The 72,089-nt window shown below is 37.0% G+C and overlaps 4 protein-coding genes and 1 non-coding gene across 9 annotated transcripts; 3 read left to right on the forward strand and 2 right to left on the reverse strand.

Moving 5' to 3' along the window:
• The first annotated feature begins 8,446 nt into the window (after positions 1-8,446).
• On the forward strand, positions 8,447-24,156 carry LOC128211943 (uncharacterized). 2 transcript variants are annotated; one of them, XM_052917098.1, is made up of 5 exons: positions 8,447-8,589; positions 16,635-16,761; positions 19,267-19,411; positions 21,197-21,300; positions 23,805-24,156. In XM_052917098.1, exons 2-5 carry the CDS (start codon positions 16,656-16,658, stop codon positions 23,942-23,944), a joined length of 495 nt encoding a protein of 164 aa, XP_052773058.1. In that variant the 5' UTR covers positions 8,447-8,589; positions 16,635-16,655; the 3' UTR covers positions 23,945-24,156. The 2 variants fall into 2 exon arrangements, with proteins under 2 accessions (XP_052773058.1, XP_052773057.1); XM_052917097.1 differs by lacking the exon at positions 8,447-8,589 and adding an exon at positions 15,566-15,768.
• Positions 11,578-11,654, reverse strand: Trnah-gug (transfer RNA histidin (anticodon GUG)). The gene has a single exon. It is a non-coding gene; the product is annotated as a tRNA-His (tRNA).
• Positions 24,157-25,765: 1,609 nt separating the features above from the next.
• Positions 25,766-36,644, reverse strand: LOC128211030 (uncharacterized). The gene is made up of 8 exons (XM_052915415.1): positions 36,498-36,644; positions 34,886-35,128; positions 33,940-34,195; positions 31,987-32,121; positions 31,288-31,751; positions 29,110-29,318; positions 28,628-28,811; positions 25,766-26,753 (listed from the first exon to the last, which is right to left on the reverse strand). The coding sequence occupies exons 1-8, from the start codon at positions 36,500-36,502 to the stop codon at positions 26,483-26,485; spliced, it is 1,767 nt and encodes a 588-aa protein (XP_052771375.1). The 5' UTR covers positions 36,503-36,644; the 3' UTR covers positions 25,766-26,482.
• A 6,235-nt stretch (positions 36,645-42,879) lies between these two features.
• LOC128211031 (decapping and exoribonuclease protein-like) lies at positions 42,880-53,259 on the forward strand. 3 transcript variants are annotated; one of them, XM_052915417.1, is made up of 8 exons: positions 42,880-43,012; positions 43,500-43,601; positions 43,844-44,073; positions 44,942-45,037; positions 46,185-46,293; positions 48,836-48,971; positions 50,796-50,890; positions 51,129-53,259. In XM_052915417.1, the coding sequence occupies exons 1-8, from the start codon at positions 42,993-42,995 to the stop codon at positions 51,229-51,231; spliced, it is 891 nt and encodes a 296-aa protein (XP_052771377.1). In that variant the 5' UTR covers positions 42,880-42,992; the 3' UTR covers positions 51,232-53,259. The 3 variants fall into 3 exon arrangements, with proteins under 3 accessions (XP_052771377.1, XP_052771378.1, XP_052771376.1); XM_052915418.1 differs by having other exon boundaries at positions 42,903-43,012; positions 43,517-43,601; XM_052915416.1 differs by lacking the exon at positions 42,880-43,012 and having other exon boundaries at positions 43,297-43,601.
• Positions 53,260-58,091: 4,832 nt separating this feature from the next.
• LOC128211033 (decapping and exoribonuclease protein-like) lies at positions 58,092-67,154 on the forward strand. 2 transcript variants are annotated; one of them, XM_052915419.1, is made up of 7 exons: positions 58,093-58,540; positions 58,808-59,037; positions 59,406-59,501; positions 59,800-59,914; positions 62,381-62,516; positions 64,243-64,337; positions 64,577-67,154. In XM_052915419.1, the coding sequence occupies exons 1-7, from the start codon at positions 58,275-58,277 to the stop codon at positions 64,674-64,676; spliced, it is 1,038 nt and encodes a 345-aa protein (XP_052771379.1). In that variant the 5' UTR covers positions 58,093-58,274; the 3' UTR covers positions 64,677-67,154. The 2 variants fall into 2 exon arrangements, with proteins under 2 accessions (XP_052771380.1, XP_052771379.1); XM_052915420.1 differs by lacking the exons at positions 64,243-64,337; positions 64,577-67,154 and adding an exon at positions 63,496-63,631 and having other exon boundaries at positions 58,092-58,540.
• The last annotated feature ends 4,935 nt before the right edge of the window (positions 67,155-72,089 follow it).

Consider the following 72,089-nt stretch of genomic DNA (forward strand, 5'->3'; position numbering starts at 1 on the left):
ACAAGCTCTCACATTTGAGACCATGTTATGCACCAGTCAATTGTAACCACGGTCCCCCAGGTCCGGGAATAGCGGTGACTTTGATTTTCGGTCCAGCCAACCCCGGGTAAAATCTCCGAACTGCGGGAACGAACTGATGGTCAAATCCCCACCAAATGCCCCCTCACCCCAGGGAGCCTAGGTAAGGCAAATTCCCCGCTATATTTTGCACCAAGACAAAACCACCACATTCACCCGGCACTGCGGCGCCACCTGAATGGTTAAAACACGGCCCATTTCCCCGGCTTTCCCCGATATACCCCCGGACCTGGGGGCCTTGGTTACAATTGACTGGTGCATTGTGTGTTTGCGTTTTTAAATACCCGTTTCTTTGACTATGTAAAATTATAATGAATAATTTCTCCTATCGTTTTAAGGCCAAATGAGAATATAGATGCAAAGTTCAACACAATGTCTAAACTGACATTATACAATCGAGTATGCACGAGGTTTGACCACATCAGTTACAGTGTGTTTACCACGTGATAAATCGCGTCATCAATGCCACATCGGAGTTAAGAAAAGATAACTTTACTATTTCTTTACCATTTTAAATGAAACATAGCGCAGTTTATGTCGCTTACGGAGCCTTGCCATCGGTCTTTTACCAGATTTTGATTGAGTTTCTTAAAACACCTCGTCAAACCTTTTGACAATACGGCTGTCTGACGGAGCTCTGTCAAAACATTATTTTGGAAACAGGTTTGTGATGACAAGTGTGTGATGAAACTAATGACCTCATCAAATTTCGGTAATGAAACAAATACGGGGCTCTTTAAGCTTTTAAGTCTGCCCTTTGTTTCATTTAAAAATGGAGTTGTAAAAAAAAGTTATCTTTGATTTAAGTCTTCATTTTAAACAAATTGTTGCCTTCCGACGTAGTATATATGACGTAATTCATCACGTAGTATACACACTCTGAGTTACGGCTCTCTCGGACCTTATTATCTATAAAGAGGAAATATCATATATAACAGTCTGTTAAGTCAGCAAACGTTTTGATCCCACTTTTTTATACGTCATAAATAAACGAAAGGAAATTGCAAGGACTTTTTTTATCAAAGATCATATGGTAAGATCGATTTTTCCAATCCTTTTTTCTTGATTGTAACCATAATATAATTTATTTCATGCTTTTCGATGAAATATGGAGTTTTATCAGTAAAATAACAACAGTGAAATTATCAATTTGAAAACAACTGTTCGAGCATAAACAGAATGTTATATCATCGTACAAATGCATTTTGACCTGTTTTTCGTTTAAATGCGAAATACAAACCTCCCAGAAAATACACACACTAATGTACAGATTACCTGATATATTTGTTTAGCCGACGCTTCTAAATTTGTCAACAACCAAGCGTGGTCCTCATCATTACCTGGAAAACGCTCTTTCTTCAAGTGAAACAGACTAGTCTCCTAAACAGAGAGATGACTGAAAATCTATGTATCATGAAACACATTTTAAAATTAAGAAAAATATTTTAAATCCAATGAATATCTGCAATTGTTTCGCTACCACGTTCGACCTTTCAAATGTTCATTCAATAAATGGCGGCGTAGTAAATAAGTTATGTACTCATGCCTCGCTTAAATAAAAGTGATTTCGTTATTATGTTATAATTGCACTAAAAATACTTAATTGATTAATGTTTATGTATATCGTAATAAATTAGAAGATGACCCCATTATGATTTTCTTACGTTTTTTTCTTCCCATTTTCAAAGACACGGGTTTCTATGTTGGTGTACCTGCTGGTGTTGTCGCATTTCTTGGGATCGTTGGAGGAGTTGTATATCTTTATCGTTGTACCATGTAAGTATTTAATTTCAACTTTATGTTAATGTATAATGTCTTTGTTATTATGTGACTAGCGCACAGGTTACCACGACTGCCACTAGCGGGTCAAGGGGGCACCAGGCGCCCCCTCCCCTCCTAAAATACGCTCAAAATGCATCATTTCGGACGATAAATAATTAGAATTCTCAAGGGTGAGAACACAAAGCTCCCCGTGCCAACACTTTAGGCCAAATGAATTTTGGTACAAAGGGAAGCGCGCAACTCAAAAGGTAAAGCCCCTTTGTTGCGACCCCTCTAATGTTAAATCGTGGAACCGCCCCTGGTGGTGCATGCTTAGGTTTCTTTTCTTTTATCATAGATTGTGTTCATCCATCTTTCTGACTGAGCACATTTTGCATTTGTCAAGCAAAAGTAAACTTCCAAACCGTACTTGTTTTAGTTTTAGACAATATGGTTAATACATGGTGCATTAAAATCACGATACAACCGTGTATTTACTATTCTTAGTAGTGTTCATTCTGTGGTGTGAAATGTGAATATGGGTACCAAGGTTAATTGACGGTCGGGTACCCGGGTCTAAGATGTCTACCCTGTCTATGACCTAGTTGTGACCTTGTTCGTTGATAGTTGGTTGTAAGGCCTGAAACGTCGTGTTTCTTATCGGGGTCATCGATAAATATTTGGCTACTAGGCTTGTCTCTAAAACTATTATAGAGCACCGCAAGTGGATTTCCACCTTGTGAGAGTAGTCTTATATATCACACCACTAAGGGTCATATGACGTTATAAGGACCGGCCAGTCAGTCACGGCAAGTGTATATGGACCGAGGCGTTAGCCATTTACCTTCGTTGGCTGACATGCCGGTCCTTATAATGCCATATGGCCCTTATTGGTGTGTTATATTTCTTATATAAACCGAGTTTTATGACGCCAGCGGTCCAGACCGGCTAAAAATAAAATGTGCCCCTCTGACGTCATAAAACTGGATTTTTATTATTGTGATATGCGGTCCGATCGTCTTAATATATAAAAAGAAAGGACACATTTATGTATGGTATTATATACAAAGTCTTCAACTATAGTAGTATCAATAATAACCTTTAAATGGCCAAGTGGTTCGCATTAACCATTAACATTGTTCTTATACTTATGATTGTGCCACGTTGCTTTACACCAGACAAAAGTCGTCACCTCAATCGTCCATCCCGACTGGCGGACACAGTTTCACCAGACGAATACATAATGAGACTGATGACAACAAACTCCAACATCGAATAACAACATACTCCAAAATAGATGATGTAAAGATAGATGATGTAAAGGTAGATGATGGACAAAATAATGAAGGATTTAATGACCAAGGCCTGGCGTATGCAACTATTTGCATTCCACCCGCTTCCGAACGCTCTAAGCCAGTACCAGCACCGCGAAGTTTGCCTGGTTATTTGCAAATGACCGGAAACAGCAGTAATGACTATGACTCGTTACAAGTATCGGACAAAAAAGAACACATGTCTCACAAAAACATATATGAGACAACAGTTGGTGTTCATGCAGACGACACCTACAATGTCACGAATATATCTGGACGATCACAGCGGCAGCTGTCAGTACCCGATACCTACGGACGTCTGGCTTTGGGGCGTAAAGAAAACAAAGGCAATAGGGAGAGCAACTTTTGTGATTCAACATACGTCGGCAAAAACGACATAATCCCTAGCTCAAGCATCGAAAATCCTTCTTATGAAAGGAGTTAATATATATGAATATATCATCCGTATGACGATTAAACAGGATTGCAATCTTTTATCTCCGATTTAATATTAATTTAACCATTTGAATCACAGGGGCAAGGTGCGTTGTTTTGACACACTAATTTGACCACGCCCCCTCCCCCCCATTTTTGAAAAAAATCTAAAATCCCAGACATATAAAATAATGATGGGGGAACTATTACTTATGATAACTTACAAACAAACAAAATTTGAATTTGTATTCTATCATCCTAATAATTGAGTCATCAAATGTTTCAATGAGTGCAATGTGTACATTAGCCAAAAAGAAATCGTATGGATATTACATGCCTCAATAGCTTTTTACTTTCTTATATATCTGCTGATTTTGAATTCCTCTCATATTAATGCACAAGTCAATTGTAATACCGCCCCCCCCCGGTTGGATGAACCGAAAGTCACAGTCCCCTCTATTCTCCGGACCTGGGAAGGCCGTGGTTACAATTGACTGGTGCGTAACCACGTGAGAAAATGATAACTACATTGTATACATGTAACGATGCTACTTGTTATAATTTTAGTATATTGTGCAATATTTTATGAAGACATATACAAGCTGTATTCAAAACTATGTTGTTTTTTAAATTTCGTGCTGCGGTTGTCTGTTGGGATCCATTATGTGGCTGACTAAAAAAATGCATATACGCCTACAAGTGACGACCATTGATGTACTTTCTGGTGAAAACAAAAGCCTGACCGCCAGGTTCATATTCTGCGCTGCCCGCTGTGTCACAAAGCCTGACATTTATGAGTTATTAATCATTGACACTGATTACACAGTCATCATCAACCGACAGGTGATTTTACTCGGTATACAAAGCTTCTTAGAAATCAGCAGTAGTAGAATGACCTTTACTTTATTAAATTTCATTCTTAAAATGACATTATTATTCAAAATCAATACATACACATGTATAACAAACATACTTTTGACTGATAAACCTTTACTACTTATTAAATAAAGCATTTATGGAACATATTAATTACTGATAACAATGTTGTAGCTGTGTAATAGCAGAAAGCGCAAACATATTAAATGATTAGTGGTGAATGCTAAAAGATTTACTTGTTCTACTATAGTCTCCTAAGATTGAAATACCGTGTTTTATGCACATTTCTTTCAAATTAAACTCGGAATCCTTCATAAAAACCATTGTTTTCGATATCTATTCATCCTTAAAGGAATATTAAAACAATATTTGAATGCATCTTTAAGAAAACTATCAACCGACAACAATTACAATAAAGTATGTTTTTATATAAAAAAGAAATGATACTACAATATTAATATTTCCCCCAGAATTGTATTAGTACCTTTAATAATTTTATGATGGTATATCATCCGCTTCGGCGCGTTACCTTCAGTATTCGATTTCCGGTTTTATATTGCGTCAAAGACTTACTTAAATGACATGTGTAGTTATCGTCTGAGGCTAACATGAGGATTTTTCGTTGCAACATGCAACTTGGGCCAGTGTGACATGCACAGAGCATAGAAAATCTTCGGTTAACTGGTGTTGGTAAGCTTTCCTCTTGTTTTTTCGTTATATGCCAATCGTCGTTGTTAAAAGGGGTTTGACATTTGATGGTCCCAAAATCAACACATACAGTATATCATCAAAACAAGCATAAAATTGCCAATGCGAGCTAGTGGGAGGCAAATGATACACCATTTACATGATAAAAAAATAAAATAAATAATAAACGCATAATAATCCCATGTTCTTGTCTAATCTGTGTTTCCGCGTTTACAAATAACGCATAAAGGTTTCCAGTAAAAAGTAAGTACAATCACATCTGATTATGAGTTCAGATAACATAGCGCTGCTATTTGTAAACTTTCTGGAATTTACGTGGTAGACAACCCAAGTAAAATTGAAATTGGAAAAATGCGCAAACACTTCGAAAGATTTGTTACGTGGTGTGATACAGCAGTAAGTAAGATTCAACGCGTTGCACACAACGATGTCAATTTTATGTAAGTTTTTGATATTTTGTTTTATTTCTTGCAATCGTATCATCTAGTGTCGAACCCATTTTAAATGATTGTCTATTTATCCTTTCGGACACATTATAAAAAAAATATGATCTGTTTTGTACATCGTTCATTTTGTATGTGTTTCATTGACCTGAATAAATATGTTGAACCTTGAAAACGTCTCAAAAACACACACTCGCCTTTTCGACTCCTTGCATTACATGAACTACATGCCTCAATAACAGTTTAACAGTTGCTCTTGACCATTTAGGATCTGAATCTGTGTGTTTTATTATATTTTTTTTTATATATTTAAGTGACCTCTGTGATTGCTCAAGCGTTGATAGATTTGGATTCTTTTCCAATACAAAACAACACAGAGTCGGTCATTTCTACAAGCCTTGCCAGCACCGAACCATCACCTTTATAGAAGGGGTTTTCTCCAACCACAGATAAGTAGATCCAAATATTTTGGCCATGCTGGAAACCTTTTTCTCCCACCTCAGATAAGTAAATCCAAACATTTGGACATGCTAGAAATTCTTATCTTGCCCATGGTCAGAGATAAAACAAGTACCCGTATGGAACTTCTTTTTTATTGTCATCACACAAATACCTCCCTTGTTGAAGTCCGTCGTCTGTAGCATTATGGAAACCTTGTATTGTGGCAATATTTAGAATGCTAATTAATTATTTCTCACTCCAAATGACACCATAAAACAGTTTTCGTGCACCATTAAAGAAATAATGCTGCACTCTCCTCAGAACTATTTAAAGACCGATTTGACTATTAACATAATCGGAATAACTACGCGAAAAAAGAGTTCCAGCAAGAAATTACCTTTTTACTTTATTTTGTTTAACTCAGTGTGTGTATACCACGTGATAAATTACGTCATATCTGCTACGTCGAAAGGCAACCTTTTGCTTAAACTAAAGACTTTAATCAAACTTTTCTTTTACTCCACCATTTTAAATAAACAAAGGGCAGTCTATGCCGCTTAAAGAGCCCCACCTTCGCTTTATTACCGAAAATTGATAAGGTGATTAGTTTCATCAAACACTTCGGCAGACCTGTTTTCAAAATAATGTTTTGACAGTGCTCCGTCAGACGGCCGTATTGTGAAACGGTTTGTTGAAGTGTTTTAAGAAACTAAACTCTCAATAAAACTCTGGCGATCCGTAAGCGGTGTAGACTGCGCTATGTTTCATTTAAAATGGTGAGCAATTGTGAGGTTTTCTTTGTTTAAAGTCTTCATTCGAAGCAAAACATTGCATTCCGACGTAGCATTTATGACGCAATTTATCACGTGGTTTACACACATACTGTTATGGAGGGCTTCCGTTTTTTTAAGATCGTGCATGGTGTTTTCATATATGATTGGATGCTAGTGTGGATAGGTGGAAATAGTTGGGCCGGCGGGGCATTATTGGTTGATATCAGGTTGACATTCTTAATGACATTTTGATTATCCACATGTCTTTGCTGGTATTTAAAGGGGGTGAAAACCAGATGATCCAAAAATCGGCAAATACAGCATTTCATCGCAACAAGCATAGAATTGTCAATGCGAACTAGAAGGAGGCCGATAATACATCACCTTCCTGGTTAAATCATGATAAATGCAACATTCATGTTGATGTCTCACCTGTGTTTCCTCGTTTAAAATAGCGCATAATGGTTCCCAAGTTTAAATCATATATGTTTATGAGTACAGATAAATAAACGGATGATATTTAACTTAAGTCATTTATTGTGGGATTTAGGTGGTAGACAACCGTAGCAAATTTCGAATTGGAAAACTGCGCAAAACCTGCGAAAGATAGCTGCTGCGAGAGATGCATGTATCGTAAGCGATGTGATACATCAGTCAGTAAGATTCAAGGCGTTTTTGTGGAAGTTTTTGACAATTTTATTTTTCTCTTGCAATTGTAAAGCTGCACTTTCACAGATTTACAACTTCGACAACTTTTTTATTTTCTGTCTTCGAACGAGCCAATTTTTGCGAAAATCCATTGAAACCATTTATATAAGACTGCTGACAAAAAAAAAGATCACAGATCTTTATATATAAGTTCATAAATTGATGTTTTATGCATTTTTCTAAACCCGTTAGTAACGGTTTAAGCCATAAAACATTAATTTTCGAACTGAAATATGCAAATCTGCGATCTGATCTTTTGTCAACAGTCTTATATCGCTGGTTTGCAGATATTTATGCAAAAAATTGCCATTTTCAAGACAAAAAATAAAAAAAAGTTGTAAAAATGGTAAATCTGTGAGATTGTAGCTTTAAGATACGCGATAGACTCACAAAAATAGAAAACATTCTTTTGATAATGTTAGCCTTGCTAGTTTCATCTCCTTGAATTAAAAAAACAACGCTACCCCCCCCCCCCCCCAAAAAAAAAAACCCCAAAAAAACAAACAACAACAACAAAAAAAACAACTAAAAAAAACAAAAAAAAAACAAGTAATAATATAAATACATATTTTAACAATTAGCCGACAGAAAACAAGTTGCAATTGTTGACGGTTGGTCGTCAACAGATTAACAATGTAAAGGCAGGAATATTGTCAACATGCAATTAGTGAAGACAGGGCTGTAAAACGAACGAATAACCAAAATGAATCATTTTTTAAGAGGGGGTTATTTAACATGTAGACTCATTCCAGAAAAAAAATCACCACTGTCCTAATGACCATGTTTCAGGACCATCGACCGACAGAATGGCTCACCTTCATATCTTAATTAATTATTCGCGATTACTAATGAAATATAACACCGATGACAGGAAGACATTAATTGTCCTGCAACTAATGTATTTCGCCAGCCCAGCGAGCATTTGCACAATTAATATGTGGGATATTAATTACTTACTCCAAATTATTACTGGTGCTTGAATGGTGATATTCTATTGAGAAACTAATATTTGTCTAGTTATATCTACGAGCAGATCGAGGAATATTTTAAAAGGTGATTTTTTAGTTATTATTTAATAAGTAAGAGCAATATTATTTACAGCGTTGTGTAATTAAATTTCATCTAGTTATGCATTATACTGTCACTGTAATATACATGGCCTGACATGCAGATTTCATCCGGGCGTTTTAACGAAGGGCATTTTTTTTCTTTATTTTGACATTTTCGTTAACGGTGCATATAAATATGTCAAAAAACAAATTTTACGAGTTTATTAACACATGTTAGATAATTCACTGATTAATCTTATGAGTTTTACCTTTTAAGTAACCTATACCTTCCCACGTTATACTGATTTTGTTTAGTTATTTATTTTCACAAATACTTATAGATGTAAGTTTAAATCACTTCTCTCTACTTCCATTTCGATAATTTTCAGGAAATACATTTTTTACAAACGGGAAATACAGAAAGTAATGCGACCGGAACTCGACCATAACTTTAGATAAATTCGGGTTTGGGGTCCACATTTAGATTAATTTATAAAGAAACAAATGTCAATTTTGTATAAATTAACTGACAACAAGATGGGAATACTTGAATCCGCTTGTCTGTCCGTCCGTCTGACTGTCTGTAGATATCTTATTGTGAATATGAAAGAAACTTCAAAGCAGTGATTAATATCAAGCCCAGTGGCGCAGTAGATTTGCTCGGACTATGTCTCACAGAGTTATAGCCCTTTGCTTATTACACATAAGAGAACGAGTTTCTAGTTAGCGTCTCATCTCTTAATCCTTTCATAGAAGTAATTTATCATTCGGAACTCCTCGGCCATTTTTTTTCGAAAACAACCTCGGATGTATGCCGGTACATCAGTTGAAGTAGTTCGTAAATTTTTGAATTATATCATTTATGAAATATAGTGTTTTAGAATTGTTTTTATTGATCCAAGTTTAAATTGATTGTCAGTGAAGTATATTATTGCAAACATAATTAAGATTTCCAAGAGTTAAGTCATAAAGTTTAACTGCTAAATAAAATTAATACGCGACGGTGTCTCATCAACCATGATATAGTTTTTACTTTTGCGCTGTTTTTTTACTCTGACCAATGCACGTATATGCTTACAGTAAGTTTGGTATGACACAATTTTTTTTGAATTTCTTAAGAGTATTAAAACAAATCTAACCGCTGTTGTAGATTATGAAAAGGGTTTTATTTAAACATATGTCAACAGTGTTCTAAAACTTACAATTATGGCGTCCTGAAAATACGGTGCTATAACGGAGATATGCTTCAACTACTGAACTCGAACATTTTTAGCAATCATCAATGTTGTACTTCGTTGACAAGCATGTAAAAGAAAGCACCGACATTCTATCATAGTTTCGATGATTGTCAAAATATGGTAAAAGTTGTGAACAGTTCAGGAACAAAAGAACTCCGTAAAATAATAATGGATTGATTATCGTATAGGGTCTATTGAAAGGATCTTAGATGAAATTAACCAAGTAAAATGGTTGAAAAAGCACAAAAGTTACTGTTGAAATGCACCTTTTTTCAATAATTTGTATTAACTGTTACTAAATGGTTATCTTATTGGAATGTACAATATCTGCTAACATTTTTTGCTGCAAAACTATTGTCGCTTCATTTTCATCACATACGTATAATTCGTATCTATCTGTTTAAATACTTTCGTCGGATACCCCTGATACGCTACTGCGCTATATTTCGTTGTGTACCTTGTGGGATATAGATACGAAAATATAATAATCATGTATAATCAATGAGACAGTTTGATTTGTTCTGCAATGAATCAATGCGGAAATATGCACAGACACTGAAAAGATATTCTGGCGATAGCTGAAATTGAACCCCGTCCGCCAGATCGCTACATGTTTTAAAACACCATCTTAGACCACTCGCCTAGAGTGACAACTGACAATACAGGGTTATTGAAGTGTTTTTCATTGTTACATGCAAATTCATTGGAAGAAGAGTTGTCTCCCCGGCTTCATGCAGTGTCATTTAAATGAGGTATTGTTAGTCATTTTTCCCCAAGGTATTTATCACGGAGTGTAAAGGAAGGAAGTGTCGTGGTTGCCGATGATGGCACAACATGAACGGACTAAGGTCAACATTAATGACTTTCAAGTATCAACCAGTCGCTTTGCAAGAAATGAAATATTAATGAAAGCATTATCTTTAAAATATCTGAGGTCACGGTTACATTATTATTTTATAGCACAGAGATTCTTGAAAACTAAAAAATAATATAACTTGAACAATTTAAGAAAACGTTTAAAGGAACTTGCATTTTTGGCCTCTTCGATTCGCTGGTGCGTGGATGTCGCGAAAAGAAGACATGAAGACAATTATATTGTCTGCAACAGAAGAAGCCGCGACAATGAATGGCGGGGTGGCTCTTAAGAGGGCAGCCTTTCATTCTTTACAAAATGTTAGCATGGCGGAACCATCTAGATATCATTAAAAGCGGTTTCCACCAAATAAATGTGATGTTCTGAACGAGAGGTGCAAGTAAAAAGGTTTCGCCACCTTTAACATCAAATCCTGGATACGCCCCAGAACTTGCGTTTAAGTCATCATTTTATTGGAACTAAATTGAAATGATTTCCCATGCATAAATTCTTGCTGAGAGCACACACATGATTCAAAGAAATAACACTCACAATTCAAATATAAGGCATCAACTGAATTGTCAACAACACGTAGCTCTTTGGCAAAGTCTGTCACAATCTACCTGTAAGCTGTGCTCAGTTTGGATCGCCTACTGCTCGATATTGTTTGTGGTGGTTTTAGTAGTTTAAACTCCGTGTCCCGGCGTGAGCACATTAAAGGGTCCCAGAGTGACAGTTCAAACACCGCACACCTATCCTGGACAGACTATCAGGCGGTTAACCAGTATAAGGTGCCTTCACCTCTGCAAGGAACTGACAACTTATGTACATGCCAGGGGCAGTGGTACAGTGCGAATGGTCGTAGAAAGGATTCCATAACCTTATCACAACAGAAGTGACCTGGTCCGCCCGGGAATCGAACCCGGGTTGTCCGATTCACAGTCCAACGCTCTACCGATTGAGCTAACCGGGCGGACCGATCTTGTTCATCGCCCCATCACAAGGTTAAATACGGGAAAATGACAATCATACATCGACTATCTGTATTGAATCTTTGGAGTACAGCATTTTTCTAAACTCGCTAAAGCGCGTTGTGACACGGGGACTAAGACAACAAGGGGGATACACTACCAAAACCTTCATTTCAATTAAAAGACAGAACCATAATGCAGCTCGGTGGACAATCAGGCCTTCTTAACAGGGGGTCCAACGTGAAATGTGTTCGTCGAATTTTAAGTGAGGGAAATTGTGTGAAGCCGAATAAAATGGCGGCGTTGAAAGGAATTTCGGTGTTTCAAGGATGTATTTTCACTTGGTAAGTAAGTTATATCACCTTTCTCGCAATATAAATACGCCTACCCGGAGACCACACGTGTAAGCGTCTCTCGGTTTTTCAACCTATGTTTCTAGAGGCCTTTACAAAAAAGTTATTGAATGTATAAGCTGAACGATTGATTGTTTACAGAGTGTAAATAGAAAATTGCGTGACTTGAAACTGTGTTTTCGGCCCAAGTTAACCATTCTTGTACCTGTTTTAGCTATTTGTTATTGAATATTTGCATTATTTATCTTTTCGACCGCTACTGCACTTACATGGTTATTATACGGCCGATTTTTTCATGTTTAAACACCTTTTAGTTGTTGGGCGACGAAGTTTTATGCAGATTTTGTGTGAAGCAGAATCAGAATAAACGTGCTTTAAAGCTGCATTTTAACAGATTAAAAGGTTTGACAACTTTTTAATTTAAGTCCTGGAACGAGCCATTTTTGCGAAAATCAATGGAAACCCGCTATATAAGACTGCCGACAAAAAAATTATATTTAAATTCAAAAATTTATGTTTTATGCATTTTTTTTAAATCGTTAGTAACGGTTTAAGCTATAAAACATTATTATTTTAACGGAAATATGAAAATCTGCGATCTGATCTTTGATTAACAAACTTTTAATATCAGTTTACTATGACTAACGCAAATAATTGTTCTTACCAAGACAAAAAATAATAAAAAAGTTGTAAAAACGGAATATCTGTGTGAGTGCAACATTAATAGCGTTCTTAAGACACATTTTAATATTATTAATAAAAGAAAATGTGGTACCCGATAAGAACATACCACGTGTTTTTAATGCAAAATTACACACCAGATACACCTGTGTACTATTTTAGCAAGATTGTATACTCTAAAATTCACCATTTTACACTGACCGAAGATAAATTTATCGTATGGGAAGACCCCACAGCCTCTTTTAATTCATAGACGATGTTGATGGTAAAAACACTTCACTGCGGTCAATAACGCGTTCACTGAAATACGTGTACCAATGTTAAGGTAGTCTTAAAGGATTAAGATAAAATCGTTGAGTGGGTTATACATTTGCGTGAAATTCCACTATCTATAATCCTGCATTGATAAGAATACCATATACGCTTAACAAATTATTTTAGACCAGGTTAGACAACATAAATATTAGTACATTTCAGTGAAAGTAAGTCATTGTGCTTTATTATTATATCATAACATTTATTTCATACATATATTTTGTTATTTAGCGTTGTACCCAAAGATCCATTGCAAGACAACTGCCGGGGTTGGTGGGGTTGGGTATGGGTATGGGTAGACTTAAACTGCTTTAAAACGTATTTTCGTTGGTAAGATAAAATTAGACTGATAATATTGCATTCATTGTATTTGCCGTATTGCGGGACGTTCGTGTCACATCAAGAGTTCTTACATTTATTTACCGAGAAATAATTTGGTTTCCGAGTTCATATAGATGAATTGCTGGAATACTATACAAGTAATTTTGCATTTAACAAAAATACACGGTACGTTCAAATTTCCTTTTCTTATAATTATTAACATGTGTTAAAGCTCATGTCTTAATTAAACTTTTATTAACGCATGTATATTCTGATTCTGATTCGGCGAACACATAAACAAGGCCTGTCTTTTTCGGGAGTGTCGTTTTTTCTAGTTTCAGGAACAACCGAAGGTCAAGTTCGCTTTCTAGAAATTTGTTATGATAGTGTCTTTTTTGCCACCCATTTTAAACATGTATGTAAATAACGTTCACTATATTGTAACTCTTTGTGTGTTTTCTTCTCTTTTATGAGATTTTTTTCTCTCATGTTTGTACTATAGTTCAATGAATGCATAGTTCTTTGACCAGTTTGATCGTACCTGGCAGGAGTAAAAACTGTTAGTCCGGCTGGATATAATATCGTTTTTGCGTACCTTTTAAGTTATTTTTTCTCACTTTTTGAAATGCACGTGTTGGATTCGTGTTCTCATTTTGCTTACCACTAAGTTTTAAGGAACGAATTGCGGGATTGATGTCATTATGGGGGTATGAACGCAGTTGGACTGCTTAATGTGTGTAGAGTCCGAAGTTCATTATTTCATTTAAGAAACCTTACATAAAATTCTTCTCACCCATTTTTAAATAGACAACCCAATCTTAACCAAAAACAGTTTATCAAATTACGCCACTTAAACGCTGGAAAAAATCATCACTTCAAAACACTTTTAAACGTAATTGAAACACACTAATGATAATACTTTTAACATATCATAAATTAAAACTTTCTTACATGTTGATTCTGAATTTTCGGGACCTGTCGACACATTACAAACACTAACAAGATACACAACTTTCAAATTACAGGTATATCGATACTCGATGATTCACGATTCGAACATATGCGAAGATGTTGCGTTCATCGGACAATATTCACAATTGCCGAAAGGCTGTTCATTTAAGGAATGAAAGTTGAGATGTATAATATATAGTTCATCATCTCTGTATCAAATGCGACGTGTCTAGCCATTCAACTGATGATTCATCCTATCATTTACAGTGAAACTCAAATTATTGCAATTAGTTTACCTGTGCATGTATATGTTTTTTTTTTTTACTTTTATTCGTTTACCGAATTAATGTTGGCAGCAAGTTTTATTTAAACTTTGCTGAAATTGTGGTATATACATAAACATAAAAAACAACAGCTGACAGATGCTCATCTGAACAGCATGCTAGTAAATCAAAGCCTAAATTCATTCAATTTTTGTAAGTGTTATGAAAGCTTTTCGGCAAAATAAAAGATTCTCTGTCATGCGTTTTAGATAATTGATGACAAAGAGCTCTGATTGAACTTCGATGGTGTTTTATCATTGTAACAAGCAATTTGTTTGCATTTCAATTTGGATTTATTTCTCTATTAAACGTGAACGAGTGCCTTTAACTTGCCGTGTACATATACGCGTGTGTATACCACGTGGAAATTACGTCATAAATGCTGCGTCGGAAGGCAACATTTTGTTTCGAATGATGACTTAAACTAATATAACATTTCTTTTTCTTCACCATTTTAAATAAGACAAAGGGAAGTCTATGCTGTTTAAAGAGCCCCGCCTTTATTTTATTGCCGGGGCTTGATTAGGTTATTATGTTCATCAAACACTTCAACAAACCTGTTTCAAAATAATGATTTGACATTGATCCATTAGGCTGCTGTTTTGTGAAAAGGTTTGTCGAATTGTTTTATGAAACTAAACACTCAATAATCGAAGGCGGGGCTCTGTAAACGGCATAAACTGCCCTTTGTTTTATTTGAAATGGTTAAGTAATAGTAGAGTTACTTTAGTTCAAAGTCATCATTTGAAGCAAAATATTGCCTTCAAACGAAGCATTTATGACGTTATTTATCACGTGGAATACACCCACTGAATGTGAAAATCTTCACTCGTTTCACACACTATCCTAAACGAGGAAGATACAAGAAAATAATATATGTATTTATCTTATGAAAGAAAATCTGATCGTTTGTGGTTAAATGTACATGGGGGAATATTTATCATCAGGAGGGACCTGTGTAATTAAACACATCATTTAATATATTCGTTTAAATTACATTTATTTATAACGTCGTGGTGTTAAGACATGCAATAAAACACCAATTAATTGCTTTGACAGTCTTTGTACAGTTTTTTTCTGCCGTTTTAAAATGGGCATGTATCTGCAATGAAACATATGTTGTTGTAAAAACAGCAGTGAATAATAGGACTTAAATAGAAGGATTTGTTATCTGAAGGTATTACTTTACTTTCTTACTTTGTTAAACAAGAATAACAGTAATACAATCACTACTACTACGACTGCTACTACTACTACTACTACTACTACTACTACTACTACTACTACTACTACTACTACTACTACTATTACTACTGCTACTGCCACTGCTACTGCTACTGCTACTGCTATTGCTGCTGCTGCTGCTGCTGCTGTGCTGCTACTACTACTACTACTACTACTACTACTACTGCTACCACTACCACTACCACCACCACCACCACCACCACCACCACCACCACCACCACTACCACTACTACTACTACTACTACTACTACTACTGCCACTACCACTACCACTACTACTACTACTACTACTACTACTACTACTACTACTACTACCACTACCACTACTACTACTGCTACTGCTACTGCTATTACCACTTCTACTACTACTACTACTACTACTGGTACTGCTACTGCTACTGCCTCTGTCGCTGCCACTCCTGCCACCACCACCACCACCACCACCACCACCAAAACCACCACCACCACCTAAACTACTACTACTACTACTACTACTACTACTACTACTACTACTGCTACTGCTACTGCTACTGCTACTGCTACTGCTGCTGCTGCTGCTGCTGCTGCTGCTGCTACTACTACTACTACTACTAATAATAATAATAATAATAATAATAATAAAAACAACACTAATAATAATAATAATAATAATAATAATAATAATAATAATAATAATAATATTAATAATAAAATTAATAAAATTAATGATATTACTAATTACAATAATAATGATAAAAATTATATTGATGGTGATAACAATTATTATAATGATGATGATGATAGTGGTTTATATTTTCAGGTCGGCTTGACACGGTGCGAAATGAGATCTCTGGAACTTGTGTTTGTTGCTATGGCAACTATCGTGCACGTAGCAACAGCTGACCATCCAGTACAGACGAACCCAGCAACAGATGTCCAGCCGCAAGGTAATGACATTGACAATGACTAACAACCATTGCCTATTAAGCCACCAGTCCATTGCAATATACATTAATATACGTACAAGTATTTAGCTTTGTATACTTCATTTGGTTTTATAGCAATTAATCAGAAGATTTAATAGTGATATAGATAATGCTACCATATTTTCATTTGTCTTTTCGGCTTTCCCTTTATTACACGGACTCAATCATATTTAAAGAGTCCGATTTAAAGGGACTGTACACCAGATTGGCATCAATTTTTTTGTTTTGTAACGATCATCAGGACAGTTATTTAATCAATTGTTTTACTCTTTGATATCATTATTGTAAAAACAACAACACCAACATGTACAAAAAAATCGATTCAGTGACGGGGTTTGAACGGTGTCGCCAAAATTGCAGTACAATGACAATAGTGTATCCACTGTGCTACGAAAGCTTACCCGAAAGCGTTGGAAGATTTAAGCTATATACCTAACTTGGTAATATCACGTGATAACATCGACTAGCCAATCACGCATAAGGAATGAATTCTACTAGGTAGACATACTTAGAAATCTTTTTTTAATGGAAAAATACGAAAAAACTGCGAAAATTAAATTAATTGTAAACGATGTGGTACTTCAGTTAGTAAGTTTCAATGCATTGTACACATCGATACCAATTTTATGTCAGTTTACGACAATTTCCTTTTTTTTTCGCTATTTCATCATACGGAGTACAACCCCTTTCAAAAATAATGTATCTGAAATGTGAAAGAAATGCTTGTAACACTGTTAAAAGAAAAGCACAGCTTCAGAAAAGAGCTTTATTGTTATCATAGATCTAAAATGTCTATTTTTGTCAAAAGGCTTAGTAAAGCGATAAGTTAAGGGCTAGAAAAATGGTTCAAATGAGTATATTATTCCAGTTGATGATTGGTGTTTGTCCATAAAACAAATAAAATAAATCAATTAAAATAATGTTTGAACAGAGCATTACCACTTTGATATATGCGAACGAGTCCCTTTATATGCAGAATGCAAAAAGTTCAAAGTTTATTGGCAAAAAGGAGCATGCCTATGGTAATTTCAGACAGAGTCATGGCAACATAAATGTACATCATATAAACACAAATAACACAGAATGTACTTTGTAGAGTGTCATATAATAAGAGTATTGAACACATAGTTAGTATTTTAGAAACAATCAAATTTCGAGGGCAGTTTTTCTTAATTTAATAACAGCTTTAATATATCTTTCTACATTTAACAATTGTCTCTTTGAGGTGGATAATAGGAAATATTGTAACACAATTATCTATAGAACATTTAACAATTGTCTCTTTGAGGTGGATAATAGGAAAGATTGTAACGTATCTACAGAACATTTAACAATTGCCTCTTTGAGGTGGATACTAGGAAAGATTGTAATGTATCTACAAAACATTTAACAATTGTCTCTTTGATGTGGTTGTTAAAACATTGTATCATATATCTACAGAAGGTCATGATGTAAACACTTTTGTATCTGCCAGTTTGTAGGAAGCAAAAGGTTTGTAGGAAGTAAATTGTTGAAAAAATGATTAATGAACAATTAGCATACATAAATGTCATTATCAATGCAAAAAAGGAGTACATTATATTTTTAAGTTAACTTTGCTAACAGTATAATTCATGAAAGAACATAACGTTAAAAACGTAATGAATTCTGGATTTGAATTCTAAACACTTTTAAATGACAATATAGTTGGTGCTTTATAATTTCATTTATCAAAGAAACCTCTTCCTTCGTTACTTAAATAACTAAATGAAATTCTTCACCAACATGCTCATTATCACAAAGATGGCATTTTCTGTAATTGTGGATAATATTTCGCCAACTACCTACTACTTCTAGTTTTATAGTCTTATATTGTTTATAATACCTTGCATACTTTAAGTGTTTATTCAATAATGAAATATACTTATTGCCAAAAGTCGTGTCCGGTATGGGTTTCATTTGTGCCTTGCAAATCCTCAATGCCAATTTTCAACACATTACTGTACCGGCAGTACTGGCTCAAATTCCAAAATTCTTTTTTCATTGAATGCATATTAATGTCCTTTTTCCATCGATACCAAGTTTATGAGTGTGCGATATAAAACAAAACAGATATTGTAGTTTTTGCAGACCGGACAAGACTTTTTTTTTCCATTAGTATATGTTTAAACCAACTACATACTTTGACTGGCAACTAGTTTTTTTTCTTATGCTGATAGTATTATTTAACCGTTCAGGCGGTGTATTCAAAACATTTTTAAGCAATCCATTATTCACACATTTATCTAAAGAGTTGAGAGAAGTATAACATTCGTTCAAAAACAAATCAGACAGTTTAAGGGAGATTTTGTACGACTGAAATAACTGCCAGAACTCATAGAAGTACTGACTGAAGTCGTGCCTGGACTGATCGGTGATATTGAGTCACTAAGGCAATTAACAATTATCATGAAAACAAGAATAATATGCCTTATGTTGCGTTGCCAGGGTGCACCACGTTGATGTTCGAGGGAAAAGGTGATTTCCGGGTGCAGCGGAAGATCTACACCGCGCAGACAGCGGAACATTACATCTTCTCTCTGAGACTGCTGAAGAGGACTTCCTTCTATAAGTGTGAACCGAGTGATACAAGGTCTGTATAGCAGTAGTTCTAATGAACTTAGAGCAAAGCGTTAGGTTATCAATCTGTAAGTCTTATTTTTTTTACATTTACTTACAAGCTAGACCACTTACATGTTCATGTTGAAAAAGGTTTTTGTCTGGCATCCGAGCTAATGTCCATCTTCAAGCAAAAATATAACACGCGAAATCGTAAAAAAATATCATGCAAACTTTCCAAGCGCAAGTTTCTTTGATAATCCTTAACCTAGTACATCCATTGGAGTAAGGCTTTTATTACATTCTCAGTTTGACTGTTATGTAAGGTTAAATAATTTTCTTAGATTTCCTTGATAAGCATACCTAGTTTTTTATATAAAGTATGTAAGCACTATGCTGTTGTGAAGTTTTGTGCTGTTCTTCCATGTTTCTTGTTTGTGATTTTATGTTCTATGTCTTTGGCGTTCACCCAGTGCCAATAAACCGGGTTTATGTTTAAACTTTTTGCTACTGAGCTTATTTCTGTAGCTTTTCGCTTAAATATTGAGTGAAGAATTAGAAGAAAGCTCGTTTCCTTGGTTAGAAAAATACACATTAGGTTCACCTATAAATATAATCAATAATTTGAAGTTATGAGCTCGAGAAATGGAGTTTTTGGCCAATTTGGTAATTCAGATTCGGATAGTGAAACTTACAAGACGTAGAAAACATTTCATGGATTATATAGATACATATTTATGCGTTTATATGTGTTTATATGCGTTTATGTGTTTATAATATTTGCCAATATTTCTGTTCTATAAAACAAAATCAGGTTGAAGTAATTAACACAACCTTTCAATTTGTTAACGATTAATGAATATCTGTGCGTGTTTTTATTTCATTGACAATTATTTTGTATGTATAATTTGTTATTAAACAATTGATGACCCAGTTGACTTAAACAATGAATATATATTGTGTAATTTTCATACTTCTCAGGATCATTCGAAATGAGAGAATGAAGAAAGTTAGGAATATATGGTTCAGTATATTGGACTTAAATTAAAATGTGAAACTGTGTCAATCCCTTGTTGTATCGCCTGTATCAACTATGCATTTGTTTTGTGACACAATGTACAAACATCAAAGGACAAAGGTAATGACAAAAAGTGCATACACAATAAGCAGAGACATTCAACCCTAATCAAAATAAATAATAGCCTTATTATTATAATCATCATTAATATATTTTTTTATTTTTATTTTTTTCAAATTTTATTCAACACAAAACAACAATGTTATAATACATGAAATGCACTTAATCTTTAAATGATGCAGAAATATTCGGCAAAACTATTCAAACATCTATTTGTGACTCTATGCTTTTTATAGTATGAGAATAGAATGACAAATTCATTTTTAAAGATATGCATAATATCGACATGTTCTCGTCTACGATTGCTGATGAAATATGTTTTATATATACTATAACCTAGAGTGGCGAATATTAGGTTTAAATAAAAATTTAAAACTAGGTTGAAACACATTTATTGGTTAATAGCTTTCCCGAATGGTACATTTCAAATAGAATCAAAGGGAGTAATTTCCTAAAAGCAGCGCGTTAAATGTACTGACTAATATGTGCGCAATCTTGAGCAGAAAGGAATATTGGTCCGGTGGCAATAACAAGATTAGGCGCGACGGTCGGTCTGAAAACCAGAAACACACACATGTTGTTGTTTTTGTTACGCATCACATATTCCACACTGAATTAACTCAGCTTAGTGTTGCAATGATAAAAACAGGTTATTTTGTATTAAACGCTGTTCCCTTGCAGGTACGGTATATCGGATGACGGTCACTCGTGGTGGGTAGACAGAGGCTGTGAGGCGATCTTTGAGGTGGTCGAATGTCCCAACAACGGTGCCCAGCCCCCTCCCGGTAGAAGTTTTATATTCGATCATATATATTATCATATATATTATCAATAATCCACGTGATTGTATCATTGCTATTAATCAACCTGTTTTTATTACAAATTATGGTTATCAATTACGTAATATATACTGCAGAAACAAACTTAGTCACCAATTATGTGCTATGATCATCTTGTGTTGCAACAATAAAAAGCCATATGCAAACGGAAAACAACAACAACAACAACAACAACAACAACGACAACAACACTATATTGAGTCAAAGGTTGCAACATTTTCAAAAGTTTCGGTCTCAGTCTTTAAATCCGTAATTCCTGTGCTTACAATTGAGAATTGATTTGAAAGGTTTGTAATGCAGATATGCATCATGCATAAATGCTTGTTCAGTTGTCTTTATAACATCTATAAAGACGTAATGCATTTTGCATTCTGGACAGGAATTCGAAAACGCAAACTAATACAAACAAAAACAAAAATGGAAGTATCGCATTGATGTAGAATGTTCATTCGCTTTATTGATAGTTGCAACACTGTATACGGAAGGTGAAACACCGCCAACATTAGATGCAACACCGCCAACATTAGATGGAACACCGCCAACATTAGGTGGAACATCGCAAACATTAGGTGGAACCGCCGACATTAGGTGGAACACCGCCAACATTAGGTGGAACATCGCAAACATTAGGTGGAACCGCCGACATTAGGTGGAACACCGCCAACATTAGGTGCAACACCGTCAACATTAGGTGCAACACCGCCAACATTAGGTGGAACACCGCCAACATTAGGTGGAACACCGCCAACATTAGGTGCAACACCGCCAACATTAGGTGCAACACCGCCAACATTAGGTGCAACACCGCCAACATTAGGTGGAACACCGCCAACATTAGGTGCAACACCGCCAACATAAGGTTGAACACCGCCAACATTAGGTGCAACACCGCCAACATTAGGTGGAACCGCCAACATAAGGTGCAACACCGCCAACATAAGGTTGAACACCGCCAACATTAGGTGCAACACCGCCAACATTAGGTGGAACCGCCAACATAAGGTGCAACACCGCCAACATTAGGTGTAACACCGCCAACATTAGGTGCAACACCGCCAACATTAGGTGGAACCGACAACATTAGGTTGAACACCGCCAACATTAGGTGCAACACCGTCAACATTAGGTGCAACACCGCCAACATTAGGTGCAACACCGCCAACATAAGGTTGAACACCGCCAACATTAGGTGCAACACCGTCAACATTAGGTGCAACACCGCCAACATTAGGTGGAACCGACAACATTAGGTAGAACACCGCCAACATTAGATGGTGGAACACCGCCAACATAAGGTGCAACACCGCCAACATAAGGTTGAACACCGCCAACATTAGGTGCAACACCGCCAACATTAGGTGGAACACCGCCAACATTAGGTGCAACACCGCCAACATAAGGTTGAACACCACCAACATTAGGTGCAACACCGCCAACATTAGGTGGAACACCGCCAACATTAGGTGCAACACCGTCAACATTAGGTGCAACACCGCCAACATTAGGTGGAACCGACAACATTAGGTTGAACACCGCCAACATTAGGTGCAACACCGTCAACATTAGGTGCAACACCGCCAACATTAGGTGCAACACCGCCAACATAAGGTTGAACACCGCCAACATTAGGTGCAACACCGTCAACATTAGGTGGAACCGCCAACATAAGGTGCAACACCGCCAACATTAGGTGCAACACCGCCAACATTAGGTGCAACACCGTCAACATTAGGTGGAACCGCCAACATTAGGTGCAACACCGCCAACATTAGGTGCAACACCGCCAACATTAGGTGCAACACCGCCAACATTAGGTGGAACCGACAACATTAGGTTGAACACCGCCAACATTAGGTGCAACACCGTCAACATTAGGTGCAACACCGCCAACATTAGGTGCAACACCGCCAACATAAGGTTGAACAACGCCAACATTAGGTGCAACACCGTCAACATTAGGTGCAACACCGCCAACATTAGGTGGAACCGACAACATTAGGTAGAACACCGCCAACATTAGATGGTGGAACACCGCCAACATTAGGTGCAACACCGCCAACATAAGGTTGAACACCGCCAACATTAGGTGCAACACCGCCAACATTAGGTGGAACACCGCCAACATTAGGTGCAACACCGCCAACATAAGGTTGAACACCACCAACATTAGGTGCAACACCGTCAACATTAGGTGGAACACCGCCAACATTAGGTGCAACACCGTCAACATTAGGTGGAACACCGCCAACATTAGGTACAACACCGTCAACATTAGGTGCAACACCGTCAACATTAGGTGCAACACCTTAAACTACAGGTACAACATTTTAAACAGCCGGAGCAACACAGTCAGCGATCCCACTTTCCGGCTAAAACAGAAAAAAAATGTTCTCTTACCATTAAAAAGTAGGCGACTTTCATTTATCAATTCTAAACTTCTATATTTCCAGATCCTCTGACAAAGCTGTACGACCAGCTAAAGAAACGGTTGTCCGAATCTACCCAGACCCTTGATCTCTCCAGCTGGAACCCCAACTCGTTCATGAACAGATTCGAGTCAATCTCTCCTATGGTCAGAGCTCATGCCTGATTTGGTGATTGAGTGGCCACGTGCACTGTGAGATTTTAGTGAAGAGAACACTTGTGCACCAACTGATATTCTGACAATTCATGTAGTTTGTTTAATTTAGAGTGAACCATAAGTCATCATTAGCAACCGATTTTTATGTTTTTAAAAGAACAAGTATGTGCTTAGTTCTTTAGAAAATAAATCAAATTAAATTAAATAACTGAACACCTTTAGTCGTTGGCATTGTTCTTTACATTCATATGAAATACAAGTATGATACGCCAAGGTGTTATTTTAATGATATTACTCCATAGTTCATTAAAAAGCATGAAATAATATAAGTATCTTCCATGGCCGAGAGTGTAAGATAGGTTTTCAGTTTCCGTAAAACACTCTTACACGAGCGGCTAAGGTAGATATATGGATTTTTTTCGTTGGATCTCTTTTGTGCGCAGTGAAAATAAATGCGTATAGATATGTGATATTTTGTGGTTGTCATGGTATATGCGCGCAGTGATTCAGATTATGTTAAAAGTAAAAAAGTTCTTGAAATAGTTCTGAGAAGAATGCAGCATTCTTTCTTGAATGGAGCGTGAAAACGTCTTAATGGTGTCATTTGAAGCGAGAAATAATTGATAAGGATTCTAAATATTGCAACAAGACAATGTTTCCATTATGCTACAGACGACAGTCTTCAACAAGGGAGTTAATTGTGTGATGACAATAAAAAAGGAGTTCCATACGGTTACTTGTTTTATCTTTCCCCGAGGGCAAAATTAGAATTTCTAGCATGGTCAAAAATTTGGATCTACCTATCTGAGGTGGGAGAAAAGGCCATTTTGATAGTATAATTTAATTGCTTACAAAGTCTTGTCATATGATAATCGCATCGCTTATTGTATTTAAATATAAAAGTGTTCGAATTTGTTATAATTACCATGGTAAGATAGTTAACATCTGCCTTATGCCTCTTTTATATGTCAGTTTCGGATCATCAAGATTCACCGCTCGATTTCATGTGTTTTGATTTAATAACTGTTTTTTCGTTTGTTATCAATCTCTGTTTATCATTTGTTTATAAGTTGAGCGGTCATTGTTCGCCCACGAGGGAGTGTTACATATCGCGATGGAGAATCCAGCCTTAGTGTACAGGGTTATTATTGAGTGGATGCGTTTAAATTCGTGACGAAAATGCGTATAATTCTTCAATCAACTTAATAATTATGCTTCGCACGAAAAAAATATTATTATTTAAACACTAAAATCATTTTCGTTGTTGAAGTGAATTGTGTCATTAGACCCTAAATGGTTTTTTGACTTTACTCCTTCAATTTGTCATAATCAATGTCAATGATTGACTTTCAATGAAATAAATGAGCGAATGAAGGGCCAATTAATGAACATTCCGTGAACATCATGGAGAAATAAAATATATTTTGTTTTTAAAATGCACTTATTTGGGGTTTCTCGAAGTTGAGCACCCCTTCTTCCTTATATTCATGAATACTACGGCGGGAATATGTCGTCACACACTCACCTTTACTGATACACAGTTTAATATCAATTATTGCTTCAAACAGCTGCTTATTTGGTACAAAATCCTATCGTGTTCAAGTTAAGGTTAAGGTTTCATGTATTATTTTCAAAGCGCCGAAATATGACATGATATGATATGACTTAAACCAGGGAGTTCTGCAAAAGGTAAAATTAGAATACAAAATTAAACAGCCGCAAATCTTCCAAGAAGCGCTAGCGCGCTTTATGTATTTGCATAATCGCGGTCGAGCGTTCGTACTGCATGAACGCACGTAAAATAAGAATAAATCCTGAATAGAACACCTAATCGGTTAACCATTTATTCAATGTACTTTCAAACTGATATATCATACACTAGGATGAAAATAGTGGACTTAATACAGCAACAAACTGATTTGGTGTTGAAGATTAAACAATAAACAAACACAAAATATTTATTAGTACATGATATGTCATATTATCCTCCTAGGCTTTCAGAAATACAGATGCAATCGATGATTGAGTATAAAACGTATTGTCATAGCACAACACAGAATATGGCGTTTAATGTTACAAGTTATCTAGTTACTAATCTTGTCACTCAATAACGTCTAGAGAAGCACACCATAAATACATAAAAATATTAATGACTTAAAATATTCAATTAAATGGAACTGGATAACAGCTTATTTATGTTTACCTTTCATGCAAATGTTACGTATTAGTAATTTACGCATTCATGTTCCAAAGCGCCATAATTGACATGACATGACCTGTCAATCAAACCAACCACCAATCGGTGTCCAGATACGACAAGGCTTATAAGCCGATGTTGCTATCCGCATGACCTTTGACAAGCTCCGACGAAGGAACAATAGTAAATGTAGTGTTAAAGGTTAATAACGGTAGCCAGGGTAGTGAATTCGAACATGTTAACACATTAGCTCTTATAAGATAAACATCATAACAGATAATCGTATACATAACTATTCTGCAATACATTTAATAGGAATTATCAAAATATGATTTGTTGCCATGCTGTGTTTAAAATAGGAAACAAGACGCCAGATATGTGAAGATAACTAAACTCCACGACGCCAGACATGTGAAAGCGTGTCCCACGGGCGGCGCCGGTCTGGGATCCGTTTTATCTATCACGTCAGAAGCGACACAGTGATGACAAGTGAAGAAGTTGTCTGGGTCGTAACGACGCTTGATCAGCAACAGACGCTCGTAATTCTCGGTTCCCCAGAAGTCCTCCTTCCAGTAAGGGTTATCTTTCCACGGCTCGTTCAAGTACATGCCGCTCCCGAAACTGCAAAATAAGGCACGTGGTAACACTTGTTAGTTGATGCCGTTCAATACCACACAGATAGAGGAGGGACATTGTAGTGTGACGGTTATAATGACTTTAGGGAGGTTGCAAGCACTTGTAGTACGGGTACTTTTTGTACAATTCGTCATTCATGTATTATATGTATATTATACAAGTCTAGAATGTACGATACGAAGAGGGAAGCGTTTTATGTGTATGGTTAATGCGAATGATTTATGTGTGCTTTTTATGCGTGTTATTTATGTGTGTGTCTTATGTGTGTTATTTATGCGTGTTATTTATGTGTTATTTATGCGTGCTATTTATATGTTATTTATGTGTGTGATTTTTGTGTGTTATTTATGCGTTTTATTGTTGTGTGTTACTTATTTTATGCGGTTTATTTATGCTTTACTTAATGTGTGTGATGTTTGCAAGTGATGTGTGTGTGTGTGTGTGTGTGTGTGTGTGTGTGCACGTGCGTACGTGCAAGTGTGCGTGCGTGCGTGTGTGTGTGTGTGTGTTATTTATGCGAGTAATGTTTATGTGATATTTATGCAAATTATTTGTATGCGAGTGATTTAAGCGATTGATTTATGTGTGTTATCTATGCAAGTGATTTATGTGTGCGATTTATGCGAGTGATGTATGCGAGTGATTTATGCGAGTTATAATCACGCCTTTGATTTATGTGTTTGTTAAATACAAGTGATTTATGCTTGTGATTTATGTGTATGATTAATGCATGTGATTCACGCGAGTGATTACTGTTTGTGATTTATGTGAGTGATTTCTGTGTGTGATTTATGCGAGTGATGTATGCGAGTTATTTATGTGTGTGATTTATGCGAGTGATGTATGCAAGTGATTTATGCGAGTTATTTATGCGAGTTACTCATGTGTGTGACTTTTGCGAGTGATTTATGAGTGTTATTCACGCGAGTGATTAATGTGTGTGGTATTTGTCAGCGAGTGATTTATGTGTGTGATTTTGTCGGCGAGTGATTTATGTGTGTGATATTCGTCAGCGAGTGATTTATGGATGTGATATTTGCCAGCAAGTGATTTATGTGTGTGATTTTGTCGGTGAGTGATTTATGTGTGTGATATTTGTCAGCGGGTGATTTATGTGTGTGATATTCGTCAGCGAGTGATTAATGGATGTGATATTTTTCAGCGAGTAATTTATGTGTGTGATTTTGTCGGTGAGTGATTTATGTGTGTGATATTTGTCAGCAAGTGATTTATGTGTGTGATATTCGTCAGCGAGTGATTTATGGATGATATATTTGTCAGCGAGTAATTTATGTGTGTGATTTTGTCGGTGAGTGATTTATGTGTGTGATTTTGTCAGCAAGTGATTTATGTGTGTGATATTCGTCAGCGAGTGATTTATGGTTGTAATTTGCTGGCGAGTGATTTATGCGAGCTGCAAGTATAAGCTTTAAGTGATCAGTTGCAAACGGCTTTTAGACTCAACTGTAACTTAACCATGTAAATGAATCTTACATACACATAAAAGTACATGTCTTGTTTGGCAACCCAACATATATAAATTGATCTTGTAGGATGGAAGAAGATCTGAATGTAATGTGTATATGTTATTTCTACGATATAAATTTTCAAACGTTTTCATTAGAATTAAATTCGAGTGTAACGACAGGTATAAAGTACCATTAAAGGTAATCTGAATCTTATGCGGACACTTCTCGTTCAAGAAGTGTAACATCTACTTAACACATTGGCACACAAGGACATTAGAAATTAAAAAAAATAAGACTGTTATAGCGACAATAGGTCGCGACCTCGCAGTCAAACATATAACGGGGAAAAGGCAAGTAAAATGCCAACTAAGTTGAGTAAAAAATTCTTACTTTCTTATTCCTTTTGCAAACGTCTGGAAGTATTCGATAAGCTCATCGTTATCTGTGGTCTGATTCAAGAGAGGGACCCCACTTTCGGCGTCGCCCAAGGAGAGTCCACATGACAATGACGTCACTGTCGACCGATATCCCGGATGTAGGGGTGTGCTCGCTAAGGGAGCTTCCGTGGTTTTTCCTGTAAGATGGATGCAACCAACATTGTTTGACACAATTACCGCGCTGCGATTGCATTAGTGCCATTTCAGAAGGGTGTGTCATTTGACTTATATTTTATTAATTAAATTATTAATTAAAATTACACTTCATGTAACAATAATGATGTAAAAATCGTCTACAATGACAGTTAAAAATAACTATGCATATCAAAACTTGAAGCTTTTTTTTCTTTCTTTATAACACTTTTAATAAATTTGTCCCTCTGACCTTTGTTGAAAAGGAGTATTTTTAACACTTTAGACCGTCGTTCAGCCTACCTCCCAACAGAGCCCCTGTGCATGCAATCCACAATTCTCTAGCCACTCCCACAAACAGCTGCTCCCTCATGAATGCCCGGAAGTCCTCCCCGGCCTGTCCCGGCTGCAACAAGGTGTTCGCCATATATGCGCGCACGATTGGCGGGTCATACGAGTCCTTCTCGTAGTCCCAGAAATCCGTCTTGTTTGTGAAGGTGAATGGTACTTGTCTGTTAAAAATCATTTTAAATTTATGACGTACTGGTCATTAAGGAACGACGGTCAGTCGGTCCGGTATAAGTTCATCAATGGAGAATGATATTATGCACCAGTCAACTGTAACCACGTCCCCAAAGATCCAGGAGTACACCGGGAATAGCCGGGGAAATGGGCCGTGTTGTTACCTTGCAGGTGGCCCCACAGTGCCGGGGGAATGCGGTGGTTTTGTCTTCGCGCAAACATAGTGAGAATGAGCCTTACCTATGGTCCCTGGGGTGCGGGAGCATTTTGCGGGGATTTTACCAGCAGTTCGTTCTTGCAGGGAGGGGAATTTACCCGAGCTTGGCTGGACCGAAAGTCAAAGTCCCCGCTATTCCCCGGACCTGAGTGGGCGTGGTTTCAATTGACTGATGCATTAAAAAGTTTCAAAACACAGAATTAATGTAAATTGACAAATGCAAGGTGGCTTTATGACGATAAAGTATATTTTTGGCCAAGTATTTGCTGGAAAAGTACGTTTAGAAGTCCATGGTTATTAACACGCGAAGTCACGATCACATTACAGAAAAAAGAGGTTGCAAATCACTTCTTATGCAGCATCCAGCCATGTGTACATTGTTTAGAATGGCATATTCGATACTACGGCTAAAGTGGTTTTTATGAAGTGAATAATCTCAACACACGTGTAGCTATATACGTTCAAGTAAATGTACACACCGCGTTTCGCGACTTGTCTATTTATGATAAAAAATTGTATGGTTCTGGTAGCATACCTGTACGTAAACTGATTTAAATATATGAATATGATACCAGCATGATAAAAAAAATAAATAGCAGAAGAAAAATATATAATGTTTACGGATTGGTTAAAGTTTAGAGTGGTAAAGGTGTCCACCTTACACACAGAGGGCAAAAGGTTTGATCGCCAAAAGGGTGTGAGTGTTTGAGTAGTATTTATGTCCATCCCTCACACAGGAGGGTGAGGGTTAGATCCCTTACAGGGTGAGAGTGGTTTAGTGATATTTATGTCCACCCCTCACACAGGAGGGTGTGGGTTAGATCCCTTACAGAGTGAGAGTGGTTTAGTGATATTTATGTCCACCCCTCACACAGGAGGGTGTGGGTTAGATCCCTTACAGAGTGAGAGTGGTTTAGTGGTATTTATGTCCACCCCTTACTCAGGAGGGTGTGGGTTAGATCCCTTATAGGATGAGAGTGGTTTAGTGATATTTATGTCCACCCCTCACACAGGAGGCGTGGGTTAGATCCCTTACAGAGTGAGAGTGGTTTAGTGGTATTTATGTCCACCCCTTATACAGGAGGGTGTGGGTTAGATCTCTTACAGAGTGAGTGTGGTTTAGTGCTATTTATGTCCACATCTCACACAGGAGGGTGTGGGTTAGATCCCTTACAGAGTGAGAGTGGTTTAGTGATATTTATGTCCACCCCTCACACAGGAGTGTGTGGGTTAGATCCCTTACAGGTTGAGTGTGGTTTAGTGGTATTTATGTCCACCCCTCATACAGGAGGGTGTGGGTTAGATCCCTAACAGGGTGAGAGTGGTTGAGTGGTATTTATGTCCACCTCTTATACAGAAGGTAGTGGGTTCGATCTTCAACAGAGTGAGTGTGGTTTAGTGGTATGGGTGTCCACACAGGAGGTAGTGGGCTCGATCCCAAACAGGGTCAGATTAATTTTAGTGGTGAAGGTATCCAACTCTCACACATGAATTCGTGGGTTCGATCACCAACAGAGGTACTTTCGCATGACCTCTCAAAACTGTCACAAAAAATCGTTTCTATTCAGGAAACAGAATCAAGATTCTATCATTTATCAGACTATCGTATCAGATTGTTAGATCGCGCATAATTGAATTTGTATTACCTAGCATTTGCCTAGAAAATAAAATAAATGCCAGTGAACAGATTCGCCGCTCATTAACATCAGTGTCTAATGCCTTGTACAATTGTATATACTCACTTGCTTCTTGCCCAGTTGACTGCGGCCTCTAATTCTTTGTGCTCGGATCCATTCCAGGGTGCAAACTTGTTAAAGTAGAATGTTAGCAATCCCTTATAATTGATAATGGTTTTGGATCCCGGGTCCTCGTAAGATCCCGGAAAGTTGTTAAGCATCCAGTAGCCACCCCATGTAGGCGGCATTTTCTCCAGTAGCTGCTCACAAACTTCTAATACCTCTTCGAAATAGTTTATCCCAAAAACGTTCATTTCAATGGGAACGGGCATACTGAAAACTACCATCTGTGACGGCATTGGGTGCAGACGGTACACAAAGTACACGGCAATTCCAAATGTGCCCCCACCGCCGCCCCTAAGTGCCCAGAACAGGTCTCCGTTCTCGTGATACATGGTATCGCCTTCCGGGGTGACTATCACCGTCCTGTTCGCCGTCGCAGTGGCGATCGAACCGTCAGCAAGCACCACCTATGTAAAAAGGAAACTTAATATTATTAAATAACTACTTAAAGAATACTGCTATGTGTCGATTTTCATACATGTTTTGTATTTATTTCCTGAACAAAAATCGTTTTCGTGCATGTGTTAGGTTAGGTTGTAAACATATTTTTATGCTCATGATATCGGTCCTTTGACACGCAGTACAATCATAAGCTTATTTAAAAGGTACTCGGTTCACACTATCTTTCTACTTAGTCCCTACCTGAGCCTCTAGCAGGTTGTCGACGGCGTATCCAAGGGAACGGGACACGGGGCTGTGCCCACCACCCAGCGTGTAGCCTCCCGGGGTCACTGTGTGGGCGCTGCCGCCAACCACAACACGCCCGACCGCATTCAACTGAAACACATTCATCAAATTGACAGTCCATAATGCTGTGAAGACCACGGTTACTGTCTCATGTGGGTCCCAAATATCAGGCGGATAATGCGCAACTCACATGGTAAGTTGTCCACACGGACAACTGCGTGTGATCCGAGTTTACTCATGATTCACGGACAACTGCGTGTGATCCGAGTTTACTCATGGTTCACGGACAACTGCGTGTGATCCGAATTTACTCATGGTTCACGGTCAACTCCGTGTGATCCGAGTCTCCTTACTTTTCAGGGTCAACTGTGTGCGATCTGATTCTCGTTACGGTTCACAGTCAACTGTGTTTGATCCGAGTCTCGTTACAGTTCACGACCAACCTTATGTAGTCCGAGTCTCGTTATGGTTCACGGTCAACTGTGTGCGATCCGTGTCTCGTTATGGTTCACGGTCAACTGTGTTTGACCCGAGTCTCGTTACGGTTCACGGTCAACTGTGTGTGATCCGAGTCTCGTTACGGTTCACGGTCAACTGCGTGTGATCCGAATCACGTTACGGTTCACGGTCAACTGCCTGTGATCCGCGTCTCGTTACGGTTCACGGTCAACTGTGTGTGATCCGAGTCTCGTTACAGTTCACGACCAACTATGTGTGATCCAAATCACGTGACGGTTCACTGTCAACTGCGTGTGATTCGAGTCTCGTTACGGTTCACGGTCAACTGTGTGTGATCTGAGTCTCATTACGTTTCACGGTCAACTGTGTGTGATACGAGTCTTGTTACGGTTCACGACCAATTGCGTGTGATCCGAGTCTCGTTATGTTTCACGGTCAACTATGTGTGATCCGAGTCTCATTACGGTTCACGACGAACTGCGTGTGATCCGAGTCTCGTTACGGTTCACAGTCAACTGCGTGTGATGCGAGCCTCCGTACTCTTTATGGCAAACTGCGTTTGATCGGAGTCTCCTTCTAGGGTTCACGGGCAACTGCGTGTGATGCAAGTCTTCTCATGGTTCACGATGAACTGTGTCTCATCCAAGTCTCCTTACCGTTTACGGCCATATGCGTGCGATCCGAGTCTCCTTACGATTATTGCAAGTTATCTAAGTTATTGCATTTAAAAACTGCAAGGTCCAATTATATACAAGGCATGTTGCACGGTAATTCTGCATCGTTTAATTGTATACCAAACATTTTAAATGGTTAAGTTGTTTTTTACAAATATTCCCATTTTATTTTGCATGAAAAAACTGCATAGTTAAATTATTCACAAAAACTTATTGCATGGAAAAACTGCATAGTCAAATAACCACAAAAATTATTACATGGTTTAACTAGAGTGGTGAATGCGAAAAGGTTCTAAGTGACATTAAATAAATAAGAAGATAGAACCTTTTAGCTTTCACCCCGTGAACTGCAACGTTCACATATCTCCCGACTTGCATGGTAAAACTACGTTGTTCAATTATCTACCTTTAAATCTTCTCTGCTTAATAAGCTATCAGATTTTTTGCACGACAAAACTGCTGATTAAATAACCACAAAACGTATTGTATGGTAAACCTGAAACGTGTTCAAACTACACGTTTATATTAGCAATCAGACTGAATGCATGGTAAAACTGCATGTTTCTATTAGCTATCAAACTTAATGCACGGTAAAACTGCACGGTTCAAGAACCACTAACGTATTCCATACTCAAACTATCTGTTACTATTAGCTATCAAACTTAATGCACGGTAAAACTGCACGGTTCAAGAACCACTAACGTATTCCATACTCAAACTACCTGTTACTATTAGCTATCAAACTTAATGCATGGTAAAATTGCACGGTTCTAACCTCCTTGTATATCTCCTGCCATTGTAACCCGGTCTGCACCTTGACCGTGCCATGTGGGCTCCTCTCCATGCTCAAGTCTATCTCCATCTCGTCCATCTCGGACAGGTTTATGAGGAAACTTCCCTCCCACGTGGAGCGGCCCACATAGTCATGCCCCGAGCTCCGTACTGTCACGTGTAAGTTGTATTTCCGCGCGAACTGCACCGCTTTCTGGATATCATCAGCGTTCTTAACCACGGCGATCAAATTTGGGTACCTGTGAACAGGAATATGGTTGGCATGGTGGTAACTTAGTCGAGAGTATAACACGAACATCAGGTTAGATACACGATAGGTTGCTGCTTAATGGTGTTGTACATATAAGGACATTATAAACAGTTGACCTCCGTTCAACGGTGTTGTACATATTAGGGCATTATAAACAGTTGACCTCTGTTCAACGGTGTTGTACATATTAGGGCATTATAAACAGTTGACCTCAGTTCAACGGTGTTGTACATATAAGGACATTATAAACAGTTGACCTCTGTTCAACGGTGTTGAACATATAAGGGCATTATAGCAGTTTACCTCTGTTTAACGGTGTTGTACATATTATGGCATTATAAACAGTTTACCTCTGTTCAACGGTGTTGTACATATTAGGGCATTATAAACAGTTTACCTCTGTTCAACGGTGTTGTACATATTACGGCATTATAAACAGTTTACCTCTGTTCAACGGTGTTGTACATATTAGGGCATTATAAACAGTTTACCTCTGTTCAACGGTGTTGTACATATAAGGGCATTATAAACAGTTGACCTCTGTTCAACGGTGTTGTACATATAAGGACATTATAAACAGTTGACCTCTGTTCAACGGTGTTGTACATATTAGGGCATTATAGACAGTTGAGTTCTGTTCAACGGTGTTGCATATATATGATCATTATAAACACTGTACCTCTGTTCAACGGTGTTGTACATATGTGCCTGTTTACTGTACTCGGGAAAGCTTGGCAACAGCAGGTGCCCGTTCATGCCATGGTTGAGGGCGGCCATGTCCATCTGAGAGGGGTAGCATTCATCACTCGGGCAGCACCGCTCCGAGATTATGTTGTGAACGCTACCATGTTCCCTGTCATGCCCATCGCCAGTCACACCCAAGCCCATCAAGGCAACACTTGCCAGGAAGGCTAGCGCTGAACTGTAATAGGAGGTACTTAAATGGCCAAATACTTGAATATATGAATACATGCATCGCTCGGAGATGATGTAGTGCACGGCACATGCAATAGGAGATACTTCGTTGGTCACAGACTGTAATTTATAAGAATCATCATCGCGTGGTAATGGCGAAGTGCATGCAAGCATGTTCGATGGCTTTCCCACACCCAAGTCCACTAGGGTAACGGGAAAACTGGCTATAAAAAGGCTATCGAGATACAGCACCAGTAAAAACAGTTCGCTCGGACATTGAACATTGCCCACCATGACTGATGCCTTGTTCACGCCCCGGTTGTGCCCCGGACAACCTGGGTAAAGGGCAACACTGGCTAGCAAGGTATGGCTACACTTTAGCACATCATATGAGATGATAAAAGGTTTGCCCATTAAAGACACACAATATAGAATGATGCAAAACAAAAAACATCTATTTTATTGTAAGATAAAAAATATAAGCGATATTTTGGCGCTTTTTTAGCTTGGGAATATGTGGCCACGTAGCTATTAATTAAAAAAGGTGAATATTATTTTCATCTGAACACAAATCATATGTTGATTTTTTTTATCGTAAACAGTCAAAAGAGCAAAACATGATTATTTATTAAAAAAAACAAGAACACAACTTACATCAACATTTCTTGTGTGCCATAAGATGAATAAGCAAACATGTAATTATGATAATGGTAATATTGCTTAAAAGTAAAACACGATAAAGCAGCAATGTTAACCGTGAATCCATTGAGGTTCATAGAGATAAGCGAAGTGACTTTCTTATTCCTAATTCCTGTTTCTATTGAGAAATAAGGGAACTAGTTCCTTTTTTATTCAAACTATTCTTAAATGGAAATGAGAATAAACGCACTTCTTAGGTTGATACATATGAAGGCAATTTATGGAATGTAACCCTGTTTGAGAGTAACAAAATATAAAGTATAAGGAACTAGTTCCCTAGTCAAACGCTTGCACATTTTCTTTATATCGTATAATCTTAAATGCATTTAAAGTGTCCAGACAATGCAGTAGAGTTTATTTCTATCAGCTGTACAAGCTCGATACTCTCAGAAACTAGTCCAAAGGCATTTCGGTATGGATGCAAATGGAAATTTAACAGATCTTCCATAACACACCAGAAAATGTTGCACAGGGTTTTTATTCAAACCTTGCAAAATAATGTTTAAATTTGTCAATTAAGGCTTCCCACCAAATTTGCATCGTAAAAGGCTGTTCATCTATCTGCATTATTTCAAAACTAACGGCGTGTATTACCATGAACACATTTATTAATATCATACATTTAATTGGAAAATGCCGGCAAAAATAAAAGTTTTATGGTAATAAAATGCACCTACCTCATATTAGATGCTAGCCGACACAAAGGTAAATCTACATCCAATTGTCAGTGGTAGTTTATATTCATTCCTTTATTGTGAAATATCTATACACCTTGTTTTTTCAACGGTAAATAGAGCGGATCATGAGCTAAATACTGACATATATCACATGGTTTTAAAGAACATGTATTTTGAAACAAGATATATTCAATAAACCTGATAGATCCTCACTTAACACCCTCACAATTAGCGATTATTCAGGGTTCATACATAATAATGCAAATACACAAATATAGATTTTAATACGACTATAACTTTCGTGTACATGTTCTATATCATACTACACACAACCAAAAATGAAACACGGAAAGTATGTATATGTATAAGTCAATAAATATGTCATGATTTATTGTTAAAATATACTTAAAAAAAGAGAGAGAATCAAATAGCACTATCGATCTATGACGAACGAACTAACGTAATTTTATTCAATAAAAGGCCATTATGCATGCTACAATACAAATTAAATAAAACAAAATACATATATGTAACCTTATCAACACAATACTAATACATTAACTTATTTAAGAACATTTGGTTAATGTTCAATAAATATGTTGCGCTACCGTAGATCGTACTAGCCATGTTATATTTACTGCAGTTTCAACCCAAGTTGAGGCAATTGTTACTGCACCCACAACCCGAGTTGAGTCAATAAAACCTGCACCCAAAACACAAACGAACGCAAAAGTTACTGCACCCACAACCCGAGTTCAGGCAATAGTAACGGCACCTACAACACGAGTTGAGGCAATAGTTACTGCACCCACAACCCGAGTTGAGGCAATAGTTACTGAACCCACAACCCGAGTTGAGGCAATAGTAGCACGGCACCTACAACCCGAGTTTAGGCAATAGTTACTGAACCCACAACCCGAGTTGAGGCAATAGTAGCACGGCACCTACAACACGAGTTGAGGCAATAGTTACTGAACCCACAACCCGAGTTGAGGCAATAGTAGCACGGCACCTACAACCCGAGTTTAGGCAATAGTAACGGCACCTACAACACGAGTTTTAACAATCGCTACTGAAGCCATAACTCGAGTTGAGGTAATAGTAATTGCAGACTTAACCCTTGTAAATGCAATAGAAACATCACCCATATTCCGAGTTTAAGCAATAGCTACCGCAGCCACAGCCCGAGTTAAAGCAAAAGCTACTGTAATCACAACCCGAGATAAGGCAATAGTTCCTCCACCCACAACCCGAATTAAGGTAATAGATACAACATCTACTACCCGAGATAAGGTAATTTTACCGCACCCTCAACCTGAGTTAAGGCAGTAGTATCTGCACCCACAACCCGAGTTAAGGTTATAGTAGCTGATCCAACAACCAAAGTTTCAGCAATGGCTACAGCAGCCACGATCCGAGCTAATGCTATAGTTACTTCAGCCACATCCAGAGTTTAGACAGTAGTTACTGCACCGACACATCGAGTTGAAACAATAGTTACTGCAGGAACAACCCGAGTTTAGACAATAGTATCTGCACCCACAAACCGAGTTTAGGTAATAGTAACAATATCTTAAACCCGTGCAGTTGGTACTGCACCAACACAGAGAGTTAAAGAAATAATTACTGCAGCAACAACCCAAGTTGAGGCAATTGTTACTGCACCCACAAAGTTAAGGCAATAGTTACCGCACCCATAGTCCGAGATTAGGCAATTGTTACTGCATCGACAACCGAAGTTTGGAGAAATGTTACTGCACTCACAATGCAAGTTAAAGCAATAGTAACTACACAACAATCCGAGTTTATGCAATAGCTACAACAGTTACAACCCGAGTTAAAGCTATAGTTATTTCAGCCACAACCCAAATAAACACAATAGCTACTAAACCCACAATACGAGTTTAAACAAACGTTATTGCACCAACACACGGAATTTAATCAATAGCTTCTGCATCAACACTCAGAGTTTTGGCAATTGCTTTTGCACTCAGAATCCGTTATTTGTTACTGCAGCCACAACCCGAGTTTAGACAATAGCTACAACAGCCACAACCCGAGTTAAGGCAATAGTTTCCGCACATACAACCTTAGTTCAAACACTAGCTACTAAATCTAAAATTCGCGTTTAAACAAACGTAACTGCACCAACAAACCGAGTTTAGGCAATTGCTACTGTACCCACAACCCTAGTTATGGCAAAAGTTACTCTATAGGCAATATATCTTGCAACCACAACCCGGGTTTAGTCAAAAGTTACTACAACCACAACCCGTGTACATGCAATAGTTACTTCACCCAAGTTAATGTAAAAGTTACTGCCGCCACGGCACGAATTTAGGCAGAAGTTATTACAGCTGGTGAAGCAATAGTAACTGCAGCCACAATCCGAGTTTAGGCAATATTTACCACAATTTCAACCTAAGTTCAAACACTAGCTACTAAACCTAAAATTCGAGTTTAAACAAATGTTTCACACCAACAAACCGAGTTTAGGCAACTGCTTATGCGTCCACAATCCTAATTAAGGTAAAGGTATTGCAACCCAAATCCGAGTATAGGCAATAGTAATTGTAGCCATAATTCGAGCTGAAGGAAAAGTTACTGCACCCACAAGCTGAGTTTAAGTTATAGTTATTTCAGCAACAATCAAGTTCAGACAATAGTGACTGCAGCCGAAACCCAAGTTAAGGCAATATTTACTACAGCCAAAACCCAAGTTAAGGCAATAGTTACTACAGCAAAAACCCAAGTTGAGGCAATAATTACTACATCAAAAACCCAAGTTAAGGCAATAGTTACTGCAGCCAAAACCCAAGTTGAAGCAATAATTACTGCAGCCACAACCAGAATTTAGGCAATATTTACCGCACCCACATCCTGAGTTAATGCAATATATACCGCACCTTCAACCTGAGTTAAAACAATAGTTGCTAGGCCCACAAATCGAGTTTAAACAAACGTGACTGCACCAACAAACTAATTTTAGGCAATCGCTACTGCACCCACATTCCGAGTTTAGGATAAAGTTACTGAACCCACAAAATATAAAGCAATAGTTACTTCACTCAAAGTCCGAGAAATTGCAATAGTTAATGCTGCCACATGCCGAATGTAGGCAGTAGTATCTGCAGTCACAGGCCACGTTTAGGCAATATTTGCTGCAGCGACAACCAAAGTCTAGGCAACAGTTACTGCAGCCACATTACGAGTATAGGCAATAGCTACTACACCCTCAGCCCGAGTTTAAGCAATAGTTACTTCACCCACAGCCCGAGTATAGGCAACAGTTACTGCAGCCAAACCCCGAGTATAGGCAACAGTTACTGCAGCCACACCCCGAGTATAGGCAATAGCTACTGCAGCCACAGCCCGAGTTTAAGCAATAGTTACTTCACCCACAGCTCGAGTATTGGCAATAGCTTTTACACCCACTACCCGAGTTTAAGCAATAGTTACTTCACCCACAGCCCGAGTATTGGCGACAGTTACTGCAGCCACATCCCGAGTATAGGCAATAGCTTCTACACCCACAGCCCGAGTTTAAGCAATAGTTACTTGACCCACAGCCCGAGTATTGGCAACAGTTACTGCAGCCACAGCCCGAGTATAGGCAACAGTTACTGCAGCCACAGCGCGAGCATAGGCAATAGCTTTTACACCCACTACCCGAGTTTAAGCAATAGTTACTTCACCCACAGCCCGAGTATTGGCGACAGTTACTGCAGCCACATCCCGAGTATAGGCAATAGCTTCTACACCCACAGCCCGAGTTTAAGCAATAGTTACTTGACCCACAGCCCGAGTATTGGCAACAGTTACTGCAGCCACAGCCCGAGTATAGGCAACAGTTACTGCAGCCACAGAGCGAGTATAGGCAATAGCTTCTACACCCACAGCCCGAGTTTAAGCAATAGTTACTTCACCCACAGCTCGAGTATAGGCAACAGTTACTGCAGCCACACCCCGAGTATAGGCAATAGCTACTACACCCTCAGCCCGAGTTTAAGCAATAGTTACTTCACCCAAAGTCCGAGTAATTGCAATAGTTACTGACCCCGCAACCCGAGTTAAGGGAATAGTATCTGCGGTCTCAACCTTAGTATAGGCAATGGTTTATGCAGCCACAACCCGAGTTGAGCAATAGTAGTTGCATCTTTAACCCGCGTTAGGCAATATTTACTACACCCACAACCCGAGTTAATGCAATGGTTACTGCTGCAACAATCCGGGTTTTATTAAATAATTTCTTCACCCTTAACCCGAGTTAAGGCTAATGTTACTGCACCAACAACCCGACGTTAGGAAATGGTTTCTGCACCAACAATTCGATTTGCGTTATAAATATTGCATCGCCATATGAAAGTCAATTTGTCGATAACTATAAATCCTTTGCACGATTACGTGCTATATAAAAAAATAATTAGTATTTTGGCTTTTTAAAAAATGTGATTTTGTGGCTAGGTGACAATCAGACCTATGGTCAATCTCATGCCTGATTCGGTGATTGAGTGACCGTGTGCAGGGCGATACTTCAATGAGTCGGACAGTCGTGTATATTGAAGCTGAATTTCAGACTATTCATCTTATTTGTTTAAGTTCTTTAAAACTTAAATTTAATTGCTTGTCGTCGTTGGCATGATACTTTATATTTTTAAGAAATACTGGTTTTGTACATAATTTTAAAGATGCAATCTTACTCCAAAATAAGATTTACCACACTTAATGCAAGTGTTAAAATATACCCAAAAATGATGAATAAATGTCAAAAACAATTGTTCTTATGAAGGATACCGAGGATTTATTTGCGTTTTCAACTATTAAATACACGGTCACAATGTTGTTATCAGTAATAAATATTTTCCATAAATGCATTATTAAGTAAGTAGTTACAGATTTATCAATCAAAATTAAGGTTTGTTGTACATTTGAATGTATTGATTTTGAATAAAAGCGCCACTTTAAGAAAACTGGAGAAAACATGCTGTTGCAATACACTTACTCAAAGTTCTAACGCTGTCATTTTAATTGGTATTTCTTTACTTCAAATTGTGAAAACACAGATATCCTATGGACTTTTTTGAGAACTACGTCATCAAGATATGTGACGAAGGTACACGTAAGATAAAAGCGCCTAGCCAATATGGAGGACACATGTTAAATTTGCGATTTGCGTTACATTTAAACATAACCGAATCCGAAACGAAATATACAGAACCGAAAGCAAAACGTTCAGTGAGTGGCAGTGACACGTACAAATAGCGATTCGCAATTAAAATCGAACTGCAACATATGAATTCTTGTACGAGTATCTGCATATACATGTTGACGTACATGTTATGTAACCTCTGTTTTGTCGTTTAAATATACTTCCTTCTTTGCATGAAACAGTTTAAAAATCAATCTGCTTTAACGACTGTTATTTAAGGAATTCAATACGTATATTATTTGCATATTTGATGACTCATGTTTTTAGTATATCCTTTACGAAGATTAATGTAGATATTAAATGTCTTTAATGTTAATAATATTACCATTTAACTTTTTGACCTTGCAATACTTCAAATAAATCGAATTCCAATTAAATAATGTATACAAAACAGCACATAACTTAACTGCATTCTAGTTTCGGTCATTTAAATCAGCAAGTTATAGCCTATACTAAAATCATATTGGGCAACGCGACACACACTCATATGAACTTCAGTAGTTGCTTCAACCATCTACTTCATTGGTACGAATACCATAATAAGCAAACCGTTTTATATGCGTATTTTCAGTTTAGGATATATAACCCTATTTTGAAAGTACACAATTCATTTCACGAAAAATAACATTTAACGACAGTCTGAATGATTGAATTCATATCTATTTTTTTTCAGCTCAAAATTGAAAACAGTTGAAAGTTCAAATGAATCTATATCGAGTTGGCAGAAATCAGTGTACAACTACATCACTCTTTCTTCTAGTTGCGATTGTATATTTATATTATTGCGTCCAATCGGTGATGTTGAGGTAGCCTTTGATAAATTGAACATTTATGACGTCAAGCTGTTTAATTTAAATACGTCAAAAATATCGTATTTTAAATACTATTAAACGCACAATATATCCCTAAAAATATATATTTCTAATGTTCATTAACGTATTCTTGACTCTTTATTGCAATCTTATAAGTCTCAAGTTTTAGATCAAGCACATTTATTCCATATAATGCCGTAACCTTTACATGATATACGGAGTAATTTAATTACGGTACTGACATTTGTTGAAAGTATCAATAACGTAATATGTTTCGCAACAACAGCCAACAATGCATTTATTCGGACTCGCTCTCAAACCTCTTTGAATGCCTTTAATGTGCCCGATACACAAATACGTGCTTTAAGACGCCTACTTACATTTGTTAACAGCTTTTCTTAAACGGAGTACGATTTACATTGTATCAAGCTCTTCGGCATTACCATAAACAATGTATGTTACTGGTTACCACATATGGTATCGCCCTTGACAAGGTACGTGTCTTATATAACTGTTTTCCTCAAAGTTCTTTATTTAGTAGAAAATAAACAGCAATCGAAGACTTAGCGCAAGACTGATGTAATGCCTTCTATTTCTATACTGATTTACATTAATCTTACACTAGGCCCGAAGCAAAACAAGGAAGGGATCAATAAAGTGACACGTATAAAATCGATATAAAGAGAATTTCTGTAACAAAATACGGGTGCCAATTACAAAATAAAAATATATACGAGACTTGCTTCTGACAATATAAAGCTATTTTTAGAAAATTTAAGAGATATGGATTTTATAAATCTTATCATTTATTTTCAAAATGGCGAGGTTTAACACCGACATTGGACGATTTGATTACCCAAACTCAGGTTTAAATCAGCCTGAAGAACTAGGGTGCTTCTCATTAGATATTAACAGAGAATTTCACGATGATACAAGCCAGAGAAAATATTTTATTAAACCTTTAAATTATGATAATGTTAGATTTGATCTGACAAAAGGATACGAGGGAATGGTGAAAAGAGATGAATTTAAGGACGAACAGATCGACCATCTTCTGAAATGGATAAATAATCATGAGCAGGGGTGAGTGGTTAATGCTTTTCAGAAACAGAAACTCATAAAGGTTTAGGTGAGTGGAACATGATCAATCTGATCCAAATATACGCTTAATTTTATGCAGTGGTTGAATTTATTTTTTAACCAATGGGATGACAGTGTATTAAAATATTCCACTTTTTAATTCCATATTGACGTATGAAATGGCGTAACTGTAGGTCGAATAAGTACTGTATTAGGCATTTACATGTGCTTTATATTCGTTTCAGAAATATGCAAACCCACTTTATATGCCGCAGGGGTTTGTTAACTCGTTTAATGCGTACCATGTATGCGAAAGAAAATGAGTGGAAGTTCGCCGTGACTCTCCACAAAGGTACCTACTACCTTTGTGAATGCCCCACTGACCAGAGTCTGGCAAAAATAAAACAGATGATGGGAGAAAAAGACGAAGAGATGTGTGGATGGGGCTGCAAGTTTGAGCAATATCTCACCGCAAGTAGGGTATAGTTTTACCAAGTGTGGTAGTCTTAGGTGGGCAGTCATATTCTATGTACTTTTATTTCTAAAGTTTTTATTCGGAAGAGATAACAAAGACAATGTTAGGAATTCTGATAGTATAGGTCCAATCTCAGAAATTAATATCCCATTGGAAACTCGTTATGCCGAAGTCGCCGGGATCTCGATATAAATTGCGAGCTGTCGAAAGATTTATGCATTTGTAATGACAAATCTCAATCCGCCTTTTAAGTGGTCTGGGCATATTCGTCCGTCGTAAAAGATCGGTGTTCATTACCAAATAGTTGGAATCGGTAAAAAAGATCAAAATAAAGATAATATCGAGATATCAAAGCTCGAGATAACGATTTCCACTGTTCACGTAAACATACCCGTAAGTTTCAGCTCGATTTTTCTGTCCTCTAATCTGAGTGTCCCTAAATAAAATGTATGTTATTTATGCATTAGGCTGGCGTCTTGACATTGTCTTAGCACACCAAGTAAATACAATATCATTGTCAATTGGAAGAACATTTATCATTATATAAATGCTTGGCTTTCTTGGACTTTTCTTGGACATGGGATTGATTTTGATAAAGATCTTGGTCAATCATATTAGTAAATTAAAATTATTTTAATGTCATTGTTTTGTTACTTTGCAACATATTTGTGCGTATTGATTTTTTAGCAAGTATTCAAAATGAACACAACAAGTAGAAAACAAAACAATAACCTTGTATCCACTGTGACACTTTTTACATAATTTAATTTATTGAAGGTACGGCTTAGATCCTTTAATGACACTGGCCCCTGACGTTTACCTACGCTGCACATGTATTTATAAACTTAATTTAATATTCGATATGCAGGTTCCGCAGATTCCGTTCCAACTCCAGACATGCGATATAACAACTGTGAAACCTTCTATACTGTTGTGAAAGCCACGATCGGCTCCCACACACTAGGTAATTTTGTACATCTGCATCTTACACTTCTTGTATTCTTCAAGTTGAGTGTGCCATTTCTAGAAATATTGATCGTCTTTGGATGGGTTTCAGTAGCTGTTAATAAGTGTATATAATTACTTAGGTACGTTATAACTAAATACCAAGTACCCGTATGTTATCCAGGAAGCACTCTCTATATTGAACATTGACAATACTATTTCAGTCTGATATTTTGTTTCAGTCTGAGTTATGCACACACTTTATTTGATATTTTGTGAATTCAGTTCAATACCTGCAATCAGAAGTTATAACAAACAACAACATGAACTTTACAGATATTAAATAATTTCTGCTGGACTAGAAAATGGATTCCGTGTCCGTTCCAATTTTTGTTTTAAAATGAGTTTTCTGCGTTCCCACGAGCATGCAAAATGTCCAAACCAGTTAAAAAATCTGACTGGGAGAACTTGAAATGTGTGTAAAACCCAAATACTTTTTTATGCTTTAACTTTTTTTTTCAATTTCGATATCATAGAGTAAACTATTGATAAAATAAGTGTTTTCAGTTGCATCAGCTAAATATAGAAGGTGATAGGTAGCATAATAGTTTTGGAACAACGGATTTGCCCACATTGTAATGTCCTATCAGACGATTTTCATTTTTTAATTGGATGCAGCCTATATACAAATATTAGATCTAATTATATTCTACGCGTTTATCGTACTCACCCAAATATATGTATAATCATAGAACCGTTGAATACAGAAATTATTGTTCTGTTAAAGAAAATTTTATTTTCGAGAATAAATAGTTTTAATTAATTTCAAAATGCTTTTACGTAATATTTCTTTCTGAAAAAGTGTTTAAACATTCGCTTTTATATTTGTTACTGAAAGGATTTTGACTAGTCATAAAACTTATATAAACCGCAAAGTAAATATTTGATAATGAAAAATGATCATGGGCTATCATACTATTAGCTCACTTCACTTATGTATTTAACTGTAATGCTTTGTGTGGAAATAAACTTGTTTTCTGTTCATATTAACGGTATGGGTTTAATACTAATTTACATTATAATGGATTGTTTTCTGTTCGAATACAAGCTTTTAATTCTGAAAATAATGGCATGTTTTTATCAGTGAAATATCTCATTCGTTCCAGTGTATTCGGGTGAGGTCGATGCTGTTAGTACAGATGAACCTTTTGGAGAACATTATGTTGAGTTCAAAACCATCACACATTCCGCGCTGCAGAAAAAAAGTTTCAAAAGGTATTCCATATTGACACAGTTCCATATGGGCATTTTATCTTCGCCCATGGGCAAGATAAAAATTTCCAGCATGGTTAAATTATTGGATCTACTTATCTGAGGTGGGAGAAATCTGTACCTTATTATCTCAACTACTGAGTGTGTAATGAAAGAGGGAACCTTCGGGGGAACAAACTACCCTCTTTGTCTGACACTTTCAGTCATGGTTTAATTGAAACGTTTCATTGACAGAATTGTCAATACCCCTAGCAACGGCTTATGCCATTTTCTGATTTCAAGTATTGGCCAGTTCTCAACTCAGCTTTTGCAACTTGTCATTATCATTTTGTGCAGCATCTCCGGTGTTTCAATTTGATAAGGCAACCCTGTGTTATTATGTTTACAAAATATAATCCTATTATTGATCAGATAATTGTTTGTTTGACAATTGGTGACAGGTCAATAATTAAGCGAGTGTTTATTTTTCACTTTCAGTACGATAAGGTCGTTAGGTCGGGCGCATGTCAGTGACTATTTATCGTTAGGAAGACAAAAAATATGTGCTAAGTTTCTTAGTATTTAGCCATCGAAAGCCTATACACCGCCAGTGCAAATACGCGAGCTTGTAAAAGACTCGCTTGATAAAATCAATTTATAACTAAATTAAAATTTAGCCGTTATTTTCGTAACAAAATGGAAAGTTGGCGATTGTAATCTTTTTTATAGATGTTCGGTTTTCAGAACTACGTTAAATGATTATTAGACATATGTCCGGCTATCCCATATGCGGAGGCATGAGTCTGAACACTAAAATGTTGAAAGAGCCCGAAGGATATGACAATTAACAATTATATTGCACTGGACGAAGAACGGGACGAAATTCAATGGCCACCACACAGCATATTACGCTAGCTGTATTGAAAAAAAAAGATTTGTTCTGGATAAAGTATTCGAACATATACGTTGTATCAAATAAGCAGTTTCTGTTTCATTGTTTTTAATATTCAATTGATTTCAATTGCACTTCAACATATCTCGTAGTCGTTCGTCCTCGATGTTGGAGAGCAGAATACCTGACAGACACAATGCACCTTATTTTCGAGCGTATAGTATTGTGTGTCTCGTTTACTGTGTTCAGCTTTGACCGAGCCTTTTTAAGTAGTCATTTGCAATCGCTGAACTAGTTTCTATCGTAATTTATACTGGTACAAGCTTCTGAAGTGGTGGACACAGAGTGTTCTTGTGAGTTAGCCTCTGTAGTTTAAATAAAAGCTCTGGAAGTGGTGGTCACAGATTATCAGTGTGAGTTCGCCCATGTAGTTTCAGTTCAAGCTCCTGAAGTGGTGGACACAGATAATTGGTGTGAGTTCGCCTCTGTAGTTTCAGTTTAATTTCTTAAAGTGGTGGACACAGATTATTTGTGTTAGTTCGCCTCTGAAGTTTCAGTACAAGCTCCAAAAGTGGTGGACACAGATTATTAATGTGAGTTCGCCTCTGTAGTTTTAGTTCAAGCTCCAAAAATGGTTTACAAAGATTATTAGTTATTAGTGTGAGTTCGCCTTTGTATTTTCAGTTTAAGCTCCTGCAGTGGTGGACCCAGATTATTAGTGAGAGTTCGCCTCTGTAGTTTCATTTCAAGCTCCTGAAGTGGTGGACACAGATATTGATGTGAGTTCGCCTCTGTAGTTTCAGTTAAAGCTCCTAAACTGGTGGACAAAGATTATAAGTGTGAGTTCGCCTCTGTAGTTTCAGTTCAAGCTCCTGAAGTGGTGGACACAGTTTATTGGTGTGAGATCGCCTCTGTAGTTTCAGTTCAAGCTCCCGAAGTGGTTGACACAGATTATAAGTGTGAGTTTGCCTCTGTAGTTTCAGTTTAAGCTCCTGAAGCGGTTGACACAGATTATCAGTGTGAGTTCGCCTCTGTAGTTTCAGTTTAAGCTCCTGAAGTGGTGGACACAGATAAACAGTATGAGTTCGCCTCTGTAGTTTCAGTTCAAGCTCCTGAAGTTGTGGACACAGATTATTGGTGTGAGTTCGCCTCTTTAGCTTCAGTTCAAGCTCATGAAGTGGTGGACACAGATTATTAGTGTGTGTTCGCCTCTGTAGTTTCAGTTCAAGCTCCTGAAGTTGTGGACACAGATTATCAGTGTGAGTTCCCCTTTGTAGTTCCAGTTCTAGGTCCTAAAGTGGTGGACAAAGATTATTAGTGTGAGTTCGCCTCTGTAGTTCCAGTGCAAGCTCCTGAAGTGATGGACACATATTATTGGTGTGAGCTCGCCTTTTTTGTTTCAGTTTAAGCTCCTGAAGTAGTAGACACAGATTATTGGTGTGGTTTCGCCTCTGTAGTTTCAGTTCAAGCTCTTAAAGTGGTGGACACAAATTATTGGTGTGAGTTCGTCTCTTTTGTTTCAGTTCAACCTCCTGAAGTTGTCGACACAGTTTATAAGTGTGAGTTCGCCTCTGTTGTTTCAATTATAATATTTACAGGTTCACGCACCTGAAGTGGTGGACAAAGTGTATTCTTGTGAGTCCGTCTCTGTAGTTTTCATGGTATTATTTTCAGGTACAAACTCCGAAATTGGTGGACACAGAGTGTTCTTGTTGGTGTTCCCGAGATTGTTTGTGGGCTCCGTGATGATGCTGGTATTGTTACCAAGCTACAAACATACAACACTCAAGATTTACCAACGATGGCCATTGTAAGGCAAATTTTGCATATTTTTATTAAGTATAATGATTTATTAAATAAATGTATTTAAATATCTATTTAACAAAATGTTAATTGGAATGACTCACTAAATGTGAATGATCCTCGTTCGCCTTTATTAAAAACAATCGAGCTATATAAAAACAATTGTGAAACAAGCTATGGCAACATATATTATTCTTTCTCGTTGGCACGATGTTGGAAATGATTTTTTATACTTTGATATTCACACACAAACGTTTTTGCACAAAAGACCCTAAATCGCACTACTACTTTTAAAACAACTGTGTAAAAGCACGTCAGTTACCGGCATTTTGGTAAATAATTCATGTTCTTATAATTCTCAGTCTTACACAATCTTACAGAGGCTAAGTCTGGTTGACTTTTATTTTGACTAGAGATGCAAACGAATATTCGAATGTTCGAATATTCGATCAAACGTTTGGTATTCGAATGTCAAAATCGGTGTTCGAATATTCGAAAAAAAGTTAAATAAAGAGAATAAAAAAACTTTTACCTACAACACTGTTGTTGTTTATAAAGTTTGTTTGTCTTGTTTTTACAACGATTGGCCCCTAACGCTAGAGGTGTGAATGTGATGACAATACACTAAACACGCGTCATATGTCATTTTGGGACATACCGTCTGGTACTATAAAATGTCCCCTACTTTTACAATAACTGGCTAGAGTTCGGGTTTAACACCAATGTGTTGTCGTGGCTGCAAATTAAACTGTGCAACATAGCTCAAATCGCCGTTATGATATGAATGTCATGTGCTACATATATGCTGTAACATATATGTGCTTTAAACAGTCTTCCATGTCTCGACACAATGTTCGTGCTTTGAAATGTAAATGTATAGTATAGCGTTTTGGGATATATTTACTCTATTGTTGTACAAAACATGAGTCAAATCTGCATATATTTTCGTTTTTATTATTTTACTAGTTCCCGAGTTGGTTTGGGTTTTCCATAATTCTCCATTGTAATACTTAGTCAATTTAGAGGCCAATCTCAGAACGAGGCTGATCATCCTACCGAAAAAGCTATTTGACTGAGAATCCATCTTAATTCACATTATTTACAAATATAAAGGCAGCGGAATTGAAATTATTATATTTTGTTGTTTGTTTGTTTATAATGTATTTGTTGTTTTTTTTTCTTTCTGAATATGTAAAATTTAAAATCTAAGACTCATTTAGGGTATTCATGATCCTCTTCGCGTACTGGCAACTACAAAGTAGTGTAAACATGTCCCGGCTATTACTTTAGCGAATAATAATAGAAGTTCACTACATCTTCTAAAATATGAATTTCGGTAATCAAATATTCGAATATTCGATCGAAAGAATTTTCGAATATTCGAATATTAATTTTGCCATCCGTTCGCATCCCTGATTTTGACCATCCAAGCCATGTTATATGCCCGTTAACAAGGATGTTATTAGGCTTTTGACTTTGTGTCCTTTAAATTTTTGACAACTAGGAGTGTCCATGTGGTTTTAACCATCCCATACTGAAAGTAGTTTGACATGGAGGTTGTTAGGTACGGGACTGAATCAAACTGAAATAAATGAACAGAAAATTTTCAAACTCCTCAACCAATGGTAAACACAAAAATCACCGAATCATTCTGACATGTACTGTCTGTAGATAACCAACTTTGAACTCTAACATATACAATAAGGACAAAGTGATCAAAGCGTAGCAATTTATGACATCTTGTAAGTTTAGTTGTTAGCGATAAAGCGTAGGAATTATCAATAGGCGATTTTATTAGCTGGGAATGTACGTTAACATAACTGTATTTCAGGACATTCCTGCTCCATGGAAGCCAAATGTTTGCTTCAACTTCCTTGACAAGCTCCTTGACTTCATCAAATCTAATGTAACGATAGATGATCCAAGGTTTGTTAATTAAAATAATTTGTATTAAAGGTATTTGTTTCACATTGAAACTGAACAACTTGATCATAGAATGCATATTTTAATTAAGGAAGGACACCGAGTTTAATCGAAAATGTAACATTTTTTTGAAACTGTCAACAACCGAAGGGATAAAGGTTTAAACTAGATTTCTCAAGATTAAATCAAATCGGATATCCAACACAATGAATTGTTAAAAAATACTTGTATTGTAAACCAGGCTCGTTCACCTGCTGGAGTTTTCAGGCGGGGATGCGACTTGTACCCGGCTTCCAAGGGACTCCGAATACGCTTTCATGCATAAATGGTATACTCACAATTAGCCTGGAGTATGTAGATGCTTGACTCTAATCCAGATCAAACCGGTTCGATGCAACGTCATTGACATTATTAGGGCAGCTGAACGATTGAGACTACTAACACTATGTTATAGACAAAAAAAAATGCTTAGACAATTTAAGCACTTTTTAACCAAAACGGTTCCACCGTTTCGATGCAGCAGTTGCCTTTGTACACCGTTACAATGTTGCAGGTACCTTTGTACAGTGTTCGTTTGTTGAACATCTCTAGTTTGAACAAACCTTATTAAAGCTGCACTCTCACAGATTGAACGTTTTGACAACTTTTTTTATTTTTTGTTTTGGAATGAGACATTTTTTTCGCGACAAATCATGGAAGGCAGTTATAAAAGACTGCTGACAAAAACATAGAACGCAGATTTACTGATAGTATACAAGTTCAAAATATGATGTTTTATGCCTAATTCTTACACCGTGAGTAACGATTTAAGCCATAAAACATTAATTTTCGAATGGAAATCTGCGATCTTTTTTCAGCAATATTATATCATTGGTTTGCAGATTTTTACGCAAAAAAATTGCGATTTCCAAGACAAACAATAACAAGTTGTACAAATTGTAAATCTGTGAGAGTGCAGCTTTAACACGTTACATTTATGTTAAAAAAAACACTGCAAAAATCAATATTTTTTAATGCAGCTCAAATGCTCAGCGACATTAATTTCTTAATATTTGGTACTTTCCCTCTCTATCCTCCTTTATAAATCATGGTTCAAAGTGTCCCAGTCATTCATTGCCGCCTGCTTCATTGCGTCAATGCTCGTAATGGTTTTGTCTTGTTATTGTTATTCGTTATTAATTCCCAAATTTCTCTATTGACTGATTTGCCACAACATTATTTTCACCCTTTTGTCAGTAAACCAAGATTGTGTATACATGGCAGGTTTAAATTCCTGCTGCTAAACTCTGTCATCACAGTAAAACACATTGGTTGTTGGTATCAGACGTTCATGTATACTATCAGTAAACCGCTTATCAAGTCAGAACAGTGCTAAAGCTACCCGTACCTTATCCCTTACAACACATGGATATCATTACTGTGTTTAAGACGCTGATAAAGAGCAAGAGCCTTTTCCTTGGTCCAAATAGCCTTAAAGGTAGATATTTGGGTACAGACATAACAGGTTTCCATCAGAAAATATGACATTATTCCAGTCATAGTATCTGCGCTTAATACGTTAACTAGTCTTATATCCTCTGTGTAAGTTCCAGTTTCACGATAGGCAATGTATATTGAGCTCCTTTCTCCGTTTCAACTTATATTGCGTATGTATCTTCTGCTTTGAAAGGTTACTAAACTTTGAACCTTGTCCATTCAGCAAATGTCAAGATCTATTCAGGTGTGTATTACTGCCCACTATTTCCTGCAGGAAATGGTAGTGAAGAAAATGTATTTGCTTGCATGTATTCCATCATTCATTTTTATATCACCAAATAATCTTTTTTTAGTTGCTCTCATTTGGATACCTAGTGTTGAATATTGTCTGCTTCAGTGAAAATCATAGGGATGTTACTCTAATATTGAAGAATTATCACCCCTTGCATCAAATGATTTTCGATTATGCTTAAATACTTTATAGAAGTGTTAACTGAAGTTGATTTGTTTGTTAAACTATGTAAAAGCTTCCTTTTTTACCAGCGTATTTGTAATAATATAAAACAGCCTTAATGAAAACTTCCATTAGGGACACAAAATTTCAACTTAGTATCCGATTACAAATTTATGGTGAACGCTCTTACCGTGATAAATTATACATATCGCGTCTTAATTACAACACTATTTTTGTAATGTAAAACACACCCAAATGTGTTATGTGTGTTTGGGTTTTTTAGGTTTCTATATTGTTATATCATGTTGTTGTTTTTATAGTTTTGTGTATATTATAACTCATGCTTTTGTTGTGATTGGTTTTATTTTCCATTCAAATAAATATATAAAAATGTTGTTAAAATCATAACATGTTTGTATGATTGTTTATCTCTTAGTTTGTATGTAAGTTTTGAAACACAATATCATTAATTATGTACTATACCGCTGTGTCTAATGAATGTTAAGTAATGTGCCGACAACAATGGGTAAAGATAAATTACTAATAGTATTATTCTTATATCGGTTGAATATCATAAATCAGGTTTCATTGCAAACGAAACAAACAACGTCTGAATAGTCTGAATATCAACTGATACAATAGTTTAGACTTCATTCGCAATGCAAGAGGCCACTCAAACACCAAATCAGGCGTGGACGTGGACCATAGGAGAGATGGACTGTTTATGAACAGGTTCGTGTACAATTTAAGGGAGGGGTCGGACAGCCGTCTCTTAAGTCCATTACTCAGCTTTGTCAGAGATCTGTAAACGAACAAGGAATAATATTGATAGATGGTGTAAGGTCGCCCCATACTTCGGCTAAGAGATTCACAAGTATTTTTTTTAACTTATTCGTATACAACGATTTTATTAATTTTAATTTTTCCGAAATTATTTCAATGATGATAACACATTAACATGCCATACGCATTATTAATATGGTCAATGGAGAAAAGTCAGCCAAATTCAGAATTATCCGCTCACATTCAAAATCCCATTTATATGTAAGACCTTACAATTTATACAAAAGTTTGGGCAACACTCGAGCAGTATTTCTTTTGCATGCTTTTATGATCAAAACATAGCGCAATACGAAAGGTTGCGAGGAAAAAAACGTCATATTTTTCCGTCTGAACACTTTTTTTGACATGAAAATAAAAAGATGCTTTATATATGACAAGTCAACTTACAAAAATAATTGAGGTTGCATATATGTAAGTATTTTTGCAATAACCATTTTGCTCAATATGTTTATTTGCCTGATGAAACATCCTATTTCATTCGGTGTTTACTGTCTATAAACAAGGAAAAGAAGGAAAAATATTTATTATTTATTATTATTTTCACATGAATTTTTTATGATAAATCTATCAATTAGACAGTTATAATTACATATGTATGTTTAATTGATATGGCGAGATCCGTCATTGTTATACTGCAATTTGTGTGCGATGGATAGGCACAACACAAACAATTTTATAAATTCAATCATTTAGATGTTTTGGGGATTCACACCTTAACATATCAGAAAACATCCCTTCCAAATGTATGAAATGATTAACGATTTCGATAAACGAATTTAAAAGAGAGAATTTCTATCGAAGGGAATTTATAGTATTGTGGCATTTGACACTGTAGTAAACAATTAACTATTTTCTACAAACTTTGATCTTCCGCTGCAAATATCTAACTCACTAACATCATCCAGCTTTTTGCCAATAATAGTGTCTTCCGCCCAACAACCCGGTGATGTGCCATCATTTATCATGTACATTGTGGAGTTTAAGGTCGGTGTTGTAAAGTTCATACTTCTGGATATAAGCATTTGTGCTAAATGCATACAACAAGAAATAAGAGGTCGGATGTGGGATGACCCCAGCTTTGCTGCTCAAAGCATACATGAAGAAGTAAAAGGTTGGTGTTGTAGAGTATGAAAGTACAGCAACCTATTTTGCTGCTCAATACGTACACCAATTAGTCACAGGTCGGTGTTGTAAAGAACATGGACATGACAACTAGCATTCTCGCCCAGTGTCAACATCAAGAAGTCCAATGTGGGAGATGTGAGGTTCATATGTATGGCAATCATTTTCATAGCTTAATACGTGCATCAAAACGTTAAGGGTCTGTATTAGAACGCCTATAGATAAGGGAATCAGCTTGACTGCCCAAGACATGCATCAAACAGTTGAAGGTCGGTGTGTTAAAGTACATATTTTTGCAATTAGCTTTGCTGACCAAAGCATACATGGATAAGTCAATGGTCGGTGTTGTAAAGTACATGTTTATGGCAATCAGCTTGACTGGTCAAGGCATAGCTCACGACGTTCAATGTCGGTGTTGTAAAGTACATAAATAATAAATTGCAATGAATTTGATATAGGAGGATTTTCTGATCTAGCCATACATTATTCGACGGTCAGAACACTACAATTTTCGTGAATAGAAAATCAGATTAAAAGTGGGGTTAATCCACGTATGTTGCCGAAGTAGATTTGGTTACGAAAAAAAAAAAGGCTGAGAGCAAAATCAGTTCTATGGTTGTCGTTCTCGACATGTCTTCTCCATGTGACAAAACTCCTTAACAAGTTGATGCATATTCAAGATATTCCAATTATCCTGTTGTTTTTTTTTCAATGCGGCATTATCACCCAAATTCCGAACTATTTTCAACGTAACATCTTCTTTCATTCTGTAATAGTGATGCGATTGGATTGTGCCAGTTCTGGTGTCGTGTCTCAACCTCAACGAAACCTTTTGCCACATTGGGACCTCCTGTCATTAAAACTCATATATTTTAAAGTTTCAACAGCGTAATACACATTTGCGATAGGCGGACACCTATACCACAAGACTACTTTATCCTGTTCTGGTTCGAAGCTACGACCTTTTTTTTGTGAAAGGCGAACACCTATACCACCAGACTATTTTCATTATGTTTGGGATCGAACCTACGACCTTTTTGTGAAAGGCGGTCACCTACATACTAGACTACTTATATCCTGTTCGGGCTCTATTGTTTTGTGAAAGGCGGACACCTCTACCACTAGACTACTTTTATCGTGTTCGGGCTCGAACCTACGACCTTTTTGTGGTCGCGCAAAAAAGTAGGCTCAAGAACCCGCGCATATATTTGTTATAAATGCTGTAAGCTATACATTATACGGATCATTTTAAGTAGGATGTGAACATGAAGCCATGGTCGATACAGCAATAGTTTTTGTTTAGAATTAACAATTAAAACATGCATTTCTTCGGGGACGCCTTTAGTGAGTCATATAAACAAATACCTGAATTATTTTGGTATCGAAATTGGCTTCGAAAGGGTCTAATGGACAGGCATAGTGTAATTCCTTATGGTTTCACCCTTAATCAAAATGTATATAATTAAGGGAAAGTGTCCAAGAAGATCTGATTTCACTTAAATCACTTTATTGCACCATTTCTAGCAGTATTTATCAATATCCATAATAGTATATACACTGATGATGATAATATCAACGTAGGTAGAATCAAGCGTCCTGGAAATAGAAAGGTTAAACAGGACTAAATATAATGCATAAACGTCATCTCTATATATAATAATAAACAATAGTTTCATATAGTTACATGCCCATTATATATATATATATATAAACGTCTATTACTAAATATGTCTAGCGGCACTTCAAAAGATAACACATACATAGACATAGTAATCAACATGACACATATAACAATTACAACAATATATCACATATATAACAGCACAATACATCACATATTACATACCAAATCTGTGGGATAGAACGGTTAACTTTCTGCTGTCGTTCCAACTCTATCAGTGACTGCATATGAACAGGTTAACTACTGAAAACCAAAGTCACCAATGCATACATAAATATACAGACAGTTAGTAGGGACTTCTATCTTGGAAACTCAACACAAAATCCATAGCCACGGAAATATATTACACAAACAATGAAATTCAACCCAAAGTCAACATTCCAATCCAAATGCATTGCACATCCTAGTCAATTACATAAAACAACAAATGCAATGGAATACAGACCATACTGTCTTCTCAAAATGGTTTAAAACATCAATTTCTTTTAAAATTCCCAAGATGGACACTTCAAACAAAGTGGGCTTATGTCATGTGACCAAGCTGAGTGAATATTGCTCTGACATGACAATATACATAAAATGATCCAAAGGGAAGCAATCAACAAATCACAAACACAAAAATAAGTTCAATAGTTGTCTCCCTTATAACATCATAAATATAACCTGAGCTACAATAGCAAATATAAACATTACACAGGAAATGCTTTTTTGGGATTTAAAATGGCCAACTAACTCTTGTCGTTGAAATAAAGAGCATACCTATGAATTGTAATACAGTCGAAACCCGTTTGCTCGAATTCACTTTGCTCGAATTCCTTGTTGGCTAGAACTAGATGTAAAGGACTGATTTCTTTATACCGACACTCGAGGTTTTTTCGCAGGTCCCTGAGAGTTCGGGCGAACGGGATTTGACTGTTACATTATTTATGATGTAGTTTTTGATATAAGTTATCAGCAAGCAAAACCCTTGCAAATGAAACCAAAACGACATGAGGTCACCGGCGTCCTTAAAGGCCTAGTTTAAGCGTTCTATAAGTGACCCACCCAAACTGTGTATTTGTACACAACCTCTGATCCTAATCTTATTGCCTCATTGTCTTATTAGATCTCCAATCTGAGTATCCTGCTGTGCAGATTGGGATGTTTTATTATAAAAATGGACCCTAAATGGCCTTGAGCCAATACACGATTACATGAGGGAAATTGGCCCCTACTGTGATACCAGTGCAATAAGCAGGAGATGCCCAGCAGGGGATTATCTTGCCAAACATTCCTTAAACTAGGCCTTTAAAATGAGCTAATACCGGCGTATGATTTTCACCTGAGCATTGCTATGAACATGGTTTTCTTCCACAGATGGTATCGTCCTTGAGAATTTTAAATCTTGTGAAACTGTTTTTTTCTCTTAACAAAATAAGACTGAAGACTTGACGCATGACTGTTGTAAGGCATTACATTACTTAATTGAGTTACAACCGCTCTGTACTAAGCCCGCGTTAAATTTATACTGAAGATAAAAGGAACACGACAATAGTGTAATATGTATACGAGCGATATCAAGATTAACATTAAGTATTTAACAGCTTTTACATTTGTGTGCGCTTTAAAGACTACGTATGTATCAATATGCGTGTACCTTACGAGTATTGTTCTTGTCCATACACGTAATACGATCTACGTTATCGGAATGAATACAAAGTAATAAAATATTGGACTATAAAATGTGCCAATCAATATTTCTATAAAAAGCTATTTTCAGAAATTTCAAGAGACTCAATAAATCGTACATTAGCTAATCATTCAGTCAGAAAATGGCGAGATTAAACACCGACATTAGACGATTTGACGGCCCAAACTCAGGTTTTAAACACCATGGAGAGATTGGGTGCTTCTCATTAGATATTACCAGGGAATTTCAAGATGATACCCGCCAGCGGAAATATTTTATTAAACCGTCAAATTATAACAATGTTAGATTTGATCTGACAAAAGGATATGAGGGAATGGTGAAAAGAGATGAATATAAGAACGAACAGCTCGACCACATTCTGAAATGGATACGAATACATGAGCAGAGGTGAGTGGTTGAGGTTTTTCAGAAACAGGAACTCATAAACATATAGGTGAGTGGAACATGGTCAATTTGTTCTTACGAACAATGCATGGAGATATATGAATAACTTATTATTAACTACTCGCAGAGCGTAGGCGAGCTCACTTGAGATAATGAGAATATTTATATCTAGATGTTTAGCGGTTATGTTGGAGTCGTTGAGTAGATGTAATTTCGCATTGATTGTTATTTGTTATTTATTTGTATTCGTTTTGAATTAATAAATTACAGAATTACCCAAATCGACTTCATATGCGACAGGAGTTTGTTAAAAAGGTTACTGTCTACGCTGTATACGAGAAAAGAGGACTGGAAGTTCGCAGTGACTCTTCATAATGGCACATACTACCTGTGTGACTATCACACCAACCAGAAACTGGAACTAAAACAACAAATGATGGGAGGGAAGGACGAAGAGATGTGTGCGTGGGGCTTCAAATTCGAGCAGTATCTTACCGCAAGTAGGGCAAAGTTCGACCAATTGTGTAGACGTCTTAGACAAAGTTCAGCACTCACATTTATTATATCCTATCAAGTAAAAACAACATTATAAGCAATTGGTAGAACATTTTGTTTTGGATATAAATGGCTGGTTCTCTGAAAACCTGTTCCACAAAATATATTATATTTCACAACATTTTTGTGTGAATTGATTTTAAACAGTATTCAAAATGAGCACAGAATGTAGGAAGCAAAACAATCAGAGTGTTGCCAATTGTGAAACTTATTAATGGTATTGAAATAACGCCTAGCATCCTTTAACAAAACGGACCCTGATGTTTAAGTACAATACACATGTATTCACATACTTAATTTAAACGTAATGCAGGTTCCAAAGATTCCGTTCCAAATCCAGACCTGCAATATAACAACTGTGAAGCCTTCTATACTGTTGTGAAATCCCAGGTCGGCGCCCACACACTAGGTAATTTTATATATTTTGACCGTACGATAATTTGATTCCGTAAACATATTTCTGCACATCAAACATGTAATTTTTAGAATTATAAATCGTACTTGGTTGAGTTCAGTAACAATAACTGTACATTGGAATATAAAAAGTGTGCAACTTAAAAGTCCCGTAACATCATACACAAACATATTATAGGAATAGGTCTAATGATATTTAGATAATCATTGGCTGTTCCCTATTCGAATATACGCTTTTTTTAATCTGAAATAAATTTTGGCTATTTGTCGATGAATCCACTATATCTTTTCAGTATACTGTGGCGAGGTCGATGCTGTACCGGTAAATCCAGACGGGTCTATGGGTGAACATTATGTTGAGTTCAAAACCACCTCACATTCCTCACTGCAGAGAGGCAGTTTTAAAAGGTGCGACAGAAACAGCTTTTTTGACTGTTAGAATCTTATATATTATCTTCAACTTATTTGTAATGTTTTGTTTGTCTTTCTGCACATAGTTTTAAATACAAGTCTAACATTAAACAACCCTCTTTTTGTGACAATATTCATGGTTTTATTGAAAAGTTTCATTGACGACATCGTCAACGCCGCTAGCACCGCATTAAGCGATATGCGGATGTCAAGAATTGATCAGTTCTCAAAGCAGATAATGCAAGATGCCGTGATCATTTGATAAAGCTTTTCGGTTAATCCATTGGATAATGCAACCCTGTGGAATTATTTTGTAACAAAGTATTATGCTAGAATTTGTAAGATGATTGTTTGTTTCACAATTGGCGACTGGTCAATTTCTCAGTTATAGTAAGTGCCTATGTTGGACCAAGATATAAAATGCTCGCTTCCTAAGTGAGCAATGTCCATTTAATTTATTTTCACAATTTCATTGATGTCAATTTCACTACTGAGTATCGTCGCAGTAGTTCGGTCCGGATATTTGCTAGCGGATTTCTAGACACACACAGTGTACATTATTTTCGAGAGTATAGCGTTCCGTGTCACGTTTTCTGCATGATGGACTTTGACAATGCTAATTCTAGAAGTAGACTTTCATCGTTTAGCTCGTTTTCAATGTATAAGTTACATGTACAAAGTCCAGAACTGGAAGCCACAGAATGTTCATGTGGGTAAGTCAATCATACAAGCTCCTGAAGTGTGGACACAGGATGTTCTTCTCTGTAGTTTCCATTTTATCGATTACAGGTTTAAGCTTCTAAAGGGGTTGACACAGTGTCTTCTTGTGAGTCCGAATTTGTTTTTTCCATATTATTATTAACAGGTACAAGCTTCTTAAGGGGTATGGACACAGTGTCTTCTTGTGAGTCCGAATTTGTTTTTTGTCCATAATATTATTTACAGGTACAAGCTACTGAAGTGGTGGACACATTATGTTCTTGTGAGTCCGTCTCTGTAGCTTGCATAGTATTATTTACAGGTACAAGCTCCTGAAGTGGTGGACACAGAGTGTTTCTGTGAGTCACTCTTTGTATATTCCATTGTGTTATGGACAGGTACAAGCTACTGAAGTGGTGGACCCAGGATGCTCCCGTGAGTCAGTCTCTGTAAATCCCATTGTATTGTTTACAGGTACAAGCTCCTGTGGACACAGAGTGTTCCTGTGAGTCCGCCTCTGTAGCTCCCATTGCATCACATACAGGTTCAAACTTCTGAAGTGGTTGACACAGAGTGTTCCTGTGATTCCGCCTCTGTTGTCTCCATTATATCATCAACAGGTACAAGCTCCTGAAGTGTTGGACACAGAGTATTCCTGTGATTCCGCCTCTGTATTTTATATTGTATTATATACATGTACGAGCTCCTAAAGTGGCGGACACAAAGATTTCTTGTGAGTCCGCCTCTGTAGTTACATAGTATTATTTTCAGGTACAAGTTCCTGAAGTGATTGACACAGAGTTTTCCTGTAAGTTCGCCCCTGTAGTTTCCATTGTATTATTTACAGGTACAAGCTCATTACGTGGTAGACACAGAGTGTTCCTGTGAGTCCACCTCTGTATTTTCCATTGTATTATATACATGTACGAGCTTCTTGAGTGGTGGACACAAAGAATTCTTGTGAGTCTGCCTCTGTAGTTTCCATAGTATTATCTACTGGTACAAGCTCCTGGAGTGGTGGACACATAGTGTTCCTATGATATGCCTCTGTTGTCTCCATAGTATTATCTACTGGTACAAGCTCGTGAAGTGGTGGACACAGAGTGTTCCTGTGAGTCCGCCTCTGTAGTTTTCATCATATCATAAACAGGTACAACCTCCTGAAGTGGAGGACACAGAGTGTTCCTGTGAGTCCGCCTCTGTTGTCTCCATAGTATTATCTACTGGTACAAGCTCGTGAAGTGGTGGACACAGAGTGTTCCTGTGAGTCCGCCGCTGTAGTTTCCATCATATCATAAACAGGTACAAGCTCCTGAAGTGGTGGACACAGAGTGTTCCTGTAAGTCCGCCTCTGTAGCTCCCATTATATCATAAACAGGTACAAGCTCCTGAAGTGGAGGACACAGAGTGTTCCTGTGATTCCGCCGCTGTAGTTTACATTATATCATAAACAGGTACAAGCTCCTGAAGTGGAGGACACATAGTGTTCCTGTGAGTCCGCCGCTTGAGCTCCCATTGTATCATATACAGGTTCAAACTTCTGAAGGGGTGGACACAGAGTATTCCTGTGAGTCCGCCTCTGTGGTTTACATAGTATTATTTACAGGTACAAGCTCCTGAGGTGGTAAACAAAGAGTGTTCTTGTGAGTCCGTCTCTGTGGCTTCCATTGTATTATTTACATGTTCAAGCTCCTTAAGTGGTATACACAGAGTGTTCTGTTGAGTCCCTCTCTGTCTCTTTAGCTACCATTTTATCATAAACAGGTTCAAGCTTCTAAAGTGGTGGACACAGAGTGTTCTTGCGGATGTTCCCGAAATTGTTTGTGGGCTGCGAAACGATGCTGGAATTGTTACCAAGCTACAAACATACAAAACTCAACATTTACCAACGATGGCCGGAGTAAGGCATTTCGCTTATTTAAAAACAAAATTAATGCGTTTAAACATGTATTCAACAAATGTTGCTGAGAATGCCATACGAAATGTGTGCGAGCCTTGTGAGCATTCATTAATGTGTTTGTCTTAAACTAAGTAAGATAGAGTTTATATCTTTTAAAGGAGCTCATTTATATATGATGTTAAAATGTTTGATGTTTTTAAATATTGTTGAAATTATTTATTTTTAAAAGCAACTGTCTTATTTCAACAGAACTTGCAAAATGAAGCCTTAAATTATTCAATTTTCAATAGCGTTAATAACGTTTGCCGATTATTTTGCGTCACATTTTTAAATAAACTTTAAAACTAGAGCTCTAATTTGCAACGTTTTGCCATTGAAACAATCATTATGTTCGCATTTCACACTCAATTATTGTTTTCGATATATAACCTTATAATACTGGACCCTTAACAACAGACTGAAACTTTATAATTTAAAAAACCAATGGTGGTTGTAATGTAGTTTTAATTAATCTTTTGTGGAATAGTAAGTACGGTGTTGAATCTTCGATAAAATCTGTTTACTGTCCTTGTGGGGTGATGATTAATGATAAAAAATACACATCTTATATGTCCGAACTGAGTTACAACCATCTTCAACTAAGCCCACAAAATGCAGCTCAATTACAAACAAATAAACCAACGCACAAAGGAACCTCTAGTAGAGGCTCTAGACAGTCTTTTGTTTATAATATGGATGTTACTGGCCATGAATGGCACTTTGACTTTGCAGAACAAAACATGACTAAATTTCATATTTTTGAAAATGTATTCGCGATAAGGCTTAAGTAAATAAATAGTTTGTTTGACGTTTATCGATCAAATCACAAACATCCATAATATTACATGTGATCGTCCTTTGAATTAACCGAGCGAGTTCCGTTAATCAACAAACGGATCGGGAATGATAAAATAACATTTGAGGTTTCTGTTAATTTCAGGAAAAACAACGATAAAATATATTTCACGCTATACCCGGCAAAGCGAAGCAATTCGACCGATTGTTTGCACAGGAGTATGACTTATTGTATGGGCTGAAATGATATTTGAAAATCATTTATACTGAAAACAACTATTTCGGACGAAAAATGGGCTCATAGTTCTGGCCATAAAAACAGAAAGAGTGATCAAGACAGGCTTAATATCCGATGTGGCTTTACATATTTTGTGACCACGATCACAATAGCCTAAAGGTAGTGTTCCACTTATGAAGTTACTGGTACGTTTGGAATTGCATAAAATCATTTTATATACTGATAAAAATAAGTCATAACAAGGATGCATTCTCTAAGATAAAGCATGCGTTTTGATTTTGTCGAAAATCAGCCGAAATTAGATAGGATGTAAGGTTCATTCCAACACAAACGAAAGAGTACCAAAGAGGCCCGAATTTACACTCCTACTTTTCAATTCACTGTGTAAAAATCGTCTCCTATCAACATTTAAAAAGATAATTGATGTTCTTTTAATATAGTCTGAGAACGGTAGTCTTTCATTTGCATTATCCTAGCTATGTCGTAGGCCACTTGAAACGGCGGGGTTGTAAGGCCTTGAACATCGTGCATTTAATGGCTGGCGAACCAATTTATGACGTCAAGTTGATAAGAAGCAACTTGTAGCATTTATTGAAGACCGATAGACGTTTTCATGAGTTTGAAATGTAGGTTATAATATAAGTTGTATTTCAGGATATACCTGATCCATGGAGGCCAAATGTTTGTTGGAACTTCCTGGACCATCTTCTTGCCTTCATCAAGTCTAATGTGAAGATAGATGATCCAAGGTTTGTTATATAAAATAATGGTCGTTAAAGGTATTTGTATATACCACATTGAAACTTACCAGCCAATATAATATACCTATCATTAAATAATCACTTCATATTGAGGCGATTTCATTGTAAGAGTAAACTATAAAAACTAAACGAATGAAGGTTTCTAACCTAGTTTACCCAAATCCAACATGGATCTGTAACACAATAAAATGTTAAAACCCAATTGTTCATCTTGTATTTTAACACAGGCTCGTTCACCTCCTAGAGTTTTCAGGCGGGAATATCACTTGTACCCGGCTTCCACCTGACTCCAAATACACTTTCCTGCATAAATGGTATACTCAGTAGCCTGTATTATGTGGAGGTTTGCCGCTGATCCATATCAAACCGGTTCGATGCAACGTGATTGATTTTGATCAGGGCAGCTGAAAGATTGAGATTGCTACACCATGTTATAGACTTCATAAATACAAAATGCTTGACAACTTTGACAACTTTAGTTTAAACTGTCCCTTGTTAAATCGTTCCTATTGTGCACGTCCCTTGTTACATCGTTCATATAGTGCACGTCCCTTGTTACATCGATCATATGATGTACGTCCCTTGTTACATCATTCATATGGTGCACGTCCCTTGTTACATCGTTCATATGGTGCACGTCCCTTGTTACATAGTTCCTATGGTGCACGTCCCTTGCTACATCGATCATATGGTGCACGTCCTTTGTTACATCGTTCCTATGGTACATGTCCCTTGTTACATCGTTCCTATGGTGCACGTCCCTTGTTACATCGATCATATGGTGTGCGTCTCTTGTTGCATCGTTCCTATGGTGCACGTCCCTTGTTACATCGATCATATGGTGCGCGTCCCTTGTTACATCGTTCCTATGGTACACGTCCCTTGTTACATCGTTCATATGGTGCACGTCCCTTGTTACATCGATCCTATGGTGCACGTCTCTTGTTACACTGTTTCCGTATTTTCATCCCAGTTTGGCGCGTCCGTATTTTAGCTAGCTCAATTTATTGACAAAATTATGTTTATGTTCAATAATAAAACAACTCATAAACTCAATATTTATCAAGGTTGATAGTTCAAATATTCACAAATATGTATTTCTAAGTATTTGGTAACTCCTCCTCTGTATGTTCCCTGTAAAATATTCTATCAAATCATGGCCCAACGTTTCCTAGTAATTCAACACCTCCTGTTTCCACTTTTTCTCATGTCAAATCCTTGGTCTAAATATCATGCCATTGACATACATCCGTAAGAGACTATCATATTGTCCTAGTCAAAGTACCTGTGTTAAATACGCCAGTCCAGTCTCCTCTGTATCTGTTCTGGTTACATGATGGACGATGGCGTTGTTCTTATTTCTCCCAGGGGAGGTAAATGGAGCTTCTCTGTCGTCCGTTTCTTTTAAAACAAGCAAAGACCCTAGTTAATCTTTTCAGCTCTTATTTTTCTTATGCTTCTAAATCTGAAACCTCGTCCAGTCGTTAACTGTCAAGACAATCTTAGGCTAAGATTAAAACGCAAGAACTTAAGAACTATTATAACAAAGTCTGAAATTAAATCGGGAATAAACCTATGCTGATCTATAAATAATTCTTGTCACCACCACAATAAAACCGTATGACTTTTCAACATTTTTAACTCTATTCCTCAATTGTCGCTTAAGAAGAAATTAAAACCTCTAATAACAAAAACATACGCTAGAACTGATTAGATTAATAGCAGTAAAAAATAAAAACAACATTTTCCCACTAATGCATAATTAGACGAATGTATTTACTGGACTTGCTCTGATGTTTGTGAAGTGTTTATTGTGTACTTCATTCATTAACTTTTGACACGAGTTTAATCGGCAAACACTATGAACTCCTATGGATGCTAAGTATGCACCTTGCAGACCTTTTTATATTGTAACGAGCGTGATATGCTCAACATCTCTTAGTCTGGAGTTCGTGTGCTCTCTGAGATATCTAACAATACTTTGGGTACAGTGTTAACATTTGAAGTATGGTTAATCCCTCATTTACGGAAATATCAAATAGATATAACCTTCAGAATTAAAACATAGTAAATCAAACACGTCTGACCAAGATAATTAGTTTTTAAATCTTCAACTTTTTTGGCAAATTTACCATCAAACTTGATAAAAAGAGGGTTGATTTTAACTTTTAAATTGTAAATTATCCTTCTTTGGACGGCGATATTCCGAGGCCCCATCCTATAGTGAATTCATTTTGCAATTGGTTAGATTTGCTAGGTTGTGTTCGGAAGTGGTTGAGTTTTGTTCCTGTTGTTATTTAATGACTGGCCATTGCCTTGTGCAGGGCTTTTTTTTTGAATGTTGGACTCCTGAGCTTGTCCCTGTAAATTTTATTGCATTATTAATTCTCTGTTCCATATTTCTCAGGATGAGGGAATGACAGGAGTTTTAGAAGTTGTACTGATCGTGTTATTTGTGCTTGGATGTGTCATACTTTCATAATATAACATCAACATTTTTTTATCAATGTTGTCAATAAGCATCTGCATGCTATTAATGTAATGTGTTATATTTTTGCCGGTATATTTTCTTTGAATTATTTCTTTAAACACTTGGATCAAAGTATATAAAAGTTATGTATTTGTGACACGACTTTGTAAGAAATACAATTTTACTAACAATATAGCTTTGTATTTTCATATTTCTTGGAACTTATGTTGTTAATTTGTTTGTAAAATCCAAAGATCAGTACACATTTGAGTGGCATAACAAACCAATATAGATATTTTTGAATTCCATATATTAATACATGTATACTCGTATATAAACGCTTTTAAAGAATATAATGTGTTGTAGTGATTTCCTATATATATTAATTGGATAATGATAGCCAGGATTAATTCATTTATATTAATTGTTATAAAACTTAGCACATATGTTTTTTAAACTGTCGATTGAAAATCATAAATCAGGGTTCATTTCAAACGAAACAAACATAGTGAAAATTCTAACAACCAACTGGTGCATGATTTTTCATAGCAAACACTATTTGCATAAAACAAACAACTTTAAGAAAAAAGATAAGAATATAAGGTATCGATGGATTTGAAGCATAAGCGCTTGATAAACTATACCCTTAACTCCTTTCGTTGCTTAAATTGCCCAGTCAGCTAGTCGCTCACAGATGAGGATCAAAGTATATTTAATCTTTTGGTATTCATCTAAGGAGTTCACGATTTTCTACAAAATTTCCAACTGTCTCTGCAAATATCTAACTGACATGACATCCTCTTGTATTTATTTTTTAAAGTATTTAGTAACCATAACACTGGTGAGTACCGTCTTTACATGCTGTGTTTATTTTGACGGCGTTTAACAAGCACAAACAAGTATAAGCCTCAATTACAGGACACTGTTTCCATTCGTCAAGACGTTAAGGGTCGCTGTTGTAAAGTACATACTTCTGGCTATTTGTATTGCTTCCTAAGGCATACATATGGACGATAATGTTCGTTAATGTAAGGTACATAATTCTAACTAATGCCTTAGAACGATATGGTTCTGGATGTGACGGACAGATTGACGGACGAATGAATGAAGGTTGGAATGACGGACGGGCAGACAACGCGAAAAACAGTATCCCCGCCCGAAACGTTTGGTTTGCCGGAAGGGCGGACATCACGAAAACACTATTCCCCTTCCGAACCTTCAGTTCGGCTGCGGGGATTAAAACGTATTCATTCTTATCCATTACATAAGTGAATACCGTCTGTAAGTATTAGGATCGGTTCGAGGGTGTATTCCGTTTAAAACAAGCAAACATGAGCCTCTATTCACCTGGGCATGCTTACACTCATCATGATCATAATTATGTCAAACAGTTCGGCTACCCATAGTATGCATAAGTCATAGGTCGGTGTTGTAAAGTTTTTACTCTTGTTATCAGCTTGGCTGCCTAAAGCATGCACAAAGAAGTCAAAGGTAGGTATTGTAAAGAAAATACTTCTGGCAAATATTTTTGCTGGTCAAGTCTTGCATAAATAAGGCAAAGGTCGGTGTTGTAAAGTACTTAGTATGGTTAACAGCTTTGCTGGTTAAGGCTTGCATCAAGAAGTCAAAGGTCGGTAAAATACTTTTTTCAAACAATAAGCTTGACTGCCCAAGGCATGATACAAAAAGTCAAAGGTAACGTTGGTGCTGTATATGCATACAAAATGCAAATGGTCGGTGTGGTAAATTACAAATTTTGCAATCGTGGCCAAAGCATGCATCGAAAAAGTTAAAGGTCGGTGTTAAAAAATAACATTATTGTAGCAATCACCTTGGCTTTACAAGAAATGCATAAATAATAAAAGTTGGTGTTGTTAAGTTCATCAATCTGGCAATCAGTTTGGCTGCCCAAGAAAAGTCATGAGTTGTTTAGTACATATTTCCATCAATCTAGGCATGCATTAAGACTAGCAATCAACACTGCCGCCCAAGGCAGATATCAAAATCTGCTTGAGTGAGTGTCGAAACTCCAAAAAAAATTCTTCTCTTAGCAATCAGACGAATTTCGATTTTTCAAATAATCTTGGGTCATATTGTGGCATATTGCCCCTAAAGTCCGAACTAATGCCAATACATAGAAAAGACTATGTAAAAGTAATTTTACCCAAGACCAAAAATATATGATCTCATATGTAGAGATTGAAAGATACTAAATTCACAACTCCCCCTCCCATCCCCTCTCCATCACTTTAATCACTCACCTCTTTTTTCTGTTTCTCTCCGCATCATCCATCTACACTTCCCCATATGTTTCTGTTTTCTCCTTATTTCCAAACTCTCGCTAAAAAAACTCCTTTACCCTCCCCCCCTCTCGCCATCCTACTTCTCTCGTCTCCGCCTTATATCCTCCCTCTCGTTTGTTCTCTCTCCTCTCTCTCTTCGTCTTCTCCACCTGTCTTCCTTTTTCTGTCCTTGCTTTTCTTGTTGGTTTTTTGCCTATCCAATCTTCCCTCTTTTACCCCCTCCCATCAATAACTCGGGTTTTGCATTCAGTAACTATTACAAAGATGACTAAAGCGCTGGAATAAAATCTTAAAAACTCGGATTGATGATGAAGTTACTATTACTTAGACGGCTTAAGCGCTGGTGTAAAATCTTAAGAACTCGGATTGATGTTGAAGTTACTATTACTTAGACGGCTTAAGCGCTGGTGTAAAATCTTAAGAACACGGATTGATGTTGAAGTTACTATTACTTAGACGGCTTAAGTGCTGGTGTAAAATCTTAAGAACTCGGATTGATGTTGAAGTTACTATTACTTAGACGGCTTTAGCGCTGGTGTAAAATCTTAAAAACTCGGATTGATGTTGAAGTTACTATTATTTAGACAGCTTAAGCGCTGGTGTAAAATCTTAAGAACTCGGATTGATGTTGAAGTTACTATTACTTAGACGGGTTAAGCGCTGGTGTAAAATCTTAAGAACTCGGATTGATGTTGAAGTTACTATTACTTAGACGGGTTAAGCGCTGGTGTAAAATCTTAAGAACTCGGATTGATGTTGAAGTTACTATTTCTTAGACGGCTTAAGCGCTCGTGTTTTATCTCAATAACTTTGGTTTTGAATAAAGTTACTATTAGATAACTCTCTGGTTGTGGGCGCAGTAAGTACTACATACCTAAGTTTGTGAGTGCCGCTGTTATTACATAACCCGGGTTGTGGGTGCCGTAGCTATAACTTAAAGCGGGTTTTTGGTGACGTAGCTTTTTAAAAAAACTCCGGTTGTAGGCTCAGTGACTATTACATAACTCGGGATGTCGGTGCCGTAGCTATCACTTAACTCGGGTTGAGGTCGCGGCAGTTATAACATTACCCGGGTTGAGGATGCCGTAGCTATTTACACAACTCCGGTTGTAGGCTCAGTAACTATTACATTACTCGGGCTGTCGGTGCCGTAGCTATCAATTAACTCGGGTTGAGGTCGTGGTAGTTATAACATAACGCGGGTTGTAGGTGTAGAACATATTAAAGTAGCCTGAACGTGGTCGTCGGAGGCCTACAAGTTGTATGTAAGGGGTAATTCACCTCATGTCGTAACAAAACTGGTCTTAAAATTATAGGTGCAACACCATCAACGAAAGGTACAACACTGTCATCTATAGGTACAACATTACCTACGATGGGTTAATTATAGGTGCAACACCGTCAACTAGAGGTGCAACACCGTCAATTATAGGTGCAAAACCATCATCTATAGGTGCAACACCGTCAACTATAGGTGCAACACCGTCAACTATAGGTGCAACACCGTCAAATATAGGTGCAACACCGTCATCTATAGGTGAAACACCGTCATCTATAGGTGCAACACCGTCATCTATAGGTACAACACCGTCATCTATAGGTACAATACCGTCATCAATAGGTACAATACCGTCATCTATAGGTGCAACAACGTCAACTATAGGTGCAACACCGTCATCTATAGGTGCAACACCGTCATCTATAGGTACAACACCGTCATCTATAGGTACAATACCGTCATCTATAGGTACAATACCGTCATCTATAGGTACAATATCATCATCTATAGGTGCAACACCGTCAACTATAGGTGCAACACCATCATCTATAGGTGCAATACCGTCATATTTAGGTGCAACACCGTCATCTATAGGTGCAACACCGTCAACTATAGGTGCAATACCTTCATCTATAGGTACAACAATAGGTGCAGCATGGTCAAGTATAGGTGCAACATGGTCAAGTATAGGTGCAGCACGGTGAGCTATAGGTGCAGCACGATGAACTATAGTTGCAGCACGGTCACCTTCAGGTGCAACACGGTCAACTTTAAGTGCAACACGCTCAACTATAGGTGCAGCACGGTCAACTATATGTGATATATTGTAAACGTTAGGTGCAACACAGTCAGCGATCGCTGTCACCTGCTAAAACAGTATTAAATGTTCTCTAATCACTATGCCGAAATACGGGGGATTCAATCATCAATTCTTTACTTCTTTTATTTACAGATCCTCTGACCAAGCTGTACGACCAGCTAAAGGAACGGTTGTCCGACTCCACCCAGACCCTTGATCTCTCCAGCTGGAACCCCAACTCGTTCATGAACATATTCGAGTCCATCTCTCCTATGGTCAGAGCTCATATGGAGGAAAACACAAATATCGGTTCGTAAGGCCAATCTGATACAAAGGAAAATAAAAGTAAAAGTAAACGCCATATTGATAAAACAACGGAATTGCTTACAAAGTCGTGTCATATAATATGTACCGTGCGTAATATTTTGATTAAAGTATTGAATAACTTCATTCAAATTTTATTAAAGGAAATCCAATGGAATACATAGTATAAATCACAGAAAATGCATCCAGAACAGTTATAACAGAGAACTAATATAAAGCACGCTCTTACAATACACTCACTCAAAGTTCGAGCGCATTTATTTTAACTTGGTATATTTTTAAAATTTATATTCTTAAAATTCCGAACACTCAGATATCGTGTGGACTACTTTTTGAGTACTACGTCATCCATATATGTGATGCACATGTAAAATTTGTGATCTACGCAGCATTTTAAAATCAGTAAGGAAATGCACACAACCAAAATCAAAGAGTTCAGTGAATGTCAGTTAACCTACGCATACGAATAGCGATTCGCAATCGAGGCCGAAGTGCAACTTTTGCGCAATTAGTGTTTCGTAAGCTCTGATAAGTCGTTTTACGTACTTTCTTCATTGCATTAAAC

This window comes from Mya arenaria, chromosome 12, assembly GCF_026914265.1.
Source record: "Mya arenaria isolate MELC-2E11 chromosome 12, ASM2691426v1".
In the NCBI taxonomy this organism is placed as follows: Eukaryota; Metazoa; Mollusca; class Bivalvia; order Myida; family Myidae; genus Mya; species Mya arenaria.

Coding starts and splice junctions, on each gene's coding strand:
- LOC128211031 (XM_052915416.1), top strand. CDS start 43,336: ATGGCGAGGTTTAACACCGACATTGGACGATTTGATTACCCAAACTCA. Junction 46,294..48,835: donor CAGAAAAAAAGTTTCAAAAG/GTATTCCATATT, acceptor TATTATTTTCAG/GTACAAACTCCGAAATTGGT. Junction 50,891..51,128: donor GTAACGATAGATGATCCAAG/GTTTGTTAATTA, acceptor ATTGTAAACCAG/GCTCGTTCACCTGCTGGAGT.
- LOC128211943 (XM_052917098.1), top strand. CDS start 16,656: ATGAGATCTCTGGAACTTGTGTTTGTTGCTATGGCAACTATCGTGCAC. Junction 16,762..19,266: donor AACAGATGTCCAGCCGCAAG/GTAATGACATTG, acceptor TTGCGTTGCCAG/GGTGCACCACGTTGATGTTC. Junction 19,412..21,196: donor TGTGAACCGAGTGATACAAG/GTCTGTATAGCA, acceptor GTTCCCTTGCAG/GTACGGTATATCGGATGACG.
- LOC128211030 (XM_052915415.1), bottom strand. Junction 31,752..31,986: donor ACAACCTGCTAGAGGCTCAG/GTAGGGACTAAG, acceptor CTTTTTACATAG/GTGGTGCTTGCTGACGGTTC. Junction 26,754..28,627: donor TTTGCAAAAGGAATAAGAAA/GTAAGAATTTTT, acceptor CTTATTTTGCAG/TTTCGGGAGCGGCATGTACT.
- LOC128211033 (XM_052915419.1), top strand. CDS start 58,275: ATGGCGAGATTAAACACCGACATTAGACGATTTGACGGCCCAAACTCA. Junction 59,502..59,799: donor GGTCGGCGCCCACACACTAG/GTAATTTTATAT, acceptor ATATCTTTTCAG/TATACTGTGGCGAGGTCGAT. Junction 64,338..64,576: donor GTGAAGATAGATGATCCAAG/GTTTGTTATATA, acceptor ATTTTAACACAG/GCTCGTTCACCTCCTAGAGT.